Source organism: Dendropsophus ebraccatus, chromosome 6 (assembly GCF_027789765.1).
Source record: "Dendropsophus ebraccatus isolate aDenEbr1 chromosome 6, aDenEbr1.pat, whole genome shotgun sequence".
Taxonomy (NCBI): Eukaryota; Metazoa; Chordata; class Amphibia; order Anura; family Hylidae; genus Dendropsophus; species Dendropsophus ebraccatus.
Genome location: NC_091459.1, coordinates 140,143,843 through 140,215,931, shown reverse-complemented (window position 1 = coordinate 140,215,931; position 72,089 = coordinate 140,143,843). Strand labels below are relative to the sequence as shown.

At 44.2% G+C, this 72,089-nt stretch overlaps 1 protein-coding gene across 1 annotated transcript; it reads right to left on the bottom strand.

Annotated features, from left to right (window-relative positions):
- Positions 1 to 26,981: 26,981 nt before the first annotated feature.
- NT5C1B (5'-nucleotidase, cytosolic IB) lies at positions 26,982 to 67,388 on the bottom strand. The gene is made up of 6 exons (XM_069973137.1): positions 67,047 to 67,388; positions 66,801 to 66,968; positions 49,210 to 49,339; positions 46,443 to 46,565; positions 32,477 to 32,661; positions 26,982 to 30,783 (listed from the first exon to the last, which is right to left on the bottom strand). The coding sequence occupies exons 1-6, from the start codon at positions 67,185 to 67,187 to the stop codon at positions 30,409 to 30,411; spliced, it is 1,122 nt and encodes a 373-aa protein (XP_069829238.1). The 5' UTR covers positions 67,188 to 67,388; the 3' UTR covers positions 26,982 to 30,408.
- Between the last annotated feature and the right edge of the window lie 4,701 nt (positions 67,389 to 72,089).

The window sequence follows — 72,089 nt, the reverse complement described above, 5'->3', positions numbered from 1 at the left end:
TTTTCGAAGTAGTCGATGGTATGGATTTTTTTTTTATTCGTGGAGGTATAAAGTAGCAGCTGGTATAAAGTAAAGGCACAATCTCTGGTTGGCATGTGTATTAAATGTCAGCAGTAATGAGTCATTGGTGATATTGTAAAATAAACAGCTCGGCTGAGATGACATATCCCATCAGCAGGAATGTGTCCGAGCCGAGGAAAGACAGCGCTGGCTTATGGGACGTGCGGCCGGCCTATCTGAGGATCCTTATCTGCTGAGTTATAAGCGCAGCTAATGGTATCGGAACATCTTTAAAGGACACTTGATATACCAGCTCGCTGCCAAAACTAGATTTAGATGGATTACTGTATTAAAGTCTCATACTTATATTTTTAGCAAAGGCTTAGAAGTATGATGTGTTTATGTAGGGGAGTTATCTTGTGGGGATAGATTGAAAAAAGTGGCTCTATATTGAGGTAATAGTCATGTCTACACAGATTAGCCATAACATTAAAACCGCCGACAGGTGAAGTGAATGACATAGAACTCAGGACAATGGCGCCAGTCAAGAGGTGGGATATTGCAGGCGACAAGTGGATGCTGACCTCTGTCCCCTACCAAAAGCAGCTGCCATGGGCACATGAGGATCAGAACTGGTGCATGGAGGATCAGAACTGGTGCATGGAGGATCAGAACTGGTGCATGGAGGATCAGAACTGGTGCATGGAGGATCAGAACTGGTGCATGGAGGATCAGAACTGGTGCATGGAGGATCAGAACTGGTGCATGGAGGATCAGAACTGGTGCATGGAGGATCAGAACTGGTGCATGGAGGATCAGAAATGGTGCATGGAGGATCAGAACTGGTGCACTGGCCCCACAGAGTCCAGGCACATTAACATATTTTTAGAAGAAGCACTTTGTAGTACTGTACAGATATATATATATATACCGTATTTCCCAGTGTATAAGACGACTTAAGTGCCACTACCTGCCCCGCAACCCACTCCTCCATGAATTTAAAATAAAAAAAACCATGAACCCACCTGTCACCTGTTCCCAGCAGCTCCGCTCCCAGCAGTCACGTATCTCCTCCGTCATCTTCCCAGCACAGGCAGCATAGTACAGAGACACTGCCTGTGCCAGAGACGTAAAAGCTTCAGGTGAATGACAGGCTTTGGGGACTTCCAGCCTTAGTGCCACAATCCACACTCCATAAAGCGATCTATCCAGAGACCCAATGATCAGCCATTCCGCCAGGCTCAGCACCTCCTGTAGTGTGACTGACAGACTGGCTTGTTTTCGGAGTCCCCGGAAAGATCACTTTATGCAGTATATTCACAATTAACCAACTCTCCTGGGTGGGAATTCCCCGGACCTGATCTTCATCCGACACTGTTAAACCTTTAAATTTACAAATGATCCATCTGAGTTATCAGACCACAACCTTCTGTCTTTCTCCATCACTAACATCCCCCACCTCCCCCACCTCCCCTCTTGACACTCCTTTCCCATACATATACAGAAATCTGTGCGGTATCAACAGTCATCAACTCCTAGACTCCCTACATTCCTCACTGTCCCCAATCTCATCCCTCTCCAGCCCACACTACCGCAGCACCCTAACATCGACCCTAGACACCCTAGCTCCTCCGACGCTCTGCGCACCCTGCCACAGTTCTAGGACCACTAAACGTCTGTGGAGGAAATCTAGAACCTCGAAAGATTTCCTACACTATAAATTGTCTCTCAGAATGTATTACTCTGCCCTTCATCTCGCCACACAAGCTTACCTTACCTCTCTCATCTCCTCCCTGTCCAACAATCCAAAACACCTCTTTCATACCTTTAACTCTTTTGAGCCCAAAGTTCAGGCACCCATCACTGACCTCTGTGCTGAAGACCTGGCTTCCTGCTTCAGATCTAAAATTGACACTATCCGCTCTGATATCACCTCCCAGCCCCAAGGTCCTATATATCCCATTCCCTCTCCTACTTCCCGTGGCAGAGGAAGATGTCTCCAAGCTCCTCTCCTCCTATTCCGGACCCTATTCACACCTGCTCCAGTCACTCTCTCCTGCTAACACTACTCACCTCTCTAAAATATTCTACCTCTCCTCGTTCTCCGGTATCTTTCCCTCTTTCAAACATTCTGTAATAACCCCACTACTGAAAAAAACATCTCTTGACCCATTCTGTGCATCTATCTATACATAATTCTCCTCCTTAGTCTTCATTCCTTCCTCAGTTCTCCCGCTCCATCCTTCTTAGCCTTCTTTCCCTTTTCGTTACTCTCATTAGTCTCAGTTCTTCTCCATCCTCCTTTTCAGCCTCTATGCCTTCCTTTTTCCTCCTCAGTTTCCACATCCTCCTATCTCATCCTTCTTTGCAGCCTCCATGTCTTCCTTTTCTATTGTTCTTTGCAGCCTCCATGTCTTTCTACCTCTATTTCTTCCTACATTCTTCTCCTCAGTCTTCATTTTCTTTTCCCTTAACCTCCTCCACAACCACCACGCTCATCTCCTTCCTCCTCCTCCTCTGGAACCTCTATGTCCACCTCCCTCATTCTCCCACATAGCCTCCATGTCCTCCATCTTCAGCCTCCTCCTGGTCTATGTCCTCCTCCATTCTTCTCTTCAGCCCCTCCCTCATCCTTCTTAGGGTCTTATTACACGGAGCGATTTTTAACGATTAACGACTAATGATAAACGATCGCAAACGAGATTGTTCATCGTTAACCTGAAATAGTTCACCATATTACACAGAACGATAATCGTTAGTTACCATCGTTACTATGATCGTTATTGCGATCGTTACTATGATCCTTTCCTCCTTCTGATCCCAGCAAAACAATGAACAATGTGCAATTACACTGAACGATAAGTGAAAAAATGCGGAACTTGAGCGAACGGATGTGGAATTACAGCGAACGATTAACGATAATTTTAGGTTCAGATCTAAATCAACGATCAAAGACATACAAACGATTTTTTGATCGTTGCCTGCAATTACACAGAACGATTATCATTGAAATTTGAACGCTATAACGATTTTTCGCACGATAACCGTCCCGTGTAGTAGGGCCCTTAGCCTCCTTGCCTCCATAACTGATTATTACAGGCAGCAGGGTTCGACCTCCTTGCTCCCTCTCCCCATTCTCAATGTCACTGCCAGCAAACAGCTGATACTGGAGTCTTTAATATGTTGGGGTCCTCATATTGGGGTCTGTAATATTACTTCTTATTATACCGAACAATGTGCGAACAATTTGCGAACGATCAAGCGGTAAAAATAGGTCCGAATTCTATCAAACGTTTAATCGTTGTCTACTATTACACGAAACGATTATCGTTTAAATCCGAACAATGTAACGATTTTTCAAACGATAATTGTCCCGTGTAATATGGCCCTAACTCAGCCACTCTCCCTATAGAAGTGAATGGTCCATGCTGGCACCTCTCTCTCTCTCTCTCTCTCTCTAACTGTGAACATACATTTATTTCTTGTATTATTATTGCTCAGTGACCAAATGAAGTTACCTTGGTGAGAATGTTGACATGGGGTGCCGCACCTTCCCTAGCACCCAGAGTTCAGGACTAGGTGTGATACAACCTGTCAAGTGCACAAACCATAAGGTAGCTGGAGAAAAAACAATTGGATTATTTCCTCATTGTCGATGCAGAAAGAGCCGGCACATACCTGCATGTCTGCGGTCACAATACCTGTGTAAATAAACATTGTATCAAGTAGTCTCCACAATCTTCTCCTTTCATCACAGCCGACACTTCCCAATCCCCACTGAGATAGCACAGGGATTTTTTCACATGGAAATACCCAGAAGAGAGAAAAAAAAATTCTGAATAGAATGTCCTCTAACCATCCTTCACCTGGTTATGTCTCATAGAGGGCACATACATTCAATAACTACTCATGGACATTTGTTTAGCTATTCCACCCATTCCAGGTAGAAGAAGTTGTAACAGCAGAAGGGAGAGCAGAGGAGCGTCTTGAGAGCCCTGTCCATTTTAGCTGTGTACTCTGCCAAGAAGAAGATGCTCATACTCACCATTTAATGCCCTACAGTGTTGGGGTACCCGTCCTATAAGGGTAGTATGAGGCCCCAGGTCCCTGCACTGGGTTAAGCAGACTTCCTGAAACCTTTCAGAACAGCTGTGTGTTACAGCAGGATACGTAGGCACGTGGTAGCTTTGTCCTGCTGGGATCAGTACCTAGCTCAGGTATGCCTCCCAGTATATTGTAAAGAGTATCCCTGGCATGGACGAGGGGATCCTCAGAGGACGTCCTTTCCTCCTGAGGGGTCTAGCTGACATTACTTGCATAGAGAAATAAAGTCTTTTTTTGGTCCCTGACAAGGGTCCTTGCATAAGCCAGGCCCTAGCTTCACTACAGCAGGAACTGTGTCTCTAGGTTGCTTTCTCTCTCTGAACTGACTAGAGAACTACCCCCATCAGGAACTAACCTTCCTTTATAGGGGCAAACTAAACCTCCTAGTGATTGGTGGGGATTTGTGTGAGAAAGAAAGAAAGAAAGAAAGAAAGAAAGAAAGAAAGAAAGAAAGAAAGAACCCATAAAACTACATAACACATAACTACAGGCCAGTGAGCCTGACATCTGTTGTTGTGAAAATGATGGAAACTCTTCTAAAAAAGAAGATAATGGATCACCTAAGAATCAACAATTTGATGGATCCAAACCAGCATGGCTTTACTGAGGGCCGATCATGTCAGACTAATCTCATTGATTTCTTTGATTATGCCACAAAAGTGCTGGATGAAGGTGGTGCTGTGGATATCGCCTATCTGGACTTCAGCAAAGCCGCAGATACAGTTCCCCATAAAGAGCTGATAGAGAAGTTGGAGAAAATTGGACTAAATCCCTGGATAGTTCAGTGGATTTGTGGTTGGCTGAAGGAGAGATATCAGGGGTGATGGTAATGGTGTATATTCTGAGCAGAGACTGGTTACAAGTGGTGTGCCACAAGGGTCTGTTCTGGGTCCTATTCTTTTTAATATGTTTGTAAGTGACATAGGAGAAGGGTTGGTAGGTAAGGTTTGTCTGTTTGCTGACGACACAAAAGTGTGCAATAGGGTGGATATTCCTGGAGGTGTCAGTAATATGGAAAATGATTTAGCTTTGCTAGATACGTGGTCCAAACAGTGGAAATTGAAGTTCAACGTTTCCAAATGTAAAATAATGCACTTGGGGAGGAGGAATCCTCTATCCGAGTATCACATCGGCAGTACTGTGTTGGAAAAGACTTCAGAAGAGAAGGATTTAGGGGTAATGATTTCTGAAAGCCTTAAAAATGAGTCACCAGTGCAACCAGGCGGTGGGGAAAGCAAATCGTATGCTGGGGTGTATATACATATATATAATGGTATGCTGGGCTGTATATATATATATATATATATATATATATATATATATATATATATAGGTATGCTGTGTTGTATATACATATATATAATGATATGCTGGGTGTATAGCTAGAGGTATAACCAGTAGGAAGAGGGAGATTGTGATCCTACTGTATAGAGCTCTGGTGAGGCCACATCTGGAATACTGTGTCCAGTTCTGGAGACCTCACCTAAAAAAGGACATTGATAAAATAGAACGGGTCCAAAGACGAGCTACAAAAATGGTGGAGGGTGTGAGGCATAAACCATATCAGGAAAGACTTAAGGATTTGAATCTGTATAGTCTGGAGGAAAGACGGGAAAGGGGGGACATGATTGAAACCTTTAAGTATGTTAAGGGACTAAATAAGGTTCAAGAGGGGAGTGTTTTTAGTAAAAAACTGAGCTCAAGAACAAGAGGACACAGTGAGAGGTTAGTTGGGGGAAAGATCAGAAGCAATGTAAGAAAATATTATTTTACTGAAAGAGTAGTAGATACCTGGAACAAACTTCCAGCAGAGGTGGTTGGTAAATCTACAATAACAGAATTTAAACACGCCTGGGATAGACATATATCTATCCTAAGATAATAAGGAAGAAAATACTAAAAGGGCGGACTAGATGGACCCAGTGGTCTTTTTCTGCCGACAATCTTCTATGTTTCTATGTTAAAAAGGGAGGGAAACAGGCCCGCACCTGTGACTGGACATAAGAACATGAGACAGAAAACAGTTAACCCAGAACATTCCTTCAGCTGTGCAGAAATTAAGGTACATAAAAGCACAATAGTGACACCTAGTGGTAAAAACACAGAATACACTCTGACTATATCCCACTGTGAGAACCTGGAACGAGTTACTTTACCTAGATGCAATAAAAAGTCATTGGCACACCTGTGCTGGGACACTACACATGTACGCCCACCTTGCGTGAGTCTTTATTAAAGATGAGCGAACCTTGAGCATGGTCGGGTTCGGACCCTCTGCATTTGATTACTGAACATACAGTAGCTAAAGATGTTGGATGCAGCCCTAGGGAGTCCTAGAAAACATAGGTATGGCCTAGGGCCCAGAGCTGTATCCATGTTTTCAAGGCAGAAAAGTTCACTCATCTCTAGTATTTAGAGGGGAAAGGAGATAATGGGCGAAAAGACAAATTTGGTCCGCTCTACTACAACATTATTATAATGTACATGTATATCAGATATCAGTAAGGGGCTGAACTGTTCAAAGGGGTTAGAAAAACACGTTCGCTTTCTTCCAGAAACAGCGCCACCCTTGTCTTCAGTATGGATGTGATATTGCAGCTCAATGCTATTGAGGTTAAAGGAGCTGAATTGTAATACTGCACACAACCTGAGGACAGGGGTGGCGCTGTGTTGTTTTCTAATCCTTGATAACCTCTTTAAAAACCAGTGCCCCATACACTAGTCTAGTTTTCTGTTTGGGTCTGCTCCAATGGAAGCTACCATCACAGAACACGACTAGTTAACTTTACCTACTCTCTAATAGGATGACAAATGAGAAAGCCATAGAGGCTACATAACAGAGGCATATCCCAACACCTATGAGCTTAGATACTAATACCATTCCATTAAAGGGCCAAGAAAACCCATCTATTCCTAATACCGTTACACACGGAAGAAGAAATAGATCCTGTTGGGGGAAGTTTTAATAGGATTCCATGGAATAAATATAAATGAGTTTGGAATTAGATCATTTATTTTCGGTCTCTACCATTCAGGAGGCTGCTACTATTACTGACATTACATGGAAATGGGTGGGAGCCAAAGCCCACTTATTAATTCCATATGGAAAGGTTAAGTGAGAAGCAGAGAGAGAAGGGAGCGCTGGACATTGTGAAGTGACAGCACGCTAAAGTAATCCAGATAAAAGATTTGCCTCAGACAAGCTTGTCAGATGAATAGTAAAAATCACAGAGATCGGAGAAAGGAAGGGATTGTGTATCTCGTGAACCTTCCCATAAGATATTGGAATAGCTGTCGGAAAAATGTGATTATTTTGCTTGGTCGGTGCGACCACTTTCTCTCTCTTTTTTTTAATATATCAAGAGAGTTTGGTTTGCCTGTGTTAGAAGTAACCTGGGGGCCAGAAGTGAAATGTATACGCCGCCTATTTACAATGAAGAATTCTGTCGACTTTTCTTGAGATTCAATGAATCAAATAGAAGCAGAAGATAAAGGTGCTTGGAAGATTGTGGAGAAGCGTGCAGTTCTGCATTCAGCCTGTAGGTGTCGCTAGACATACGTTTCTATAAAGGAATTCTGATCCTGTGACACAGTGGACGATCTGCTCGCATATTCCGTAACGTAACTTGGAAACTACCGTACATAGAAGGTTGGCAATGTTTGATTAGTTCTGTCCTTCTGCACATGGAGGATGTAAGAACAGATGCATGCTGGAAGATGATATGATTAAAGGGGTTGTCCAGCAAAAATCTTTTTCTTTCAAATCAACTGATATCAGAAAGTTATATAGATTTGTAATTTATTTCTATTAAAAAAATCTTAAAGAGGACCTGTCACCCCCCCGTGCCGGGGTGACAGGCTTCTGACCCCCTGCTAGATCCCCCTATACTCACCTAATCCCGCCGGGTCCCGCTTCCTGATTCGGTCGGGTCACGGAGATTTCAGCTCCCGAAGCCTGGCACGCGCGCGCACAGCAGAGTCCGACGCTCATAGAGAATAAATGGGGAGTCCGATGCTCCGTCATTCTCTCCTGTGAGCGCGCGCGCCGGGCTTCGGGAGCTGAAATCTCCGTGACCCGACCGAATCAGGAAGCGGGACCCGGCGCGATTAGGTAAGTATAGGGCGCTCTAACGGGGGGGTCGGGAGCCTGTCACACCGTGACGGGGGGTGACAAGTATCCTTTAAGTCTTCCTATACTTATCAGCTGCTGTATATCATGCAGGAAATGTTTTATTTTCAGTCTGACACAGTGCTCTCTGCTGACATCTCTGGCCGAGACAGGAACTCTGTCTCGGTTTTCTATGAATCCCCATAGAAAACCTTTCCTGCTCGGCCAGAGATGGGACAACCCCTTTAATAATAAGATTTGTATATTGTGATCATTATGACTACAATTCAACAGTTTCCCGAAGTTTTATGGGGCAAAAGGAGCCTCCACCACACAGTTTTCTATAGATCTTCTCATAGACTCCCAGGATCCTCTTTGTATGGAGCACAGAGGTCCCAACCAGACCCCCAACAACAAAATATCTAAAAGCACACCTGTAGGTCTGATCATGGCTGATAAGTGTCTGTATTCTCTGGATACCATCCTGTAATAATGGCTGACAACAGAGAGCAATGGCAGGAGTCCAGTATATACTCTGCAAGATGGCGATCTTTACACAAACCTTCCCAGATACCCAATGTGGAAGCATTTGGCTGCTCATAGAGGACAGACTGTAATAATGGCTGATAACAGAGAACAACAGTGAGTGTGTGTTGTATACATTTTCCTCCCAAAAATTCTCTGTAGAATTAAGATCTGGGGACAGTGAAGGCCAGAGAGGAAGGAAGACTCACTGTTATGTTCCCGGACCAAATCCATATACCTTATGCGGGAGGCCGTTATGTCGGGGTGGCTGGTGCGGTGTTGGGGCAGCTCTGTGAGTCACTTGGGTATTTGTCATGGTGGCCCAGAGTGGTACTGAAACCCACCCCTGGACAAACGGGCGCTGCTCCCCAGAGTTCAGATAACCCAAGTGTAAGGGTACTATTACACGGAACGATAATCGGCAGAATCGGCCCTATCTCGCCGATTATCGTTCCGTGTTATAAAGACAACGATCAGCCGATGGTCGTTGTCATCGGCTGATCATTGATATAGGTTCTGACCTATAATCGTCGGGTGCCGACCGCGCACCGCTACGTGTTATAGCGGTGCACGGCCGACGCTGACGATATGCAAAGAGGAATACATACCTGTCCAGGTGGCAGGGCTCCTCTTCCTCTGTGCTTCTCCCCACATTCGCGTGCTCCAGCTTCAGAGCGGCCTGTCTCAGCTGGCAGGCTGCTCAGCCAATCACAGGCCGGGACCGCCGCGGCCAGTGATTGGCTCAGTGGCCTGTCAGCTGAGACAGGCCGCTCTGAAGCTGGAGCGCGGACCCGGGGAGAAGCACAGAGGAAGAGGAGCCCTGCCACCTGGACAGGTAACGTATACAGTTTAAACAAGGGCTGCAAGGACATCGGTAACGATGTCCCTGCAGCCCTTGTTAAACAATTATCAGGCTGTGTAATAGGCCCAGTAGACAAGTGTCGATCTAGCAGATCGGCGCTAGTTTACAGGTATTATCGGGCCCGCATTGGCCCGTGTAATAGTACCCTAAGCCTGGTATCAGGGCCGATTCTGGGGTCACTGCCGCCTGAGGCAAACCTCAGGCGGCTGCCGCCTCACTAGCACCCCAAACAACCCCCCCTTAACCCCACCCTCGCAGCGCTCCAGGCCCTGCAGCCGCTCACCTGTCCTGCCGCAGCTGTCCCATCCCGCCGCCAACGCTTAATGCTGTCCCCAGCCGTGCTCCCGAGCCGTCAGTCAGCAGCTGTCATCGCCGCCGTCCTGCCGCCAACGCTCACCGCTGTCCCCAGGCACTCACGACTTGCTGGAGGGTGATTACAGCTGCTGACTTAACCAGGATAATGTTTGTTTATTTAATATCTTCAGTGCGATACAATAACATGTTGATAACAGCAGGTGCAGGTAAGGCTGGGTTCACACTGCGTTTTTGCAATCCGTTTAACATATATGTTTTTATTAAAAACACAGATGCAAAAACGGATGCAATTGTGTATTATCCATTTGGATCCGTTTCTCCATTGACTTCCATTATAAAAAGAACTGATTGAAACGGATGCATTTTTTTTAACCGACATAAAAGTAGTGTTGGCTACGTTTTTCTGTCCGTTAAAAGGAACCAATTAAAAACGGATATGTTGAACGGATTGAAAAAACGGAGTGTAAACACAGCCTAAGAGGTAGTTGTAGTAGCTGGTAGACAAGTAGAAAGTGGAGTAGATGAACGTCTTGAGGGCCGTGTCCGATGTAGCTGTGTACTCTGCCGTGACAGCGTAGAACAGAAGAGAAGAAGATAAACAAAGAAGATCGTACTCGCGTATAGATACCTTTGATCTTACCGCCTTATGCCCTAGAATGTCAAGACACCCATCCTGTGAGAGTAGTACAAGGTCCCAGGTCCCTTAGTTGAATTTTCCAAGACTTCCCAGAACAGCCGTGTGTTACAGTAGGATACGTAGGCGTTATCTGCTGCTTTGTCCTACTGGGGTCAGCACCTACAGTAGCTCAGGTATGCTGCCCTGTGTCCTGTCAACTGTACTTCTGGCATGAACAAGGTGATCCTCAGAGGATGTCCTTGCTCCTGAGGGGGTCTAGTGCTGCATGCTAGCTGGGGTTAACAGCACAGACTAAGAATCTCTCCTCTGTGTCTCTCTCCAACTCCTGACTCAACTGAAAGACCACCCTCCCACCAGGAACTAGCTCCTTTTTATAGGGTTCCCTTAGCTAGAGTAGGATTGGTGGGGCTGTGTGTAAAAAGTAGAAGAGATAGGGTAGAAAAAAGAGGGTAAGAAGACCTGCACCTTCAGTTTGCTACCTGTATAGCACAGTGACGTCTATGTGATCTGTAATATCACCCTGTACAGTGGTGCCTTGGATTAGGAGCATAATTCGTTCCGGGACCGCGCTTGTAATCCAAATCCACTCTTAAACCAAAGCAAATTTTCCCATAAGAAATCATAGAAATGCAGACAATTTGTTCCACACCCCAAAAATAATGATTTATTATTCTGAATAACATGTAAAACAAATGAAACAAACAATGAGAAACAGCAGAATATGTGATGTTATAGGTTACTGTACAGTAATGGAGAGGAAGGGAAACACAAGGACTGACAGACTGCAGGGAGTATGAAGGAATGAGCAGGACAGATGTGGCACAGTATAGCAGCGCTCTCTGTTCGGGGAGAGAAGGGTTACAGCTATGAAGACATTACCTCCACAGTCCTGTCCCCTGATGTAAGCCCCAGCCTGAAGTTGATCTGCTATGATTTGGAAGGTGAGGGAGACATCCCGGGTCAAAGTACAGGGCTGTAGACCCGCTATGCAGACCATGCCCCTCCCCCACTCCCCCTCCCAAACAACTATCAAATACTTGGCAAATAACCTATGTTTCTAGGCACAGGCCTGTATTCTTGTATTCTTCGTAAACAGTCCAATCTTTCCTATGTGCTGACATCCATAGTTACCAGGGATGATAAGAAGGGAAAACTAGCTCAGAATAACCAGACCACTGCTGAAAGATGAAAGTTATATCCTCCCAGAGTAATCACACAGTAGCACAATCAAAACAGAGAAAAAAACTACCATAAATTGCTGAATACTGCCACATGAATACCCCAATATGGCTGGGTTCACATTGCGTTTTTTTGGTCTGTTTTTTTTTCTTTAAGTTCCTTTTTCTGCAAAAAAACGGATGAAAAAACAGATGTATTTGCATCTGTTTTGATTTGTTTTTCAGTTGACTTCCATTATAAAAAAAAATTGTACAATATGGTGCACTATATAGCGCTGTTCACTCTATGTTTGGGGCTGCGTATCAGTGTAGAGCAGTGCTTCTCAAACTGTGAGGCGGGCCTCACCAGTGAGGCGCCCCCTAGTTGTTGGTGAGGCCCAGCTGGGGAGCCAGTTTTTACAAAGTAACTATAATTTGCACAGTCCTTTTGCTGTTTGCAAAAATCACCATGGGATTCTAAAATACTGTCAGATCTCCAGCTAGGCTCTCAGCTATCTCTTGCCCGCTGGTCGTTGTTAAGAAGTTATGGAGGAGAAAGTTGGTGTGGAGGCGGTTTAGCAATTGGCATATCACTTTACAGCAAGATTCACTTTAAATTGCTATTGTGCCTTAAAGTGAATGTGCTCCCCCTCCTCAACCAACCGGTACCATTGTGTTGCCGTGGTCATTCCATGTGGGGTCCCAGGTTCCAAATAGCTCCTGTTGCTTTTATTTTCAAAAAATGATCTTTTATAATGGAGGAGTCAATGAGGCGGGGCATCCGTGCTCTCTCTCTTCTTGTTGTCCGCTTTCTTCATGCTGCCAGGAACATAGCTAATAAGATAGCTGTTATGAACGTAACGGCTCCAGATAGCTGATTAAGACATATTATATAACTTTGTAATGTGAGATAAATAATTAAGGGGGGGGGGGGGGGGAGGGTGTCAGAGTTGTCTTTTAAGTTCTTACTACTTGATCAAATAGTATGTACCATCCCACCATGATAAGGTGACCTCAGAGAGCGATGGACCTATGGGATGGGTTGGATACTCTGTGGTAACCGAATGGTATTGCGTCTCAGGGTTGCTTAGGGTCACTTGGGCACTTGTCATGGTAACCTGGAGTGGTATTAGTCCCATCCGGACTGTTGGTACCGCCACACTCAGAAAGAGAAAATTGCCCAAGTGTACAGCGATATGTGGGTGTAGGTGCTGAAAGAGTAGACGAGAGTCCGTGTGCGTTTTGTTAAAAAAAGAATGTTTTACTTTGACTCAAACAGTACACGTAGTAACAGTGCAGTACAGCAGTACAGATCTTGCAGAAGACTTAGGTACTAGTAGCTTGGGTAGAACACCAGTGATTTCAGTAGAAAGAGAGCGAGGATAGGAGTTGCCAGAGGAGCCCTTCCCAATGTAGTAAGTGTGCTCTGCCGGAACAGGTGAAATACAAAAGAGGAAAAAAAAGAATACTCATACTCACACATGACTTACTGTCTCTGACCGCCTTATGCCCCCTAGTTGCATGCTACCCATCCTAGTTGGATAGTATGAGCCTCAGGCGTCGGTTATTTGGGTATAGCAGACTCCCAGGATTACCCAGTTGTCCTTCACTGTGCAGTAGGATATGAAGACCTTTCTCACGGTAGCTTTGCCCCACTGGGGTCAGTTCCTACTTCAGGTAACTTCCCTGAACATTTTAGAGAGGTTCCTGGCATGGGCAAGGTGTTCCCTGTTTGTCTTCTCTCCCCTTTTTAGAGCTTAGAAGTGCATAGCTGTGTCAGGCTATAACTCAAGCGGAAAATCCTTTGTTTGCTTCCTCCCACACTGAAGACTAACTTGGGACTGCTCACTGTCTCCCACCAAAACTAACTCCTCCTTCAGGGGTTGTGTTAGCCCTCCTGTGAGTGGTGGGGCTGAGTGTGGGTGACAGAGAGAAGAGAGGGGATAGAGATGGGATAGGCACCTGTGACTCGTTAACATTCAACATGGGACACAAAGCAAGTTGTCCCATAAGAAATCACTGAAATGCCGACTTGGTTTCACACCCCAAAAATAATGATTTTTTAAATTCTGAATAACATGTAGAACAGATGAAACAAACAATGAAAAACAGCAGAATATGTGATATTATATGTTACTGTACAGTATAGCAATCAGCATGTGGAGTATAATGTATAGTAACTGTATAACCCTGATAACACAGCAGCTGGATATGTGATATATAAGTTACTGTACAGTATAGCAGCATGTGGTGTATAATGTATAGTAACTGTATAACCCTGATAACACAGCAGCAGCTGGATATGTGATATATAAGTTACTGTACAGTATAGCAGCATGTGGTGTATAATGTATAGTAACTGCATAACCCTGATAACACAGCAGCTGGATATGTGATATATAAGTTACTGTACAGTATAACAGCATGTGGTATATAATGTATAGTAACTGCATAACCCTGATAACACAGCAGCTGGATATGTGATATATAAGTTACTGTACAGTATAGCAGCATGTGGTATGTAATGTATAGTAACTGTATAACCCTGATAACACAGCAGCTGGATATGTGATATATAAGTTACTGTACAGTATAGCAGCATGTGGTATATAATGTATAGTAACTGTATAACCCTGATAACACAGCAGCAGCTGGATATGTGATATATAAGTTACTGTACAGTATAGCAGCATGTGGTATATAATGTATAGTAACTGTATAACCCTGATAACACAGCAGCAGCTGGATATGTGATATATAAGTTACTGTACAGTATAGCAGCATGTGGTGTATAATGTATAGTAACTGCATAACCCTGATAACACAGCAGCTGGATATGTGATATATAAGTTACTGTACAGTATAACAGCATGTGGTATATAATGTATAGTAACTGCATAACCCTGATAACACAGCAGCTGGATATGTGATATATAAGTTACTGTACAGTATAGCAGCATGTGGTATATAATGTATAGTAACTGTATAATCCTGATAACACAGCAGCTGGATATGTGATATATAAGTTACTGTACAGTATAGCAATCAGCATGTGGTATATAATGTATAGTAACTGTATAACCCTGATAACACAGCAGCTGGATATGTGATTTATAAGTTACTGTACAGTATAGCAATCAGCATGTGGTGTATAATGTATAGTAACTGCATAACCCTGATAACACAGCAGCTGGATATGTGATATATAAGTTACTGTACAGTATAACAGCATGTGGTATATAATGTATAGTAACTGCATAACCCTGATAACACAGCAGCTGGATATGTGATATATAAGTTACTGTACAGTATAGCAGCATGTGGTGTATAATGTATAGTAACTGCATAACCCTGATAACACAGCAGCTGGATATGTGATATATAAGTTACTGTACAGTATAGCAATCAGCATGTGGTATATAATGTATAGTAACTGCATAACCCTGATAACACAGCAGCTGGATATGTGATATATATGTTACTGTACAGTATAACAGAATGTGGTATATAATGTATAGTAACTGTATAACCCTGATAACACAGCAGCTGGATATGTGATATATAAGTTACTGTACAGTATAACAGAATGTGGTATATAATTTATAGTAACTGTATAACCCTGATAACACAGCAGCTGGATATGTGATATATAAGTTACTGTACAGTATAGCAATCAGCATGTTGAGTATAATGTATAGTAACTGCATAACCCTGATAACACAGCAGCAGTTTGTAGATACAGGATGGAGCTGAAGATCCCCATGCAGTAGTGTAGTACAACAGGCTAGAATAGAGAAGCAGGGTTGCTTTCAGAAATGTGTGTGGTCACATGACAGCAATGGGGAAGGGTGTGTGTGTTCAGCATGGACCAATCAGGAAGTGAGAATCACAGAGCTGTGCAGGAGGACAGTGACAGAAACTTTTTTATACACCTACTTGAATGGCTGAGTGTAAGTGCAGGCACATTATAGCAGCTGTGTGTATAGCTGAGTGTAAGTGCAGACACATAATAGCAGGAATGGAGAGGATGGGAAACACAAGGACTGGCAGAGACTGCAGGGAACAGTCTGTCTGGGGAGAGAGGGGTTACAGCTGTGAAGAGATTACTCAGAGTCCTGTCCCCCGATGCAAGCCCCAGCCTGAAGTGGATCTGCCATGATCTGAAAGGTGAGGGAGACTTCCTGGGTCGAAGTACAGTGCTCTTATACCAAAGCAATGCTCTTACACCAAGTTGCAATTAGAAAAACTGTGAGCTCTTCTTGCAAAATGCTCTTAATCCAAGTTACTCTTAAACCAAGGTACCACTGTGTATATATATATATATATATATATATATATATATATATGTCCAGATATTTCTCAGCACGCCAGCATAGGTGGTAAAAAATGTGATTTATTCCATAAAGTACAAAAGATACAAAAGATGCGACGTTTCGACCTCCTCACGAGGTCATTATCAAGCATTATCATGCTTGATAATGACCTCGTGAGGAGGTCGAAACGTCGCATCTTTTGTATCTTTTGTACTTTATTGACTAAATCACATTTTTTACCACCTATGCTGGCGTGTTGAGGAATATCTGGACATACTTTTGGGGATCCCCAAGCCAGGGGACTGACTCCGTATAGCACCCGCTTCATGCAACTTTGGATGTGCGGCTTTCTCCTATTTATATATATATATATATATATATATATATATATATATATATATATATATATACACATACATACATACAGGCAGGGTTTGGAAAGGTTTTGAGCAGGAAATGATTAATGTTCTTAAAAGTTCTGTCAGACCGAGGTTGGACAGCCATAAAATCCTGCAAAACACTCCAAAAATAACCAAAAATTAAATGACATCATCTCAGTTTAAAAACCCAAATAATATTTATTAGCGCGAGGCACCTCGAAGAGCGAGTTTGGTTGACGTGACATATCACAGGCCGTATTATGTTATCAGCTCGGTGAACTTCTAAACCTAGGAAAGTATTGTAGACCATTACAGGCCGCGGCTGGTATGTTTTCATAACTGGATTTGTCCAATCGACTCGATCCTCTACAGATGTTTCTCAATTAAGGCTTTAAGGAAATGTCATGTTTAATGTGATGTGTAAATCGTGTGGCCCTTTACAAAGAGATACAGTGACCTAAGCCAGACGTTTATATGGCAGCATAAATGTGATTTAAGCTATTAAATAGACCTGATTGTGAATTATTATAGATCAGCAGTGTGATATCCAAGTGCAAGGGCTTCTTAAAGGGCCTTAAAGGACAAAATGGCTTCAAACATGGAGCCACAAATTGGTGAGTCAAATATGGATTTTAAGGAGTCATCATAGGGACTAAGATTATTCTGTACTTCCCATTAGGTATCATCTTGAAGACCACTAAGGGTAAAATGGGAACATCAGGAAAATGTTTAATAATCTTGTAAAGTATTGTGGCAAAAGGCTATGTAGAGTGGGTGGCCATGAGTCCTGGTGGCTAGGAGGAAAAAAACATAGCCACTCTTTCTTGATTTAAAGGCAAAAGAAGAGCCCGTGGAGCCTCATTAAAGAGTCTCGAAACACAGGACTAGCCAGATATCCCTCCGGGAAGGACCCAGCCGGGGGGTGGCTCCTGTAGAGAAACCACCAAAACCACCATATTAAGTGGCCCCATGAGTCAATGTAATGACAAGGAAAAGACCAAGGCCAGGTATCCATCCATATACAGCTGTTTCTGGGTGTTGCCCCTCATCAGTGTGGAGCAGGATTCTGGCTAGGTGGGAGCAATGCTTAGTAGAGCCATAAGAGAAACAGATCACTGATCTCAGGGAGACCAGCCAAAAAATAACTCTGCTGACTGCTATTGAAAGCGCTCAATGCAGTGAAATCCTAGATGCATTGATTTAAAGGGGTACTGCAGGAAGTGGTGTATTCTTTCCATTCTGAAGAGCAGTAGAGTAGTTTTCTATACGGATTTGCTACTGCTCTGGATAGTTCCTGACATGGACAGAGGTGGCAGCAGAGAGCACTGTGTCAGACTGGCGAGAATACACCCCTTCCTGTAGGACATGCATCAGCTGATAAGTACTGGAAGACTGGAGATTTTTGAATAGTAAATCCCTATTATTTCACCATTTACTGTATCGTTTCATATGTGACAATAAATTGCAGTAGGTTCTGAAAGCCGACAGTGGCCCATCGCTCTACTAGACAGTCGTCTCCACTAGACAGTAACCATGCAAAGAGGACGCGTGGTTACAGGGCAACTATGTCCAAAAAAATATTGATTCTGCCCAAGTACGTCATCCATATCAACGTATATATTTGGTTCCAATAAAGAGAATAAGAAAGAAAAGGGATCTACTAGTTCCCGATAGTAAAAACTGACCAGAAAGTGGATCCGACCAGTAACATATTGTAAGCTTCAATAGCTCTCCAGCCTCCACATACCACCAGACACGGCCAAGACAGATGGTGTTAGAAAGAAGACTTGATGGCTCCCTATATGAAGTCGATGGGATTGAGGTCAGTGTTTATGTGGAAGTAGTAGTGGAGGCGATGAAAAAGACGACGTGAGAGGCTCCTGATTGAGTGTGAAAGATACTACAACAAGTCTTCACTTGTAACATAGAGCGTTCCCCGTCCAAAGCAAACAGCAGGCAGAGCTGATGTAATCTGAATGTTATTACCGATATTTGGTACAGCTCCGCTACCCAGCGCTGCTCCAAAGTAAATAGCACAGGCTCTGGATGCCCTCGCAGTACGTTAGAAATCATCAGGCTATAAAAATGAGACAGCAACCCCCGTATATTCTACAATAGACATGTTCCATCCTGAGGTCCAGGGGCTTAGCTGTAGGAGGTGCGGAGGTAGAGGTCGCACCCCGGAGAGGTATAAATAACATATTAACTTTATGATATGGGACGTAAAGGAATGGAAAAGGACAGACTAAAAATACAATATGAAAATATATGCTTTTATACTTTAAATTTAAATATACTTTATTTAACTTTTTTTTTTTTTTACGTCATTTTTTTTTTAGGTTTCATTTTATGGGTGGGCAATGGTAAGCTGAAGCCAGATAGCTGTGCTCCCAGCTTGTCCCTACTTATTCACAGGAAATACTCATACCCACCTCTGTGGCCCACTCCACGGCTCCCCCGACCTGCTCCGACCCCTAAGAAGCTGAAAACAGTGAATTACCATCTAAGCTGTTTCCATAATTTGAGAGTTCCAGAACCAACATGGCTAACACTCCGCTCCTTCTGAAACTTCCAATAACGTCAATGAGAGTTACACAAATTGACTAAAAGTGGCTGTACGTTGTTTTTGGCTTCCTGATCGCAAGCAGGCCAAATGTGTCTGAGGGGCTCCTGAGCTTGAGATAGGTTTAGATTAGAGATGAACGAATTTACAGTATAGACTAAGTGAAGCGCTTGGTTAGCTCGGCAATTGGCTTATCTGCCTGCTGTCTTTGAAGTCAGTGCCACTCCAGTCCAGGTACCAGGAAAAGCTGGATCCAGCCCTGGGAAATAAAAAAAAAAAGTTTTCCGGAATTGGATCCAGCTTTTCCAGGCACCTGTGGAGAAGCAGCACAGACTTCAAAGGCAGCAGGTTGATAATCCAATTGCCGAGTTAACCAAGCGCTTCAGTTCAGTTCTCTAGTTTTGATCCCCGAGGTGTAATCCACCTCTTTCACTCACTCCATACATGCCCAAATAGGAAAAGCCATCAAATACTTCTGAATCCTTTATAATGCTTACATACCCCTGATCCCATAGATCAAGGATGGGGAACCTTCGGCCCTCTGGCTGTTACAAAACTACAATTGCCATCATGCCTGGACAGCCAAAGCTTTAGGCATGATTGGAATTGCAGTTTTGCAACGGCCAGAGGACCGAAGGTTCCCCATCCCTTCCATAGAGCCTTAGTTAACCCATTCATTGCCAATGACAGATGTCATACACTATGCCTTGACTTTAAAAGCTATATAACATATATAATATAATATAAAAGCTATATAATATATATAATATAATATAAAAACTACTTTAGTGTCACTTTATTATAGCATTGAAAGGAATGGGATGTTCACTAATTTACACCTTTTACAAAACTACAACTCTCATCATCATGTGTGGGGGTTGTAGTTATGCCATGGCTGTAGAAATCTGATGTAATGCTCTTTGTAGTCGCTCTCCGCTCCAGCAGCTGTTCTGCTTTATGTACAAATTCAGATACGATATGACAGGAAATCTGCCTCCATGTTCTTGTTTTCCTGCTTTTCAGAAATAATGGATTCCCATGATGCTCGGATGCCAAGTTCTATATTGCTTATTGGTATGTTAATTCCCGCGGCCCGCTCCATAACATTTCGGCTTTGCCACTTTCTCACAGTTGAGAATTTCTTTCATATTTTCGCCCGGTATTAAACAAATCTGTGATTCTGTGTTCTTTTCCTAGCTTCGCCTTAGCTGGCCTGGCGTTGTATTCTCCATATTTGTTTCAGATGTGAGGCCAGAAATGTTTCGCTGTAGCTGTCATCCAGAATATCTCTACTGCCTGTTTATGAGGTGGTTACCGGTATTAAATAATAGCTCAAATGCCTTAAATTCCTTCCTGATCTTTAGAATATTGTTTACGTTAAACTATAATTTAAAAGAATTTTTTTTGGGAGGTTTAGATGGTAGATGAAGGAATGGGGATTGGGATTTAAAGGGCAGTTTGTGAAGTGCTAAGCCGGAGCCTCACCCAATTTATACCAAATGTATGGCTCAGCCCCAACCTCAGTTCCTGTTGCCTTTTTATGCTTTAGCCAAATTGACACATTACTCCCCAAACAAATACTTGTCTGATTGCATATTTAAAATGTTAATATTCCAAGCAAGCAAAATGGCAAGAATAAGACCAATATAGCCTTGTTCTCGTCGGTTTCTGTAAGATAGCTCTATGTAAGGGGGAGGATTACGGGAAGTAAAATACGGGAAAGCGTTGTATTTCGGCAATTAGAATTAAAGAAAGAATTGTGTATGCTACCATATTATTGTGGTTACACCCTTCGTAAAAGCCTGTACTTTTACTTGTAAGTGGTAATGTAGCAGTACCAGAGTTTTGCCACAAGATGTCGTTATTGCAAGTATGTATATCCAGATATTGCACAGCTGTAGTACCCAAAGGGTTATTGTTTTGCTTATGTATCACATGGGTCTGTTCACCAATGAGAGTTCTTTCTTCTTCTCACCTGTAATCTCTCTCTTTACTTTTAAACTCCTCACCTACTCACAGCACAGTTTACACATGCTGTAGGAAGGAAGTCACATGGGTAGAGGCACTGGCATCATGACAAACAACCACCGGGCATAACTACACCTTGGCCTTGGCTACATCAGTGAAATCCCACTGTACCAGCTAACTTTATGGGTGACATTTATGAAGACCGCTGTACTCGTATGCCGGTGTTAAATTAGGCCCTGCCCCCAACTGCCCTGCTGGATTTATTAAGATTTTTATTAAAAGATCTACACCTGCCCCCTAGCAGTTGTAAATTTCTTTCATGATTTACGCCTGTAGCTAGGTGTAAATCATGATGACTTCTCCTCTCCGCCTTGCGCCCCCCTGCTCGCCCATAGGGCAGGCGGGGGACATGGCTGGTGTACGACAGGGAAAAGGAGCTAATCTGCACATTTTCCCTGGCGTACCCCAGTGGCGCAGGCTTCATAAATGTCCCACATCAGACAAAGCAAATGGGCCTCCCCAAAAACATAGCTATAGGGCAAATTTCAGTGTGTATACTGTATAATACTAAATAATAATCATCATCATACAGCTAATAAATAATACCAGTATACAAATATCACCATACATATTACCATCTTACTGTTACTAACCAAATCCAGTATACCAAGACCAATATTATGTGTAATACTAGTATACAAGAAGGCCATAATACCGTCATACCATGACCGCCACTCAGAGACTGAATAATGCCACCATACTGTTACTGAACAAAAACCATGATGTCAAGACCAACATTACCAATGATACCTGTATACAAGGAGCCTATAGGATAGCCAAAGCATGACCACATAGGAGGTAGTATCTCAATATTATCTCCAGAGTGTTACTAAACAAAACACCTTATCCACAGAATAATATTACCCCATACAGTGACAATATATAGTGGTTGATATATAGACTCTGCAAGACTGTATAAGTGATATAGTCCCAACCAGTGCTCGCCAGTAGGTAGCCAAGTGCACTCCTGGTAGACAGTAGACGTTAGAAGGTAGTTGCCACTATTGGTAAATACTGTATGTGCCACAGTGGGTAGATAGATGCCTCCCCAGTAGGTAGTTACTTCCTGTAGGTAGCCAGGTGCCCTCTTGTAGATAGTTAGTTACTCCCAGTAGATACATAGGTGCTGTCATTAGGTAGTTGTTGCACAGTAGGCAACTAGATCACTTGCCCAGTAGGTAGTTACCCCCCTATAGGTAGCCAGGTGCCCTCTTGTAGGTAATAAGGTGCCCTGAGTAGGTAGATAGGCGCCGTCAGTAGATAGTTGTTGCACAGTAGGTTACTAGATCAATCCCCCATTAGGCAGCTACCCCCCCCCCTTAGGTAGCCAGGTGCCATCTTACAGGTAGTTAGGTGCCCCGAGCAGGTAGATAGGTGCTGTCAGTTGGTAGTTGTTGCACAATAGGTAAATCGGTGCCTTTCCCAGTAGGTATTTGCTCCCTTATAAGTACCAGGTGCCCCGCCTATGGGTATTTGCTACCCAGTAAATAAATATGTGTCTTCCTAAGTAGGTAGAGCATTCAGGGTTGGGGATTCAGGAGGGCAAACGCAAGCAATCGTACCCACCTCCCAGGGCTGGGTGGGCGGATGAGATCTCCTAGCTCGCCATGATCTTCATCCCACTGCATATAAAGCGCATGTTGTGCAGCAAGATGAAAAAAGCAGGGAGTAAAGTGCATAATCGCCCGCTTCTACCAGCTTGTTGTAGAGAGATTATGTATTCCCCCATAAAACAGTCCATAGTGATGACATTGGTATCACATGAGTCACCTGCTGCCGATGGTGGTCACGGCACAGTGAAATTCTATTCCGACTCATCCGTTGACGCCCCTTGGCTAAATGTTATATTATTTTCTAGTTGCGGGTAATACCAACACCTGCAGAAAGTAATGCTACGTTTACACGAAACAATTATCGGGCGAATTTTGGCAATAACGATCGAATTCGAACGATAATCGTACGTGTAAACGCGGCGAACGATCGAAAAATCGTTCATTTTGATCTTTTAACATGTTCATAAATCGTCGTTTGCCGATTGCAAAGATCGGAGCGGCGGCGGGGGGGCGATCGGAGCGGGGGTGGCGATCGGAGTGGCGGTGGTGGTGATCGGGGGAAGCGGCGGGGGGGGGGGGCCATCGGAGCGGCGGCGGGGGTGGCGATCGGAGCAGCGGCAAATGTTCTTTTTTTTTGTCACTTTGGATGTCCGTTGTATTTCTGGGAGCCCTAGGGCTGCATTCAACTTCTCCAGCTGCCGGGAGTCAAATGCCAAGCGTTAGGGTTTGGCCCAAAACCAAATCTTCATCAAATTGTCGCGTCCGTTCTCATCAGAGGAAAATCTTTACTTGCAAATTCATCCAAGACTATAACGTTAATGACTTGTAGCTTTGTTTACTGTGTTGTAGACTGCCAACAAGTGTATCTGTTATGATGTCAAAAATTTCATTTGAACCTTTAAGAACAACTTCCTAGATGACTGACTAGTCAAAGAAATGTGTTCTTAGTTATTATTAGAAGCATAAAATCGATGGAAGGGTACCTTAACTAATAGTACTCAGGGCCGCTTCTGCCATGAGGCGGAATGAGCATTCTGGCTCAAGTGGTAGATTCTGCGGTCCTGGAGGGGGCGGCAAAATGTTCCCCCTGCTGTCATTTTAGTTAAGTTTCACTTAACAAAAATAACAGCAGCCATGCAGCCACTCACCTGTCCCGCCGCAGCTGTCCAGCCGCCCACGCTTACTGCTCCCGCGATGTCACCATGTAGGTCTCATCCCCCTCCAGGCTGTGGTGAGTGCCGGGGGTCGCGCTGTGGTGATCGGATCGCCAGGGTGGCAGGGGGTTGGCGGCAGTATTAGGCTTGTTTCGGGTGCGGGGGAGGGGGCGCTATAGAGGGGGCGGCCGTCTGAGGTTTACCAGAATTGGCCCTGATAGTACTCTTATTTGTTTAGCTCCAACTGAATCCAGAGCACTTCAGGACAGTTCATCACATGGACAGGGGTGGCATACATCAGCTGATAAGTACTGGAAGACTGGAGTTGTTTAAATAGGAGTATGTTACAAATCTAAATACATTTTTAACACCAGTTGGTTTAAAAGAAAGAAAAAAACAAAAACAAAAATGCAGGAGTACCCCTTAAGCCTTGTACATCTATTTTCTGAAAACTTTTTGCTGTTTTTAAGTGGGTTGGACCTATACTGAGGTGCATGGACTATCAACCGAACATTCTTCAGTAAAATTGGCATACATTGTAGTGGAACTCTCCACCACGTAAGAGTTGGGGTACATTTTGGTTTGTGGCTCATGGAAAGCAACACACGCACCTCTAAATATATTTGGCCCAGTCTAATTCAGATTCAGACTGGCAGATGAAGCCCTGGTCTATGTAATCCCCCCCCCGTATGTATACTGAGCACGTTCAGTATCAGCAATAGCTGGCTTATATTATTAGCAGTAGGCTTCCGGATAATAGACATCAAGTCTTTCCAGAATTCCTTCAGCTCGGATCCTAGAACACGACCCAAGCTGCATGGGAAAGCACATTCTTCCGATCCCATATATCATCAGTACTATTCCATTTAATATAGTGATGCTGTCACCGATCCATGGGAACATTTGCTTCAATCCTACACCTGCATCAATAAATTGTGAAAATAATCCTTGGTCTAAATATGGATTTCTGTAAAAAAAAAAAAAAATTGCAATTTTTAAAGCTTTTTTTTTCTTCTTCTTGTTTTTAGCAATGAAGTATGAAACAATGTTGAGTTCATTTACATGATCCGTACGCCGCTACCCCCCCCCCCCCCCCCTATTGCATACCATATCCAAAAAGGCTGATTAGGATTTGGAAGTGTGTTCCCTAATAAATTCTGAAGTGAAAATAATAGTCTAGTGAACATTTTATAAGGTAGACGTAATAGAATGTGCAAGTACCTGGTTTATACAGCCAGGTTCTGTTGCTCCAGGTCAACACAGCATTGCCAAGTAAAACAGAGGTTCTTGGCTGAGGCAATATTCTTGGGGAGTTTTTGCTTTAGTCTTACAAGATACCTTTCAAATAGATGAAAAAAGGCTCTGCACCTGCTCAGTCACCTCTTCACCTGAATACCTGAGGTGGAGATGAGCAGTCTATGTACCGTATTTGTTCTGCCCTTGATTTATTGTGTCTCATTGTAGAGACTGGAGGTTGTTGTTCTTAGGGTATGAGCTTGAGAAATCCATTGAGTCAATGGGACCGGCGGAACTTCAAGCGGAGTCCGCCACGCGGTGTCCACTTGAAATTTCCTTGCGTATCACGTAGTGTGAACATACCCTTACTGTGGAGAAACTAAAGGAATAGTAATAGGGTTGTAGGGTTGCACTTTAACTTACACTCTATGTCACATAAAATATGTTGGCCCAAGAGCTTTAGGCCAGGTTCACACTATGTAAAAACAATGACCGTATTTCATAACAACGGCCATAGTTGTGCAAACTGCAGCCGTTATTTCACATTTGATTACCGGTGGTTGCAGAAGTTGAATACAGACTTAGGGAGTCCTGGAAAACGTGGATATAACCTATGGCCAGGGATGAGCGAACCGACTGAGGTTTGGGTTCATATGAACCTGAACTATCGGCTTCTGATTCCCGCTGTCTGCCAGCTCCGTGGAGAAGGTGGATACAGCCTGAGCACAGCCTGGAAAACTGGGATACAGCCATAGCCATAGGCTGTATCCCAGTTTTCTTGGCGGTCCTCAGGCTGTATCCACTCTCTCCACGGGGCGGGCAGACAGCGGGAATCAGAAGCCGATAGTTCAGGTTCATGTGAACCCAAGCCTCGTCCGGTTCGCTCATCCCTACCTATGGCCTATGGCTGTATTCATGTTTTCCAGGACTCTCTAAGGCTGTATCAAACTTTTGCAACCGCCGGTAATCAAATGCTGAACGCTCAGGTTCGGATTAACCCAAGCATGCTTGGGGTTCGCTCGTCACTATTAATGATCAAAAATGCTTATTTTACTTCTCTGAAGTACTGGCCACTAGAGGTCTCCCTACAACCCTTTCTGCAAGCCACACCCGGTTGCCAATGGCATTCTGTCTCTAGCAACTGCAAGATGAGACGGAATGCAGGAAATAAGGGCCATTCTGACATTCTCCTGTATGAGTGCAGTGCCAAGCAATCCCCAAGCTCCTATAGACTCAAGAAGGATCTGTAATGACATGCTACATTATACTTTATAAACTTAAATTTTTCTTGAAACAGGTACACATAGTTCTGGTTGTTTCTTTTTAAGACTTACTGAACACATTTTTTTTCACATATCTTTCCTATAGCCCTTCTGTCAGTCAAACACATGATAACATTAGAGAGGAGGGCGTTAAGACTGACACAGCAGTGCAGTGAGTACAGCACTCCAGATTTCCTGGTAAAGCTACTGGTTGTCATTGAGAAGATCAACTGGTGTCTGGAGACTTAGGGTCCTATTACACAGAGCGATAATCTGCCTGAATCAGCCGATTATCACTGTGTGTAATAAAGACAATGATCAGCTGATGACAAAGATCATCAACTGATCGTGTCTTTTGGCCCTACTCCAAAATTATCTGCTGCCAACCGTGCATCACTAGGTGTAATAGTGATACAAGACTGATGGCTGACCAATCTGTTAATAAGATGATTAAGTTCGTACATTACCTGTCCACGCTTTTCAGTGTTCTCTTTGCGCCTCCCGGCAACCAGTGACAGGCTGCTCAGCCAATCACTGGCTGGGACGGGACAGCCGTGGCCAGTGATTGGCTGAGCGACCTGCCACTTCAGAGACTGGCTCTGAAGTTCCTCTGAAGGCTGCGGGCAGAGGCAAACACAACACTGCAATGTTCCCCTAATAGACAAGAGCTAATGTGCATCCTTTTTTCCCATGGTGCACTGCCTGTTATCATCCATGCTACCAGCTGAAGAATGAAAGACTGAAGAGAGAAATACAAAAAAACACGAGAATTTTTTTTACAGCTATTTTAATACCGCATTACAGAAAGTTTCATATTGTGTAGAAAAATATTTTTGTTACAAATATTTTCAGATGAAGATTAAAGTAAGAAAAATACCAAGTATCACGCAATAACACTACAAGTATGTCTTTGGTATCCCCCCCTTATTGTAAACATTACGATTGTGGCCAGGACTGGTAAAAAGACTTTAAAAGATATCACGTTAGACAATGTGTCACGGCAGATGGTCCTTATTGGTTACTTATACCGTGTCTAAGCTGAATGGACCAACAACCATGCAGGTGGTACTACGAGCTGCACAATGACAATAATATTACAGTAAAACTATCCCCAAAAAGACTAGATCCCTATGATAGAGCAATAAACACTCAATAATTAAATCCAAGTGTAACAAATAGGATTGTGATATTAAAATCAAAATTATTCCAACCATGAATAAGTAGTGAAGTAGATGCCAAACCAAAATAAGTACAGATGAGCACAACTCAAGCGTGCTGGTGTTTGATGGTTTGGCATTTGAATACTAATGGCTGAAGTTGGATGCAGCCCTAGGGAGTCTGGAAAAACATGGATACAAGCTATGGTCTATAGCTGTAGCCATGTTTTCCCAGACTCCCTAGGGTTGCTTCCATCTTCCTCAGCCACTGGTATTCAAATCCCAAACCATTGGACTCCAGCATGCTCGAATTGCACTCATCTCTAAAAATAAGTCCACTTGTGATATGGTCCATAACCTTTGTCCTACAATAAGAGCCTGCTATTATAATTTTATAACTATTGATATTTGGTGTTACCTTCCAAGACTGGAATATGAAGGCTTCCATGAATGCCATTGTAGTCAAGTATAAGTACTGTATTGCAACTGTCTGTAAACTGATAGAATACGATAGAGTCTTGTAACAGCAATGCTAAAATGGTCATAGGCCAAGGCAACTGAAGACAATTCTGCTTCTGCAACAACCCCAAACAGTAAGTTGAATATCATTATGTAGTAGCCATGACCTCAGCCAGTCAGACTTTCTGCTCTCTTAGAGTCCCTATCCAAATTAGTTAAAAGTCGCCTCAACGCACCAACTTTGGTGGGACTTGTCCACTGTCTAAAGTGTATGATGGCTTCCCAACGATGTCAGGGGAGAAAATGGTTGGGCATTTAGGATTTCAACTTCAGAGCCCTTTTGTTCCCAGAGAGATAAACTATCACCGGGGATGTCTGGCCCCCTCCTCTCTCCTTTGCGAACACATGAACCAAACATGCTTCAAATGTCCATGTATATGGGGGGAATGGGACAGATAGCTGTCGACCAAACATTGTTGCAGAACCGTAAAATATAGCAAATGTTACATACCGACATTTTACTTTTCATCCCTGAATCTACAAGAAACTAATCGACTACAAACCACAAAAAAAAAAAGAAAAAAAGATATATATATAATATGATATCAGATAACAGGGAATACCTGACTGCATCCAATGAATAACCCTATTACAAAGTATGGGTTTCCTACCAAGCCTTCCTCTCAACGTACGAGCAGCAAAATACAATAAAAGCTTATTGTACAATTAAAAACATTAGAAAAAAAAAAAGAAACTCCACCATGAGAAAACATTAAGAGGATTTGGTTGAACAGGTCATTCATTAACATAGGTCCACTGCAGTAAGAGGTGTCAAATTTATTAGGAGGAGGCTGCCCTATAACACTGTTCAATTTTGCCCATGAATAGAACTGCGCTGGCGAAGGGGAAGCTGGTGACATGGTCCTTTTTTTGAACTGAGGCCGATCCCCGCTTACGGCGCCATTCTATTCCCGGGCACCGGCTGGGCTGAAGCACTGGAGGCGGGCTGGCCTGCCCCCAGTGGGTGAAAACCACCATTTGGGGGCGGGCTGCCTGACTCCAATGCTTCAGCGCCAGGAATAGAACAGCGTTGTATGCGGGAATCGGGCCATGGTACAAAAAGAGGACTGCGGCACTGGCTTTCCCAGGCCGGCGCTGTTCTATCCATGTGCAAAACTTGAACTGATGGTACATTTCCTTCCATTTCCTTAGCCCCTACTGCTAAGCCCTGCCCTCTTAAAAAAAAAGTGGTGAAAGTGGTGTAAAATTTCAATAAAAATCACAAATGTTTGCACAAACCAGGTGTATACCAAAATGAGTGACTTTGTCCACCAAGATATTGTCAGAAAGCCTTTGGAACATCCTCCTACCCCTATTGTTGACTAGCTACAGTTTCAGCAAGCTATGTAATGATTGTAAATTGCAGTGCTGCTTTGTTTAGGCAACTTCCATTGAAGTCAACGAGAGTTACGCAACACGGTTAGAACAGTGGTTCAGTTGTTTTTGTCTTCATATCCACCTTGGGCTATAAGGGTAGAGGAAGCCAGGGGTTGGGGGTCAGGGGCTCAATCTCATGGTAAGTCCCAGGTGGGTATGTCATAAATGCCCAGATGGGAACAAAAGGTTTGTTGGACCTTCCACCATTTGGGGAGGTGGTCCTAATGAAGATTGTGCACTAAAAGTTCAATAATTTCCTAAAACACCACACATAAGAATATAATAATAATAATAAAAAATTGCTGTCCCTCCCACAGGGTTATCCTATATGTGACTACATAATACTAGACAGCTTTGCCCATCTCCTTAGTCATTTAAAGGGGTAAAATCTTTTTCTTTCAAATCAACTGGTTTCAGAACGTTATATAGATTTGTAATTTATTTCTATTTAAAAAATCTCAAGTCTGCCTGTACTTATCAGCTGCTGTATGTCCTGCAGGAAGTGGTGTATTCTCTTCAGTCTGACACATCGCTCTATGCTGCCACCTCTGTCCATGTCAGGAACTGTCCAGACCAGGAGATGTTTTCTACAGGGATTTGCTAGAAGTAAATTACAAATCTATATAACTTTTTGAAACCAGTTGATTTAAAAGAAAAAGATTTTTGAAGGAGTAACCCTTTAACAAAAACTTATGTCAGGCTGGAAACACACAGCTTAGACAGAAGTGGGGATCCAGCGCTGGTGAGGCATGGGCACAGGTGAATAGTGATGGGTATTATGTCCCCCCCCCCCACACACACACACACACACACCTGCTGTTTCAAAGGCAAATGATAGATTTAAAGGCAAATGATAGATTTCTTACTTAACTAAAACAGTGCAATGGGATAGATGGGAAAACTCCGCCCACCAGCTGCTCCTTGGCAGTTATCCATCCATGCTGTGTATTGGCAGCCAACTCTCAATCAGCAGCTGGAGGGCGGGGGGAGGGGTGTGGCAAGAATCCTATTCTCCTGCATATTAGGAGAACGGCTGAACAGAATGATGTAAGTAATACACCGATCTGCTCAGCATTTCTGTCACTAGTTTATGCTGCCCTCATTTAAGGCATCATACACCTAGTGACGGATTCCCTTTAAAAAAAAAAAATAGTATGTCTACTTCGTTTCTGCTTCCTTCTTGGGTTCTTCCTTTAAGGCCGATTTGTGATACTTCTGACCAATCCCGTAAGGAACATGAGCTGCGATTGTACCCAGTTCTTGGGCACCTTCTATGTGAAACATTTGGTCATCGAAGAAAAGATGAGGCCGAATCTTGTCTAAAATGGGTCCTTTGGGCGCTCCTGCAAGGAAAAGCGCCTCATCCACCTCCAGACCCCAGGCACGCAAGGTCTTTAGGGCTCGGGCTCCAGAGCTGGCGGCACTTCTGGCTGTCACAAGGTAGGTCCTTATGGGGCACTTCAGACGGGCATCTTTAGCATAAAACTTCCTCTGGAGCTTTCCTAAAGCTTCTAGAAAGCATTTCAATGGACCCTGTGGGAGACATGAGGACATTACTATAGTATGGGTAGGTTTCCTGCGACGGCAGCATTTCCATCAATATGCAGCTTAAATAACAAAATCTTAAGTAGGTTAGAAGGAATAACCACATTATAATAATTGTAAGGCTCGCTTCGAGAACCTGTTTCTAGCAGGCTGCTCGGATTGTGTAATCCTGTCTGACATCGGGCACAGACTTGGCACCGGCTATTTGTTGCATTTAAAAATCACATAACAATTCTGCTCCAGTGTTTTGAAAATGTGGAATAACAAATACCCGGAGCGTTATGTGATACATGTTACATTATACAGGTCTGCGCGGAATGAAAGCAAGCTGTTGTCACCACACGGCGGGAATTAGCAGCTCCGGACATTTTTGGACTTGGTACCATGTATATAATACAAGGTGGCATAGTCATGCACCGAGCACTGAGCATTGAAAAGTCAACAATGAAGAAATTGGCCCCGATCACATAGATGCATAACCAGTGTAAGAGTCTGTCCACACTAACGCTATGGCCTTTGTCTATAGCGAAGTCTTGGCATTTGTCTATAGCGTATGACACGGCCCAATCACTTTAGTAAAAGTGCGCCGATCCAGTATATCGGTGTTCGATTTACTCAGCCTATTACACGGCTTGATTATCGTGAAGCAAGGGCTGTATATTTATATATATATATATATATATATATATTGTGACAAGGCACAAGGTATGGTGGTCGATGACAGATACGTGTCACCGTGGCCTAATAGAATTGGTCAGTAACCATAGGTTACTGACAGGTTTTTACAAATTTGGTATACCTGCTTTCAAGCAGTTGTCCCAGGCCGGCTTTTACTGGAGCAGTCTCAGAGTTGGGTGAGATGACTGCTCCCACCTATCCATCCTGGGTTTTCCCTATAACGGCCAGGAAATGAGGTGAGCTGTGTGGTGTGTAACTCCAAGACTGGAGCTTGTTTGGAGGTTCTGCTGTGTTGGTTCCAGGCAGAGAAGCTGGAGAACCTGCTGTAGCCTAAAAAGACTGTTCTGGTGAGAAATCCTGTTTTCATTTAACCCTTTGTGTCTGAAGCCAGGCTATCTTTATGTTATTTGCACCTGCTGAAGAAAAACTATTTTGTTACTGCTTGGACTTGGTGAAATAAAACCCACTTATTTTTAACTCTGCTGTGTCTGTGATACCTGTGACGGAGCTAACCTCCCACAATCTATCTATCTATCTATCTATCTATCTATCTATCTATCTATATATTATATTATATATATAGATTATAAATGTCCCCCATAGTGTTCGTTTTTGTACAGTGGGACCCTATGGCTGTTTGATGCTACTGTATGGCGTCCATCACTGGCCAATAAATATACAGTATACTTGGACACTTTTACAGCATCTGCCTGGAGGCAGTGGTCTCCTGCTCCCCCATTACTGCTCCTCTGGACTAGTTGTAGTGCCCTTGTTGTTGCATATGACTTCTGATTGAGTCTAATGGCTACAGTGGCTACAGTTTCCAAGCACCATGTACTGTGATGTCTCAGGGGTGGTACTTCTGCAAGGGGCAGCAGTGCAGGGCTATATTATTTTTTTGCCCAGTCCTTTCCTGCTGCCTAGTCACTCTTGAAGAGCGATGGAGACTACCTATAGAAAAAAATAGTTCCCCTTTAAGTGTCCTTGTGTCTCTATACAGTACCTGTGCCAGTGGCTTGTTCTCAAATTTTTTCTCATGTTCAAAGAAAGAGTCCAAACCCCTTTCTTTAACAATTTGCTCAGATTCATCAGAGAACAGGACGGCATCCCCATCGAAAGCCACTCTCAGCTCCTTCTCTGGTAGGACAATGTCTCGCTTGGAAATAAACATGGTGGCAGCTGCAATTCCTGAAATGACATACAATAAATGCTTTAGTTCACTCTTTATAAAGGACCAGTAATGGGTATAACCCCCCCAAAACAAACAAATAAACAAAAACAACTATTTTTTTAAAATCACTTTTTAGCTGTGGGTTGTTTTCAAGTTTTGAGCTTTTACTATTTGGTTGATGAACAGTATATTTCCCTAGGAAGTCAAATTGGCGGGAACTTTATTCCAAACAGGACAATGCCAGGATAAGAGGGAGAGGGAGTGGGAATCAGGGTCAGGGGGTGTGAATATGAGGGGGCACGTGGGGGTCGTTCCGGCCGATAATCGTTTGGTGTAATAGGTCATGTTTTAATTCATCAATCAGCCGACATCGTGCATTATCTTTGATGTAAAGCACAACCTAAAGTCTTGATAATAATAGTGGCGGTTTGCGTATGTAAAAGAACCAACAACGACCAAAGGATGAGGAGCAAGTGAGTGATGACCTGACAGGCTGTCTAATGCGGCCCTTACACAAAATGTGAACCAATGTGGAAAAACACTGAACGATTAAAGATGATTTTGGTGTCCGCAGCAAATAGCTAATATCAGACTCCACTTCACCAGGCTGGGCTGCCCTGCTCTGTTTTGTTTCAGTCCACAAAATGGCTGACATGGAGGAGCATGTGACCATGCCCTGTCCACTGTGTTCTCCATAGACATATACAGGCTCAGTGGTGGACACTGGGGGCGGGGCATGATCACATGCTCCTCCATGTAAGCAATCTTATGGACCAAAACACCTCAGAGCAGGACAGCCCAGCCTGGAGGAGGGGAGTCTGATATTAGCTCTATGAGGTACACAGGGAGCTGCTGTCAGTATATACAGTGAGTACACAGGGAGCTTCTGTCAGTATATACAGTGACTACACCTACTAATACTGTACACTGAGCAATGTTACTATAAAGTGGACAACCCCTTTAAGTAAATGTTTTTTTTTCCACCTGATTATGTGTAGTCTCTTTTATTACATCCCTATGAAGGTCACTGATCACTTTTAGAGCACTAAAATTGCAAACATTAGATATTATAGGTATTTTTCTAGCCTGCGCCTGACAGTCACATTGTATGTGAACTTGTTAGAACCGATATTGTATGTGACGGAGGGTTAACCCCCTGTCGCCCACAGCCTGTAGCCCCGTCGCCGAGAGCATACAGTACCTGCTCTGGCGACACGGCTGCATGTCAGGCTCCCGGCTCCGGTCCCGCTCAGCCAATCAGTGCTGCTGAGCCTGACATGCAGCCGCGTCACCAGAGCAGGTAATGTATGCTCTCGGCAGCGGGGCTACAGGCTGCGGGCAACAGGGGGTTAAGGCACATACTCACAGCGGGATGTCATGTATGTTCTCTATAGAAATGAATGGGACTGGATCCGTAGCAGATCTCGCTGCAAACTCGCAGCATGAGATCAGCTGAGGATCCGGTAGGTGTGAAGGCACCCGAAGAGTAGCTTCACACAGACCGCATCCGCTGCGGATATGTAAAACCATAGACCTTCACACTACCAGGATCCGCAGCGGATTTTGCTGCAAACTTGCAGCGGATCCGGTACGTGTGAAGCTACCCTAAGGGGGTGTGAAGATGAAGGTGAGAGGGCATAAATCAGTTCAGGAGATGGGTATATGAGTGTGGCTGAGGGTAAGTTTGACGAAGGGTTAAAGGGGTTGTCCGGCGAAAAAAAATTATTCACAGAATAACACACATTACAAAGTTATACAACTTTGTAATGTATGTTATGTCTGTGAATGGCCCCCTTCCCCGTGTCCCACCACCCCCACCCGTGTACCCGGAAGTGTGGTGCGCTATACATTACCTGTCGCGTGCCGACCACGGTCTCCGATCGTCAGCAGTGACGTCTTCTTCGGGAGCTTGGCGGATCTTCCCGAGTGCCGGCCGCCCTCTGCAGCGTCATCCGAAGCTCAGCCGCGATTGGCTGAGCATAACTGTGCTCAGCCAATCGCGGCTGAGCAGCTGATGACGTGGCCGCGTCATCAGCCGCTCAGCCGCGATTGGCTGAGCACAGTTATGCTCAGCCAATCGCGGCTGAGCTTCGGATGACGCTGCAGAGGGCGGCCGGCACTCGGGAAGATCCGCCAAGCTCCCGAAGAAGACGTCACTGCTGACGATCGGAGACCGTGGACGACACGACATGCGGTGAGTATAATGCACCACACTTCCGGGTCTAGCGTGGGTGGGGGGAAACACGGGGAAGGGGGCCATTCACAGACATAACATACATTACAAAGTTGTATAACTTTGTAATGTGTGTTATTCTGTGAATAATTTTTTTTCGCCGGACAACCCCTTTAATTAGTCTGGCAATGGGAGGGTGCCAGCACACTGCATTGGTAGTTGTCCAGCAGTGAAGGAGTTAACAGGCAGATGTGTGCTGTGCATGCTGGGAAAGAGAGGAGGGACACAGAAGGATCTAGTGTGGAGATCCAGTCAGTGTCAGTGTGTGCTCTGAGCAGGGCTGTATTAACAGCTGCTGCTGCCCTAGGCACTAAACCTGAAGACGCCCCATCTTCACGCACCTATTGGCGATACCAGACCTGACCAATACCACCATACCCCCCACCCCCCTGGAACAGACACCAGATTTACTGGCAAGTGTGAACGGGAGGAGGGAAACTAAAAAAAATAAAAAACAAAAAAAATTAGTTTTTTCTGTCCCCCTGCTCCCTGGTGCTGCCCCCCTGCAAGGTGCTGCCCTAGGCACCGGACCACGGGTGCCTAGTGGTAAATACGGCCCTGGCTCTAAGGTAACAAGAAGCGGGATTCTGTTGTATGAAAAAGAGAGAAAGGAACAAGATCCTGTTTTGTGAGGTAAAAATACTGAAAAGCCAGAAATAATAGTACAGACCAATATTTACCACAGGGAGAGAGAGACCAGGATTTACCTCAGGGAGAGAGATAGAGACCAGGATTTACCTCAGGGAGAGAGAGAGAAACCAGGATTTACCTCAGGGAGAGAGAGAGACCAGGATTTACCTCAGGGAGAGAAAAAGAGACCAGGATTTACCACAGGGAGAGAGACACCAGGATTTACCACAGGGAGAGAGAGAGACCAGGATTTACCACAGGGAGAGAGAGAGACCAGGATTTACCACAGGGAGAGAGAGAGGCCAGGATTTACCACAGGGAGAGAGAGAGACCAGGATTTACCTCAGGGAGAGAGAGAGAGACCAGGATTTACCACGGGGAGAGAAAGAGGCCAGGATTTACCACAGGGAGAGAGAGAGAGACAAGGATTTACCTCAGGGAAAGAGAGAGAGAGACCAGGATTTACCACAGGGAGAGAGAGAGACCAGGATTTACCACAGGGAGAGAGAGAGACCAGGATTTACCACAGGGAGAGAGAGAGGCCAGGATTTACCACAGGGAGAGAAAGAGACCAGGATTTACATCAGGGAGAGAGAGAGACCAGGATTTACCACGGGGAGAGAAAAAGGCCAGGATTTACCACAGGGAGAGAGAGAGAGACCAGGATTTACCTCAGGGAAAGAGAGAGAGAGACCAGGATTTACCACAGGGAGAGAGAGAGACCAGGATTTACCACAGGGAGAGAGAGAGACCAGGATTTACCACAGGGAGAGAGACACCAGGAATTACCAAGGGAGAGAGAGAGAGAGAGACGGATTTACCACAGGGAGAAAGAGAGACCAGGATTTACCACAGGGAGAGAGAGAGAGACACCAGGATTTACCACAGGGAGAGAGAGAGAGAGAGAGAGCAGGATTTACCACAGGGAGAGAGACACCAGGATTTACCTCAGGGAGAGAGAGACCAGGATTTACCTCAGGGAGAGAGAAAGAGACCAGGATTTACCTCAGGGAGAGAGAGAGACCAGGATTTACCATGGGGAGAGAGAGAGGCCAGGATTTACCACAGGGAGAGAGAGAGAGACCAGGATTTACCACAGGGAGAGAGAGAGAGACCAGGATTTACCTCAGGGAAAGAGAGAGAGAGAGACCAGGATTTACCACAGGGAGAGAGAGAGACCAGGATTTACCACAGGGAGAGAGAGAGACCAGGATTTACCACAGGGGGAGAGAGAGACCAGGATTTACCACGGGGAGAGAGAGACACCAGGAATTACCACAGGGAGAGAGAGAGAGAGACCAGGATTTACCACAGGGAGAAAGAGAGACCAGGATTTACCACAGGGAGAGAGAGAGACACCAGGATTTACCACAGGGAGAGAGAGAGAGAGACCAGGATTTACCACAGGGAGAGAGAGACCAGGATTTACCTCAGGGAGAGAGAGACCAGGATTTACCTCAGGGAGAGAGAAAGAGACCAGGATTTACCTCAGGGAGAGAGAGAGAGACCAGGATTTACCACGGGGAGAGAGAGAGGCCAGGATTTACCACAGGGAGAGAGAGAGACCAGGATTTACCACAGGGAGAGAGAGAGACCAGGATTTACCTTAGGGAAAGAGAGAGAGAGAGACCAGGATTTACCACAGGGAGAGAGAGAGACCAGGATTTACCACAGGGAGAGAGAGAGACCAGGATTTACCACAGGGAGAGAGAGAGACCAGGATTTACCACAGGGAGAGAGAGAGGCCAGGATTTACCACAGGGAGAGAGAGACCAGGATTTACCTCAGGGAGAGAGAGACCAGGATTTACCTCAGGGAGAGAGAAAGAGACCAGGATTTACCTCAGGGAGAGAGAGAGAGACCAGGATTTACCACGGGGAGAGAAAGAGGCCAGGATTTACCACAGGGAGAGAGAGAGAGACCAGGATTTACCTCAGGGAAAGAGAGAGAGACCAGGATTTACCACAGGGAGAGAGAGAGACCAGGATTTACCACAGGGAGAGAGAGAGACCAGGATTTACCACAGGGAGAGAGAGAGAGACCAGGATTTACCACAGGGAGAGAGACACCAGGAATTACCACAGGGAGAGAGAGAGAGAGAGAGACGGATTTACCACAGGGAGAAAGAGAGACCAGGATTTACCACAGAGAGAGAGAGAGAGACACCAGGATTTACCACAGGGAGAAAGAGAGAGAGAGACCAGGATTTACCACAGGGAGAGAGAGACCAGGATTTACCTCAGGGAGAGAGAGACCAGGATTTACCTCAGGGAGAGAGAAAGAGACCAGGATTTACCTCAGGGAGAGAGAGAGAGAGACCAGGATTTACCACGGGGAGAGAGAGAGGCCAGGATTTACCACAGGGAGAGAGAGAGGCCAGGATTTACCACGGGGAGAGAGAGAGGCCAGGATTTACCACAGGGAAAGAGAGAGACCAGGATTTACCACAGGGAGAGAGAGAGAGAGAGACCAGGATTTACCTCAGGGAAAGAGAGAGAGAGAGAGAGAGAGACCAGGATTTACCACAGGGAGAGAGAGAGACCAGGATTTACCACAGGGAGAGAGAGAGACCAGGATTTACCACAGGGAGAGAGAGAGACCAGGATTTACCACAGGGAGAGAGAGACACCAGGAATTACCACAGGGAGAGAGAGAGAGACCAGGATTTACCACAGGGAGAAAGAGAGACCAGGATTTACCACGGGGAGAGAGAGAGACACCAGGATTTACCACAGGGAGAGAGAGAGAGAGACCATGATTTACCACAGGGAGAGAGAGACCAGGATTTACCTCAGGGAGAGCGAGACCAGGATTTACCTCAGGGAGAGAGAAAGAGACCAGGATTTACCTCAGGGAGAGAGAGAGAGACCAGGATTTACCACGGGGAGAGAGAGAGGCCAGGATTTACCACAGGGGGAGAGAGAGACCAGGATTTACCACAGGGAGAGAGAGAGAGAGACCAGGATTTACCTCAGGGAAAGAGAGAGAGAGAGACCAGGATTTACCACAGGGAGAGAGAGAGAGACCAGGATTTACCACCGGGAGAGAGAGAGACCAGGATTTACCACAGGGAGAGAGAGAGACCAGGATTTACCTCAGGGAGAGAAAGAGAGACCAGGATTTACCACAGGGAGAGAGACACCAGGATTTACCACAGGGAGAGAGAGAGACCAGGATTTACCACAGGGAGAGAGAGACCAGGATTTACCACAGGGAGAGAGAGACCAGGATTTACCACAGGGAGAGAGAGAGGCCAGGATTTACCACAGGGAGAGAGAGAGAGAGACCAGGATTTACCTCAGGGAAAGAGAGAGAGAGAGAGACCAGGATTTACCACAGGGAGAGAGAGAGACCAGGATTTACCACAGGGAGAGAGACCAGGATTTACCACAGGGGGAGAGAGAGACCAGGATTTACCACAGGGAGAGAGAGACACCAGGAATTACCACAGGGAGAGAGAGAGAGACCAGGATTTACCACAGGGAGAAAGAGAGACCAGGATTTACCACAGGGAGAGAGAGAGACACCAGGATTTACCACAGGGAGAGAGAGAGAGAGAGAGAGACCATGATTTACCACAGGGAGAGAGAGACCAGGATTTACCTCAGGGAGAGAGAGACCAGGATTTACCTCAGGGAGAGAGAAAGAGACCAGGATTTACCTCAGGGAGAGAGAGAGAGACCAGGATTTACCACGGGGAGAGAGAGAGGCCAGGATTTACCACAGGGAGAGAGAGAGACCGGGATTTACCACAGGGAGAGAGAGAGAGAGAGACCAGGATTTACCTCAGGGAAAGAGAGAGAGAGAGACCAGGATTTACCACAGGGAGAGAGAGAGAGACCAGGATTTACCACCGGGAGAGAGAGAGACCAGGATTTACCACAGGGAGAGAGAGAGACCAGGATTTACCTCAGGGAGAGAAAGAGAGACCAGGATTTACCACAGGGAGAGAGACACCAGGATTTACCACAGGGAGAGAGAGAGACCAGGATTTACCACAGGGAGAGAGAGACCAGGATTTACCACAGGGAGAGAGAGAGGCCAGGATTTACCACAGGGAGAGAGAGACCAGTATTTACCTCAGGGAGAGAGAGACCAGGATTTACCTCAGGGAGAGAGAAAGAGACCAGGATTTACCTCAGGGAGAGAGAGAGAGACCAGGATTTACCACGGGGAGAGAAAGAGGCCAGGATTTACCACAGGGAGAGAGAGAGAGACCAGGATTTACCTCAGGGAAAGAGAGAGAGAGACCAGGATTTACCACAGGGAGAGAGAGAGACCAGGATTTACCACAGGGAGAGAGAGAGACCAGGATTTACCACAGGGAGAGAGACACCAGGAATTACCACAGGGAGAGAGAGAGAGAGAGACGGATTTACCACAGGGAGAAAGAGAGACCAGGATTTACCACAGGGAGAGAGAGAGACACCAGGATTTACCACAGGGAGAGAGAGAGAGAGAGAGAGAGAGAGAGACCAGGATTTACCACAGGGAGAGAGAGACCAGGATTTACCTCAGGGAGAGAGAGACCAGGATTTACCTCAGGGAGAGAGAAAGAGACCAGGATTTACCTCAGGGAGAGAGAGAGACCAGGATTTACCACGGGGAGAGAGAGAGGCCAGGATTTACCACAGGGAGAGAGAGAGACCAGGATTTACCACAGGGAGAGAGAGAGACCAGGATTTACCACAGGGAGAGAGAGAGAGAGAGAGAGACCAGGATTTACCTCAGGGAAAGAGAGAGAGAGACCAGGATTTACCACAGGGAGAGAGAGAGACCAGGATTTACCACAGGGAGAGAGAGAGACCAGGATTTACCACAGGGGGAGAGAGAGACCAGGATTTACCACAGGGAGAGAGACACCAGGAATTACCACAGGGAGAGAGAGAGAGAGAGCCGGATTTACCACAGGGAGAAAGAGAGACCAGGATTTACCACAGGGAGAGAGAGAGACACCAGGATTTACCACAGGGAGAGAGAGACCAGGATTTACCACAGGGAGAGAGAGACCAGGATTTACCTCAGGGAGAGAGAGACCAGGATTTACCTCAGGGAGAGAGACCAGGATTTACCACGGGGAGAGAGAGAGGCCAGGATTTACCACAGGGAGAGAGAGAGACCAGGATTTACCACAGGGAGAGAGAGAGAGACCAGGATTTACCTCAGGGAAAGAGAGAGAGAGAGACCAGGATTTACCACAGGGAGAGAGAGAGACCAGGATTTACCACAGGGGGAGAGAGAGACCAGGATTTACCACAGGGAGAGAGAGACACCAGGAATTACCACAGGGAGAGAGAGAGAGAGACCAGGATTTACCACAGGGAGAAAGAGAGACCAGGATTTACCACAGGGAGAGAGAGAGACACCAGGATTTACCACAGGGAGAGAGAGAGACCAGGATTTACCACAGGGAGAGAGAGACCAGGATTTACCTCAGGGAGAGAGAGACCAGGATTTACCTCAGGGAGAGAGAAAGAGACCAGGATTTACCTCAGTGAGAGAGAGAGAGACCAGGATTTACCACGGGGAGAGAGAGAGGCCAGGATTTACCACAGGGAGAGAGAGAGACCAGGATTTACCACAGGGAGAGAGAGAGACCAGGATTTACCTCAGGGAAAGAGAGAGAGAGAGACCAGGATTTACCACAGGGAGAGAGAGAGACCAGGATTTACCACAGGGAGAGAGAGAGACCAGGATTTACCACAGGGAGAGAGAGAGACCAGGATTTACCACAGGGAGAGAGAGAGAGACCAGGATTTACCACAGGGAGAGAGACACCAGGATTTACCACAGGGAGAGAGACACCAGGATTTACCACAGGGAGAGAGAGAGAGACCAGGATTTACCACAGGGAGAGAGAGAGAGACCAGGATTTACCACAGGGAGAGAGAGAGAGACCAGGATTTACCTCAGGGAAAGAGAGAGAGAGAGAGACCAGGATTTACCACAGGGAGAGAGAGAGACCAGGATTTACCACAGGGAGAGAGAGAGACCAGGATTTACCACAGGGAGAGAGAGAGACCAGGATTTACCACAGGGAGAGAGAGAGACCAGGATTTACCACAGGGAGAGAGAGAGACCAGGATTTACCACAGGGAGAGAGAGAGACCAGGATTTACCACAGGGAGAGAGAGACCAGGATTTACCACAGGGAGAGAGACACCAGGATTTACCACAGGGGGAGAGAGAGATAGACCAGGATTTACCGCAGGGAGAGAGAGAGACCACGATTTACCTCAGGGAGAGAGACCAGGATTTACCTCAGGGAGAGAGAGAGACCAGGATTTACCACAGGGAGAGAGACCAGGATTTACCTCAGGGAGAGAGAGACTCCAGCCCAGTGGGGAGCAGAGGGTTTCAGAATAGGACTGATGAAACCCAGGTACCTGATACATACCATCCCTATGTGAAGTCAGACTGTGTGAAAAAAAAACGCTTCGACATTGTTCTCAGTGATGTTTATTGCTGATGGAGTTTTACTGTATGGAAAATGTTCCAGAATAGTGTTGTGTGGATAACATGAGGATTAAAGGACAAGTGCCATGAAAACCTTTTTCCCAGTAATTGAAGCACATTACAAAGTTATATAACTCTGTAATATGCTTCAATCACCTATCTGCCTCCCTTCCCTGTCTTTTGGATGAGTCATCAGCAGGTGGGCTGCTCTATGTCCTGTTACACCAGTCTCCCCCTCTTTGTCAGGTGACTCAGCTTGCTCAACTCCGATTGTCACTTGCTTATCTTCTCTAGTGACATGACTCATTCACTCACTGAGTCCACGGCAGCAGGAGAGAGGGTATGAGGGAAGGGGGGAGCTGCCTATGTGCCGGAGTCAGTCAGAGGGAAGATAAGCAAGTGAGATGTGACAAGTGATGGCTTGAAGTTGTTCAGCCAATGGGAGCTGAGCAAGCTGAGTCACCTGACAAGGCAGGGGAGGGGGGAGGCTACTGTAACAGGAGAAGGAGCTGAGAAAAGAGCTTGGTGAGGGTGAGGACAGTTATTAGGTCTGTGTGAGTTAGGACACTTCCTGGTGGGGGGTGGAGGGGGGAAAAGACAGGGAAGGGAGGCAGATAGGTGATTGAAGCATATTACAGAGTGATATAACTTTGTAATGTGCTTCAATTACTGAGAAAAAGTTTGTCATGGCACTTGTCCTTTTAGGGAGTTGAATCAGGCTTCAATGGGTGTGACTTTGAGCTTTAGGGGACATGAATCAGACTAGGGCCATGTTCACACAGCGTAAGATTTGAATTAATCGTGGCCGTTGTTGCCGAAATGCAACAACGGCCATGATTAATTCAAAACTTGCATACAGTGCAGTTAGAGGGAATCCCGGCCGGAGCATCTATTATCTATCTGACATACTTGTGTACTGTACATATCTATGCCTCTCTCCATAGGTGATGAACCCTCTGTACATATCTATGCCTCTCTCCATAGGTGATGAACCCTCTGTACATATCTATGCCTCTCTCCATAGGTGATAAACCCTCTGTACATATCTATGCCTCTCTCCATAGGTGATGAGCCCTCTGTACATATCTATGCCTCTCTCCATAGGTGATGAACCCTCTGTACATATCTATGTCTCTTTCCATAGGTGATAAACCCTCTGTACATATCTATGCCTCTCTCCATAGGTGATGAACCCTCTGTACATATCTATGCCTCTCTCCATAGGTGATAAACCCTCTGTACATATCTATGTCTCTTTCCATAGGTGATGAACCCTCTGTACATATCTATGCCTCTCTCCATAGGTGATGAACCCTCTGTACATATCTATGCCTCTCTCCATAGGTGATGAACCCTCTGTACATATCTATGCCTCTTTCCATAGGTGATGAACCCTCTGTACATATCTATGCCTCTTTCCATAGGTGATGAACCCTCTGTATACAGTATATCTATGCCTCTCTCCATAGGTGATGAACCCTCTGTACATATCTATGCCTCTCTCCATAGGTGATGAACCCTCTGTACATATCTATGCCTCTCTCCATAGGTGATGAACCCTCTGTACATATCTATGCCTCTCTCCATAGGTGATGAACCCTCTGTACATATCTATGCCTCTCTCCATAGGTGATGAACCCTCTGTACATATCTATGCCTCTCTCCATAGGTGATGAACCCTCTGTACATGCAGTGCAACCTCAGCAGTACATGGCCATTCCCCGGAGAGGTGAGCTATAGCTGCGGCGTGGCCGGACAGACCCTGCCCCCTGTCACGTTGCTGCCGTCAGGCCTCCTGTTGTCTGGCCTGTCACAGGACCTGAATGAACCGCCTGTTTGGCCTGACCCTGACAGCAGAGGTTTACACAACAGAAGCCAAACAGCCATCTCTGATGTGTTCTGTCTGTGGAACATGTTGCTACTACAAGAGCGAGGCCGTGCCAACAGAAGGATAACAAACTATGTACAAAATAATATACACATGTAAATGCCATTACACAACATCAGCGTGTGACTGACAGCTTCTGGAAACTCTCCAAAGTCATCCGGCCTCGCACCCTCCACACCGGGAGACTTCCTACACAAGGTCTCAGGATAGGACTCATTTACAGCTTTATCCAGAGGTGTAATTACATGCCCCGGGGGCAACAGGACCCCATCAACCATGTGCCCTGTATAATACCACTCATGTGGAGTCTCATTGCCCCATCTACCATGTGCCCTGTATAATACCACTCATGTGGAGTCTCATTGCCCCATCTACCATGTGCCCTGTATAATACCACTCATGTGGAGTCTCATTGCCCCATCTACCATATGCCCTGATAATACCACTCGTGGAGTCTCATTGCCCCATCTACCATGTGCCCTGTATAATCCCACTCGTGGAGTCTCAATGGGCCATCTGGACATCACTTACATGGTGTGACTACTGTAACTACACCACTGGCCCAACCAGAGTTCTTTCTCCCATACTCCTAAATTAGGGATGGGAATCCTTTGGCCCTCCAGCTATTGCAAGACTACAATTCCCATCATGCCTCGACAGCCAAAGCTTTAGCTTGATGGGAATTACTGTCTTGCCACAACTGGTGGGCCGAAGGTTCCCCATCCCTGTCCTAAAACTTACAATGATGATTTTTTTTTTCCATACTAAAAAAGTAGGAACAAAGCTGAAATAATTTCTTACTCTTGATCCTGCAGAGACACTTTTATTTAGAAAGGGGTCAAACAGGTGTGCACAGTGGGGCATATGTAATGGATGCTTCACCACTTTTGCATTGAAAAACATGAGTCCGGTCCCGCCGATCAGGTAAGGAAAGAGGCAAGTTTGTACTCCTGATCATATTCCCCCCTGTTCCTGCCGGCTACCAGACTTTTAAATTGGCTGGAGCCGCTGGACTTCTCATAAAGTGTTGAGAAAAGTTTTAAAAAGTTGAATGCTGTTTTTTGTAGCTGTGCCACATTCATTGGTGTTTAAAGGACTGATGAATACAACACACATTTTATTAAAGGGGTACTCCGCCGAAAGCCTTTTTCAGCTGGTTTCAAAAGGTTATATAGAATTGTAATTTACTTCTATTTAAAAATCTCCAGTCTTCCAGTACTGATCAGCTGCTGTATGTCCTGCAGGAAGTGGTGTTTTCTCTCCAGTCTGACACAGTGCTCTCTGCTGCCACCTCTGTCCATGTCAGGAACTGTCCAGAGCAGGAGAGGATTTCTATGGGGATTTGCTGCTGCTCTGGACAGTTCCTGACATGGACAGAGGTGGCAGCAGAGAGCACTGTGTCAGACTGAAAAGAATACACCACTTCCTGCAGGACATACAGCAGCTGATAAGTACTGGAAGACTTGAGATTTTTAAAAAGAAGTAAATTACAAATCTGTATAACTTTCTGATATCCGTTGATTTGACCCCCCCCCCCCCCCCTTTAAGAACTCTCTAAAGGTTCTTACTCTATTTTCTGACTTCTTGTATCTACTACCTTTTCGTTATAGACTGCAAGATCACATAGGCAGGGCTCTAGCTAATGTATCTTATAGGGACAGTTTCTCTAACTTCTAATCAATGCAGTGAGTAAATCCAAAAAATAAAGGGATAGTTCACCCCCCCAAAAAAAATAAAAATAATAAATAAATAAAAATAAATATTTCAAATCAACTGGTCTCAGCAAGTGCCAGAGATTTTTAATTTACCTTTAAAAAAAATTGTCTTCCAGTACTTATCAGTTGCTGTATGTCCTGAAGGAAGTGGTGTATTCTTTCCAGCCTGACAAACTGCTCTCTGCTGCCATCTTTGTCCATGTCAGGAACTGTCCAGAGCAGCAGCAAATCCCCATAGAAAACCTTTCCTGTTCTCCAGACTGGAAAGAATACAGCAATCCCTGCAGAACATACAGCAGCTGATAACAACTGGAAGACTTGAGATTTTTGTATAGAAGTAAATTATAAATCAATATAAGTTGATATGCCAAAAATATAAATTATTCACTAGAATTCTAGGAAATCTGGGTAAAAGTATTGAGTGGCCATAATAGCCACCCTGAAATAACACGGAACGGCTGGCTAGAACGTTACAAGCCTTGACTCACGTCAGTGGCCTCTCGCTGACCAGTCCCATACGAAGCCTCTGTTGTGTCTGCTTTCACTGATTTAGCAGAAAATGAGTGATTTAGTTGTAACCCCAGGAAAATGAGATGCAGAGATGAAATACAAGACCCAGGTCAAGAGCTGGGAGGTGAATGAATGGGAGTCTTGTGAGTGACATGAAGGAGGCAGGTACCCGCCACCTCCGGCCGCACAACAGGCTTCATTTTAGACATTTAGGGCCGGAGTTCACTGAGAGTGCCCCATGACACAGTGCCCTAGTGATCTGCACAGACCTGCCAGGGAAAAGACAGCATCCATTCACAGACTTTTCCAGACTGCGGCAATTTGCTTTCCTGTTTGGAAAGGGAACCAGTTGAGCGTGGACATTACCTTCCTGAATGGCCTCTTGTACCTTCTCGGAGTCTGACGATAGGTACAGGTTGGTGAGGTAGGCCTTTAGGTACCCGATCGGGCTCTTCCCTCCCGTCATGCAGAATCGCTCAATGTTCAGGCCTAAAATAGAAAGCTTTATTAACAAGAGTGATGGGAGAATACTGGGTTTAACTTTTGATTCACTTTTACTAGATCCTGATTCCAGTCTAAGACTCTGTTCACATCACTTTTGCATAAAATTAAAATATTCACATATACCAGTGGCATATATCATCCATTGGCCCATTAAAGTGAAAGCTGACACCAGTAGATAGAGAAGACAATAGCAGCTTAGCCTCCCCCTCCCTTCAAAGGTCACAGAACATGCCCAGACACTTTTCCCATTTAAGTCATTGGGGCAGCTCCTGGTCATTGTCTCCTATGTTCATGGGGCTTGCTGTAAAGCTTATCTGTAAATGCCCTTAAAAAACTCAGAAAAGATGTCTGTCCCTATTATAATGTAAAAAATATGTAAATAAAGTTACAATCAGAAAATAGAGTATCTTGTATCTGGCTCTAATTACTTAAAGGGGTTATCCAGTGCTTTTCCCCCACTCTTGTCTCCAGGTCAGGTGCGGTTTGCAATCAAGCTCCATTTATTTTAAAGGAACTGAGTTTCAAACCCCACCCAAACTGGAGACAAGAGTAGTGCAAACGTGGCCATTTTTTTAGCACTGGATAACCCCTTTAAAAAATCAGATATTAAAGTGGTTGTCTAGGGCTCCTAAGGATAGGATAGGTCATTATGTTATCAGTAGGATGCCACCATTCAGCACTACAGTATGTTAATCAGATATTTGTCAGAGCCGTGGCAGGCACTATACACAATGAGACGGAAGCAGACTCTTCCTTACAATGTGTAGTGACCAGGCTGGGTTACTGCAGCTCAACTCCCATTAAAGTGAATGGTTGAACGTCATACTAAAGGGGTTTAAAAAAAAAAAAAAACAGCGCCACCCTTGCCCTCAGGCTGAGTGTGGTATTACAGCTCAACTCCATTTGCTTCAATGCAACTGAGCTGCAAAACCCCACACCCAAACTAAGGACAGGAGTTTCTGGGGGGAAAAAATAGTAATGTTTTTCTAAGCCTGGATAACTTATTTAAAGTGAATGTACCAGTTGGAGTAGTGATTTTCTTTTTTTTACTACCTGGTTAGTGCCGGTGGGAAGATCCTAGTGGCGTCGTCCATTTCCCCCCCACAATCGACACTGGTTTCTTCATGTGCACCGGCTTTATACACTGAAGGGGGGCCCTGCACCCCTAGTGTAATGATATCCCCCACCTTGGTGACGCATCTTCATTAGAGTCAAGTCTGGCCAGGTCACAGAGGGGAGGGAATATCATAACACTGGGGGTGCCGGGCCCGCCTCCAGAGCATAGACCGCACCAGTGCACATGAAGAAACCAGCACTGATCGCAGGATCTGGGCAATTTAAAAAAATGGACCCACTACTCCAACCTGTACATTTCCCTTTGGAACCTGTCACCCCTGGACAGCCCTCGTAAACCACCCTACCCCTGGATACAGCCCATCATACTTAGCCCACCCTGCTGGTCCTGCTTCTGATACCGGTCCCACCGGGGAGATGCGGCCCCTCGCTCATCTGCACGCTCAATACGCAAATGAGCGGAGATGAGTCTGACGTCCATAGAAATCGGAAGAGGGTTAAGTATGGGGGGCCGTATCCAGAGGTAGGGTTGGTTTGGGGGACGACAGGTTCCCTTTAATTACAACCATCTCCAGCCCATCAGCAGCCATGGTATCCTAAGGGATTTTTAAATGGAAGTTCCCTCCTCTTCTAGCCCTCTGATCCGCCCATTTCTTGACATGAAGGATTTGGCCTACATGACAACCAAAGACGGAGAAGTGTGAACAGAAGTAAATAACTCGTTCTAAGCAATTTCCAGTTTTCCCTGAAATGACCCTTTAAGAAAACCCTTTAATTTAATTACCACTTTAATATAAACACAACCTAGATTCCGTGCATGGCTTACATACACGTTATAGGTTTATAGTCCTACAACCGGACACAAGAAGTTCCAAGTCCTAAGAGAAAAATGATGAATCAATTCTATGAAAATATGTTGTCCTTTGAAGCTCCAACAGGAAACATCAGGACTTCTATTGTTCTCCTCGGGACGAGGGGCCCGGGTTTACTTTCTGTTTAAGTTGAAATAGCAACACTTGAGTTTGTTATTCTTGGGTTCTTGACATAGGTGTTATGATGAAAGTCTTGGGCAGGACCACCCCAGGGCAGACACCATTCCTGATTAACTCCATCCATAACTTTGGCTGCTGACCTCACATTTTCGGAGCCATCTCTTCCTCCAGCTGCCTGGTGAGCTTCTTTACTCTTTTATATCTCACACGACCCACCAGCAAAGGGGGGAGATGTCATCATTCCTCACAGCCAGGGACATCTGCACTTAATCCTCCCGTTAAGGCAACTATATCAGCAGTTTAAAGTAGGGAGGGGGATGTTATTCAATGGAGATAGGAAGCGTGTAAAAGGAGATCCTCCATTCAGCTGCCGCTCCTATGTGACAAGTTAAGTCTACCGTTGTGGAATGGAGCGTACAATGAAAGCTGCAAAATCTGTATTGTCATCTATACGCTGACATAGACAAATAAACATGTGCGCATTAAGGAGGCGTCCTAGAGCCAAGCCTGCTCTTCACTATGGAAGCCAACCTGGTCTCGAAAGAGCTATTTCTAAGACTTACCATAGTGATTGATGCTGTTTATGAGCCGTACACCGACCTGGGCATGGTTATTGGTCATCAGGACGATATCAAAGAGTTCTTCACTATCGGGATAAAGCAACCTCAGCTGCTTGTTAACCTCCTCCACGGCCTGTATAAGGGGAAGACAGATATATAAAAATTTGGGGGTGACATGACTGTAGGAGGACTTCATCATGAACAACTCATGAATACTGATGGGGCCAGTTCCTATTTAACGTGTGACCTACCTACTGAAGCTAGTGAGGTCTATAGAAACTATAGGGTGGATGCAGTTATTTGAGTGTACGCAAAGGCTAGGCAGCTAACAGGTCAAGCACCTCACGTGGACCCCACGGTCCAGGTTTCATCCTTCCATAATTCTATCTGCATTTTTTTACTTTATTTCGGTACCTTACTTTAACCCTTTTCCTCCGCAGGACGTACCGGCACGTCCTGTGGGGGGTGGGGAGGTTCAGAGAGGCGCAGCGCTGCGACTCCACTCTGAACCGCCGCGGTCCCTGCTGCTTACTGCAGCATGGGACTGCGGCCGATCGGGCCCACCTGCCAATTTAGTTAATTAAATGCAGCTGCCAAACAAGCCAGCTGCATTTAAATGTTCTATGCAGCCCTTTCCTCTTTGTCTAGAGGCTGGATCTCCCCCCCCCCCCCCCACCCCACGTGCGATGCAAGGGGGGAGATCCGATAAACTGCAGCAGACCAGTATAATAGAGCACCCATCTGATGGGTGAGTACTCTATTGTATACACAGCATTGATCTCAATGGGAGATCGGTGCTGTGTATATAGAAGTCCCCCAGTGGGGAATCACCCAGCCCCATAGACCAAAGGATAAAAGCGTTATAAGCATGGGAATAGAGCAATTGTTGCTGTTGTTACTCTACGCTCCTTCGAGAGTTTTTAGTGCTCTCTTCCACCCTTTGTTCTTTCCATACTTTGGAAAATACAACACTATATTCAAGATGGCGCCGTCCGGGAAACTACATCTCCTGGCATGCCACACGCCTCATCACTCTGCCATAGGGATCATTGAGTAGAAGTATGAGCATAAATGTTGATGCCAGTGGTGGGCTTGGCTTGTGGGTCCCAGGCCAAACCCACCCCTGAGACGAAAACCACGTGGGTGCCTTCTCTAATAGGTGGGGGTGGAAAAAAAGAGCGATATAGAGTGGATCTTGACTAAAGAGGAGTTTTCAGCTCTTGTGGGGCGTGAGTGATGCCCAGAAGCCGGGAATGGCTTGGACAGCCTGATAATAGTGTATTAATAGTAAATCAAAGAGGAATTTTTTATAGGATTAGCTATTTTATAGATTAATAATTTGGGGTGGAATACCCCTTTAAGTACATTGCAGTTTTTTATAAACCTTTTCAGTTGCCAAATTCTAACCAGATAGACAAATGTCATCTGGTAGAGTAACAAGTTCAATTTCTCTTCAGCGCCAATACAGGGAAAATGATGAGTCCTTCAGGGAGATAGATGTGCTCTTTGCTACCTGATGGAACGTAGAAGAGTATAAAAGTCTCCGTTAAGTCACTACAGTTTTTATAAAAAGAACCAGACTGACCTGTCACTCGGGGCAATTAAAACCATTGTTTGTCAGCCGGACATCCCGTATGTCACAGAGAGATGTAGAGCCGCCAAACAAGTTCTCTTTTTAACCTGTTAAAATGACTCAATTAGTCAATGCTCATTCACTGATCTCTGGCCCCTGAGTCCGTCCCAATCTGGACGTGTTGCCTTAAGCAACTAGTCACTAGTATTTAAAGAAAAAAACAAATCTTTAGAGCAGAATGCTGCACCTAATAAGGTGCTTACTACTCTGTAATACAAGGTCCACCTTATAGATGAGCCCTAAAGGTGTTTTTGTTTCCTCTTAATTTTATTTACTTATTCAGAAACCATCAACAAGCTGCTGCTGACTGACCTACTGCCCATCTGCTGCTGCTGACTGACCTGCTGCCCATCTGCTGATGCTGACTGACCTGCTGCCCATCTGCTGCTGCTGACTGACCTGCTGCCCATCTGCTGCTGCTGACTGACCTGCTGCCCATCTGCTGCTGCTGACTGACCTGCTGCCCATCTGCTGCTGCTGACTGACCTGCTGCTGCTGACTGACCTACTGCCCATCTGCTGCTGCTGACTGACCTGCTGCCCATCTGCTGATGCTGACTGACCTGCTGCCCATCTGCTGCTGCTGACTGACCTGCTGCCCATCTGCTGCTGCTGACTGACCTGCTGTCCATCTGCTGCTGCTGACTGACCTACTGCCCATCTGCTGCTGCTGACTGACCTGCTGCCCATCTGCTGCTGCTGACTGACCTACTGCCCATCTGCTGCTGACTGACCTACTGCCCATCTGCTGCTGCTGACTGACCTGCTGCCCATCTGCTGCTGCTGACTGACCTACTGCCCATCTGCTGCTGCTGACTGACCTGCTGCCCATCTGCTGCTGCTGACTGACCTGCTGCCCATAACATGAGGGTGTTTTTAGTAGGATGAGCTAATAATGATATATTGGTGACAATACATGATTTACATCATCTATAGTTGCTGAACATATAATATATTTCAAGCTAATAAAAGTTGAATTTATTTCCCATCCTGACATTTGCAGTAACATCCTTGTTGTATATTACAGCTAAGGGTCCTGCTGTTCCTCCCTGAGCTTTGCTCGTGTTAATCTGTATTGGCATTAACAGAGTTTAGGGAAAACTATTAAGAGGTTAAAGTGATTTTTCACTCTTAAAGGGAATGTGTCACCTAAATTTTCTTTTACAGATTAGAGTCAGATACTAAAACTTGTTCTTTTATTCTAATCTGTTGCTATTTTCTGACTGTTTTATTATTTCACTATTTGTACATTGTTATGGGGGCTGCCATCTTGCCTGGACTGTTCTTAACAGCATTTAGTGACATGCTTTACAGCAAGCCTCATAGACATAGATGACAATAAACAGACTCTGTCCCCTTGAGATGAATGTGAGACATTACTGAGCACGCTCTATGACCTGTGAAGAGGTCATTTCACAGGGAGCTGCTATTGTCTTCTCTATCTACTGGTGTCATATGATGCTGCAATGCTGTACAGATCACTTTACAGCAGCCTCCTCTTATCACCACAGTCAGAAAAGGAATTTTTAGCCCCAGTGGTGAGAATAAACACTGCAAGATAGCAGATTATTTTATAATATAGATAGAAAATAGAAAATTAGTAAAAATGTCGCCAAAAATTCTTGAAGGATCTGTTTAACAAAAAAACCTTATTTACACAATAAGTCATTTTCTAATGACACATTCCCCTTACACTTTGAGCTTCCTAACATTACAGGCTAACCTAGATAGATAGAGAGATAGAAACCACTAATTACTTTATGATCTACATATAAACCTATACACCTCGTACAATTACACAGAATTTGAAGGGTGTGGTTGGTGCTATATGAAGCATAATATAGTGTACAATAGCTGGCAGAAAAGAGTAATGTATATACATGAGTTATCTCCGTCAGGAGTAAGCTGGGTGACAAAGCAAAGGGATCCTAAAGGGAGACTGTCCTGTAGACTTTCATTCTGCCCGAACCATCATTAGGTAATTCCCCTCCCCACCAGCCTTGATAAATCGATCTCCCACTGCTTGAGTGTACGAAGAAGTGGTGTACCAATTGAGGTTGGTAGGCACTGGGAACTACCCCAATGACTTGGGGTTCAGACAGCATGGCAGTCATAACAGAATCTCTTTAAAAGGGATAGTTCAGCAAAAAAAAAAAAAAAATTCTTTCAAATCAACTGGTGCCAGAAAGTGCTACAGATTTGTAATTTACTTCTATTAAAAAATCTCAAGTCTTCCGGTACTTATCAGCTGCTGTATGTCCTGCAGGAAGTGGTGTATTCTGACACACTGCTCTCTGCTTCCACCTTTGGAACTGTCCAGAGCAGCAGCAAATCCCCTTAGGAAAACTCTCCTGCTTTGGACAGTTCCTGACATGGACAGAGGTGGCAGCAGAGAGCACTGTGTCAGACTGGAAAGAATACACCACTTCCTGCAGGACATATGGCAGGTGATAAGTACTGGAAGACTTGAGATTTTTAAATAGAAGTAAATTATAACTTTATAACTTTCTAACACCAGTTGATTTGAAAGAAAAAGATTTTTGCTGGAGTACCCCTTTAACTCTACAAATGCTCTATTAACAGCCGATTTATATGGTGCAGAGTATCCAGTATCGTCCATTGCTTTTTCCGGTGACCCTATATACTCATGTTATCTTATCTCCTGCTGCGGGTCGGGGCTTGCCGCAAGTTGTGATCTACCACTAAAATATGTGTGCAAGGTTCTAAACAAACAAGAAGCAGTTTACTCTACTTAATCAGTCATCGGGGTGAGATAAGTCGTAAAACAAGCGGTGGGTAACACGGGATTACGCTAAACGCCACGTTTTACATCAGAAAATCCCCTCTAATTTGTAAGGATTAAAATATAATAACAGCAAGAGACTAATAATCCGAGTTATCCGAGCTGTTCTCTCCCTTCTATTTACACCTTAGAAATGTCTCCAACACTTTATCTCCACCCATCCATAAAATCCACCAATAAAACACCCTTTAAAAGCTCATTTTTTTAGGTTTTGATCGCCACTTAGACTATGTTACCTCTAAAAATGGGAATTTTTTTTTAGAAAATTTGTGAGCCCAAACTATGGACAAAACAGATAACCTTACATATAACCTTACTCCCACCCTTAATTATCATGTATGTGGACGTCCAGGAAGCTGAGATACAGGGAGCTGTTTGATGGTGTCTAGATACAGAAGAGATGCTGCTAGTGTCTTTCAGTCATATAAAGGGGGAACTATTGCTCCAGATAATTAACAAAATAACAAGACTCAAAGGTCAATGAGAGAAAAATTAAAGGGGTACACCATTTGCTTTTCTTTCAATTCAACTGGTGCCTGAAAGTGCCAGAGATTTGTAATTTACTTCTATTAAAAAAAAAAAATCTCATCTCCTAGTACAAATCAGCTGCTGTATGTCCCGCAGGAAGTTGTGTATTCTTTCCAGTCTGGAGAGCAGAAGAAGTTTTCTGTTTCTATGTTTTTATTAAATTTTTCAAAAGCATTGTAGACAAAGCAAATTTTTGCAAACAAAGTATACAATTAAACCGACATGTTGTATATTTAAACATAAGGAGAAATCAAAGAAAATAAACATAACTCATTAAGAAAAACATTAATTCAAGCAGTATTCCCGCAAGTCATTCACAAAAATTTGATAAATTTGCATGTATTATGTTCATACATGTTTTGTAATATGTTCATAATAGTTAAGGTGAGAAAAGTGGACTAATCGTCCACGGTGACCACATCTCTCTGAATTTTAGAATAGTGTTGTTGCCATAGGCTATAGCCTCCTCATATTTATACGTTTTGTTTATTTCTTGAACCAATTCTGATTTAGTTGGTATATCAGGTGTTTTCCACCGTCTGGTGATTAGTAGTTTTGCTATCGTTATAAGCAAGCAGAATAGTGTCCTGTGTTGAGGTATTATGTGTTGTATTTCCAAAAATAGTATTGCTAATTGGGGTGTTATAGATATTGGGTATTTGAAGATTTCACACATTACATCTGAGACCTCTGACCAATATCTAGCTACAGGAGGGCAACCCCACAAAATATGAATTAAAGAGCCATCATTGCCACAATTCCTCCAACATTTTTGTGAAGTTGAGGGGAACATTTTGTGGAGCCTTAAGGGGGTATAATACCATTGTAACCTGGTTTTAATACAGTTCTCAACGTGTGCTATACAGTGAACAGCTTTATATGACCAACGGAAGGCTCGTTTCCAATCGTCCTCCGAGGGTGATATATTCAGGTCTGATGCCCATTTTTCAAAAGGGCCTATGGGTTCAAACTCCATATGGTTGCCTAACAAGTTATAAATATACTTAATGCCTTTTGGTTTCATATTGAATAATCGGATGATTTCCGAACTACATTTTAAGGAAGTATGTTTCCTTGTCATTAAATAGTGTCTTATTTTTAGGAATTTATATAGGTCTTCTTTGGGCAGATCATAAATTTTCTGTAGTTCTAGATATGTGTGGAAAATGCCCTCCTGGAACAACTGGTTCACCTCCGACAAACCCCTTGCAATCCAATTGGATAAATCAATTTTAGGAACAGCAACATGGAGTACGTCTAATGGTAAATGTGGCAAAATGATATTCTGTCTTGTACCTATAGCGGTATGGGAAATAATCCAAGCTTTTAAGCTTGCTATTGTGGTGCAAGAGTGAATTCTCGGAGTGGGTAAGTGCCATAAATAAGCATATAATAATGACTTTAGTGAATATGGTTTAACTAAATATTGTTCGACAGCCATCCATGGGGGGGTTGTATCATTCTTAAACCATGCGTATGTCTGCGCTAAGATTGTGGCCCTATGATACAGTTCAATATCCGGTAGCCCAATTCCGCCTGCTGAATTATGTTTGTGCAGTAGTTTATATGATATTCTGGGCCTTTTAGAGCCCCATAAATATGATAATAAAATGGTTCTAGTAGCAGAAAAGAATTTCTTTGGTACGCCTATGGGAACATTGCGAAATATATACATCAGTTTAGGAAGCAAAAACATTTTGAATGCATTGAGTCTACCTAGCCACGACAGTTCCACCTTGTTAAATTGAGCTATATCAGTTCGTAATGTGTGCAGAAGTGGCACATAATTTTCAGTGTAGAGGTTTTTTAATGGAGATGTTAGAGAGATACCTAGGTAAGTTAATTTAGAATTTTGCCAATCAAGAGGGTATAGAGATTTTAATTGGTTTAATTTTTCTATGGGAATATTAATTGGGAGTGCTTGTGTTTTATTAGTGTTTAATTTATAATACGAGATCTTTCCAAATTTCTCCAGGGTAATTAAGATATTAGGGAGAGAGACCACTGGTTCGGATACCGTTAGTATAATATCATCTGCATAAAGAGAGAGAGTGTGTTTCTCCTCTCCAATAGCAATCCCTCCAATATTTTCAGAAGATCTGAGTACGGTGGCCAGCGGCTCCAAAGTTAAAACAAAAAGGAGTGGGGATAACGGGCATCCCTGTCGGGTTCCATTAAGTATTTGGAACGGAGATGACAGCGATCCATTAACAAAAACTTGTGCTGACGGTGCTGAGAAAATAGCACCTATGGCTTTTTCTATAGGTCCAACGAACCCCAACTTCCGGAGCACCGAGAAGACATAAGACCAATTAACCCGGTCGAACGCCTTCTCGGCGTCCAACGAGAGAACCAGAGCCTCCTCCCCAGTTTTTTCTAAGTAGTGAACAATATTAATTAGGCGTCTGGTATTCTCTGTACCCTGACGGCCTTTAACAAAGCCAGTTTGGTCGTTGTTTATTAATTTAGTCATTATGGGCGCTAAACGTAAAGCAAAAAGTTTTGCATAAATTTTCATATCGCTATTAAGCAGCGAAATTGGGCGATAATTTTGTGGAATGTCTGGGGCTTTACCTGGTTTAGGGAGAGTAATTATTAGCGCTCTCTGGTTCTCTATGGGAAATGAACCGCTGTCCACTACACCCAAGTAAAATTTGTGTAAGGTAGGGGATAGGATATTACTAAATGTCTTATAATACATATTTGTAAGTCCGTCAGGACCTGGGGATTTCCCTAATGGTAGTTGTTTTATGACATTGTGTATTTCCGTTATGGTGATGGGTGCATTTAATGTTTTTAATTGTTCCTCAGATAACTGAGGGAGATTAATTTTTTCCAGAAAGGAGTTAATTTCTTCCTTGGTGGGGTTGTGTAAAGATGGGTCTGAATTAAGGTTATATAATTGCGTGTAGTAATCTCTAAATAGGTCAGAGATTTTCTCTGGGTCTATCACTTTGCCCTTACCCGAACTGTCCAACATATATTGAATTTTTGTTTTGAGGTGTTTGGCTTTTAATTGGTTGGCCATTAATTTATTTGCTTTGTTGCCTTGGGAGTAATATCTGATTTTCAATTTCTTCATGTGTTTTTCAAAATCAGATAATAGACAATCCGCTAGTTGTCTTCTAAGCGTAATGAGTTTCTCAAAATGTTGTTTCTCTTGTCGTTTTTTGTTTAGGGATTCAAGTAGCTGTATTTCTTTTAGTATGGTGTTTATTTTTTGTGATTTTTCTTTTTTAATCTGGTGTCCTAATTTAATAAATGTTCCTCTAATATATGCTTTATGAGCGTTCCATATATATGCAGGGTCTATATCATCAGAGGAGTTAATTGAGAAATATTCTATTAGGTCAGATTCAACTATTTGTCTATAGTGAGGATGTGAAAGAATAAAAGAGTTACATCTCCATAGGTAAGTTGGCGTAGTTTTGGTGAGTTCATGGATAGATAGAGTGATTGGGGCGTGATCAGACCATGATATGTCCCCTATGGTGGAATCTTTTATTTGATAAAGAGTGTTTCTATCCGTCAGGAATAGATCTATACGTGTATAGCTATTGTGTGAGCAGGAGAAAAAGGTGTAATCTTTTTCGCTGCTGTGTTTGGCTCTCCAAGAGTCAAATAGGTCCTCTTTCCATAGAAAATTACTAAACTCGTGTGAGGAATGGTGGGTCGTGGAGGTAGTATCGAGTTGGGGATCTGGTATCAAGTTAAAGTCCCCACAATATATTACTCTTCCCTGCTGGATTTTAGAAACATGTCTATGAATCTTCTGGATAAACTTAAGTTGGTGGCTATTGGGAGCGTATAGGTTAACCAAGGTGTATATTATATTATTTATGTTACAGACTAAGATTATAAATCTGCCGTCAGGGTCTTTTTCTATCAAAATCGGATTGAATGCAACCGTGTTACGTACTGCGATGCATACACCTCTCGACTTTGAAGAAAAATGCGATTGGTAAATATAGGGGAATTGTGTGTTACGCAATCTGTGGGCGTCCTCTTTCAGCAAGTGGGACTCTTGCACACATATTACGTCACCTCTGAGAGATTTGGCTTCCTTCCATAAATAATTTCTTTTTTGTGGGCTATTTAAGCCTCTGACATTTAAAGATACAATTTTTAGTACCATAAGTAAGAATACCGTGTGATTTTCAATGAGATAGTCTTAGAAGAGAGATGTGGTCTTGAGCAGAAGAAGTTTTCTATGGGGATTTGCTGCTGCTCTGGACAGTTCCTGACATGGACAGAGGTGGCAGCAGAGAGCACTGTGTCAGACTGGAAAGAATGCACCACTTCCTGCAGGACATACAGCAGCTGATAAGTACTGGAAAACTAGAGATTTTTAATAGAAGTAAATTACAAATCTCTGGCACTTTCTGGCATCAGTTGATATGAAATATTTTTTTTTCCTGCTGGAGAACCCCTTTAAGTCCCTGGAGAATTGTATCCTGCTTCAACTTGTAATATCATGCAAATGAAATCTGAATAAACACATTAGTTATCCAGGTCCCTCAGGCTAGGGCAACAGGGCGATTCCTGGTCATGCAACCACTTGGGATCTACATCAAGTAGCTGGAACCATTATGCTGTATTGTCTGATCATGTGACTGTGTGGCTCTAGCCTAAAGAAAAGTAGTTGTCTCCTAAAATTGCAGGGATTTTGTGTGTTTTACAATAATTTCAGAAGAAAGGCCCTCCAAATATAAGATAATCACATGTTATCCTCCTCGTGGGAAACACATCCTTAACCTATCATCTGTAAATTGTGATGCACTAAGTTCCTATAATTTTGTTCAGTTACTGAATAGCCATGATTGCTTTCTGTAGTGTATACAGCAGTGATGTACAGCCCGCAGCCTTCCAGAACTACAAGTCCCATCATGTCTGGACAGACAAAGTGTATACAAACATGATAATGATATTAGTTTTCCAGGAAGAAGCATGTTGTGCACTACTGGTATACAGGATAATTCCAGTGTTTGCCCTGATATCACCAAAGGTCAGAAGCACCATAATTATCTTCTCCCTTTAAAGGGGTTGTCCAGCAAAAATCTTTATCTTTCCAATCAACTGGTGGCAGAAAGTTATATAGATTTGTAATTTACTTCTATTAAAAAATCTCAAGTCTTCCCATACTTATTAGCTGCTGTATGTCCTGCAGGAAATGTTATATTTTCAGTCTGACACAGTGCTCTCTGCTGACATCTCTGGCCGAGACAGGAACTGCCCAGAGCAGGAGAGGTTTTCTATGGGGATGGACAGTTCCTGTCTGGGCCAGAGATGTCAGCAGAGAGCACTGTGTCAGACTTTCATGCAGGACATACAGCAGCTGATAAGTACTGGAGGACTGGAGATTTTTTAATAGAAGTAAATTACAAACCTAGATAACTTTTTGATATCAGTTGATTGGAAAGAAAAAGATTTTCGCTGGACAACCCCTTAAAGTAACTTGGACGAGAGATTGTTCAGCCGACAGACATCGCTCCCCTTACACATGGATATCATCATGGCTGAGGGTTACCATGTCCTCAATGGGAAGGGATAAGCCACAGCCAGAAAAGGCTTGGACATTGAAGATCCATCATGCTTGACACTTATCTCCACCGGATTAACTTTACCATAGACCCCGGGCTGTTGATCATGCTCGGGCCCCCCACCCCACTGTAACTATGGCCGCACTAGTGGGATGTTCATAGTACAGGATAGATAATGTCATAATGCCCTGATTTGTGCAATTGCGGTAAAAAAGCAGCAATTTTTTTTGCAAATCATGGCAGAACTGTAGCCAGGAGATAGTACACCACTGAGAGTATGTCTTTTTGGATGGCCATGGGCCCCCCAGGAGCTCAGGGCGCCGGGCTACCGCCCGAAACGGACCTATTATAAACCGCTACTGATCTTCACCGATCTATTGGTGAAGAGTCAAGAGGGTTTACCCGATTTAGTATTAAGTATATGGGCACCTTAAAGGGACAGTGTCATCAGAAAATCACTTATTGTATAAATTATGTTTTTATGTTTTTTTAAATAATTTTTGTGACTTTTTTTTCAAATTTTCTATCTATCTATCTATCTATCTATCTATCTATATATCTATCTATCTATATATATTTATTAAGCTGTGACTTCCTGTTGTGTCTGTGGTGATAAGAGGAGGATGCTGTAAAGTGATCTGTTCAGCATTGCAGCATTATGTGACACCAGTAGATAGAGGAGACAATAGCAGCTCCCTATGTAATGACCTCTTCACAGGTCACAGAGCGCGCCCAGTAATGTTTCACATTCATCTCAAGGGGACAGAGTCTGTCTATTGTCGTCTATATCCATGAGGCTTCCTGTAAAGCATGTCACTAAGTGCTGTTAAGAACAGCCCATGCAAAATGGCAGCCCCCATAACAATGTACAAATTGTGAAATAAAAAAAAAATTACAGTCAGAAGAGAATAAAAGAGCAAGTTTTTATATCTGACTCTGCTCTAGGAATCGAGTCGTGACATCACCACGTTATCCAGGAAGTGACATCACCACGTTATCCAGGAAGTGACATCACCACGTTATCCAGGAAGTGACATCACCATGTTATCCAGGAAGTGAAGCCTTGATGCAGTAGTAAGTGCAGGGAAAAAAGCACTTTATGTGCATTTCCTGCAATAAGTGTATATTGGTTATTTGAATAATTTTTGGGAGGCAATACAATACTTAAATAAAAATTTTCGCCGGACTTCTCCTTTAATGTACCTGAAAATGTGGAGGTCCCCTTTAATACTGTGTTGTTGTTTCTGTATAGGTGTTAATATTCCCATATGATGTAAGAAGTAGAGGTGAGACCAGATTACAAGCAGGCCCTGATGGCTGTCTGTGAGGATTACACCTTGTTTATACAGCAGCTCCTGACACAGTAGATGGGAAACCCCATAAATTCTGACAACATAAATCTTCACTCTATCCTCTTTAATCTCTGGATAAAAGCATCTATGACTATTAGATTTACATGATGTTAATTGGAGGTTTTCAATGGAATCGTAAGTGGTAACTTTATAATATTTGTGGTGTACACAGAAGCTTTGTCTATGGATCCAACCTGTCCACATCATCTCCAAGAAAGTGAAAAGTTAACTGTAGGGGGAAGACATGTCTGGGGCAACTGAACGTGTAGGGGTGACCGTGCAGTATGAACTAAGAGACCTTTGTGTTTCTAATAGACATAAATATAGTTATAAGATTCTATGTAGAGATGAGCCAACCTCGAGCACGCTTGGGTTTGTCCGAACCCGGGCATGGAACATTTCAGGCAGCATTAGGGCTGCATCCAACTTCTTCAGTTGTCGAGGTTCACTTATCTCTAATTCTAGGTCATGAACGTTTAAGACTGGACTGTATTGGTATTATGAAGTCTCGATCCTTTAACGCAGGGGCAGGGTACCTTGTCTCTAAAGCTGTTGCAAAACTACAACTCCTATCATGCTTTGACAGCCAAAGGTTTAGCTTTGGCCATCCAGGCATGATGGGAGTTATAGTTTTGCAACAGCTTTAGAGCCAAGGTTCCCTGCCCCTGCTTTAACCAGACAAATGAGTCAACCTTATGAGGACTCCCCAAGAGCTGATCCGAGAGCAGTCGATCGCCGCAGGTCTGGTTTATGAAAACCCTGTGAAATAGCAGGGGAGAAGTGGTGTCTTGGTTATACGTTTGGTCTTCAGCGGCCACTACAGGAGAAATGTAGTATTACACGATGACCATGTGCAGCAATAGCTGACCATGTGATACATAAACAGACAAGTAAAGTGAGAGTAGCACTTTAGTAGCTAATATAGAGAAGTTCCTGACTATGTATTCCCCTCTATGGTGTCCAAAGCATCGCCATTTGAATCCCGCTGTCTTCCTGTTTTGTGGGGAAGGTTATAGGTCATAGAATTTATCCCTGTTTTCCAGGCGGGACTTGAGCTGTTCTGTGGGGAAGGTAATAGGTCATAGGCTGTATGCCTGTTTTCCAGGCGGGACTTGGGCTGGCTCGCTCATCTCTACTTTCTCCTTACTGCCAACTATTGGAGGCATTATCCCTTCATAGGAATGTTTGGCTCTCAAAGGGCCCTCAAACATAACTAGGGTCCAGTATCGGACTGGCCCCCATTTTTAGAAACTGTACTAACACTGACTGACATGTCGTTTCTCACTGGTTCTTCATTGGTGGGCCCCAAGGATCATTTCCTCTGGTGGGCCTCAGATATCCGATGGTGTATATGTCAAGTCAGAGATTTCCAGAAGGGAACGTTAACCATCTTGCCCCTCATCACATACATCACATACATAGCAGGGTGCTGGCTGTATAGGTGAGAGAGCCTAAGGGTGGCTATCAATGAAGGTGTTGCTTTACAGGCCGCGGAGTCAATTCTCCCATTGCAGCCATATGCAATTGATAGCCTGTGTGGCTTCATCCCTATATGAGGGAATCAGAATTATAAATGATGTGTGATAAGATTGGGGCCCTAATTCAGATTTAAGCCCTTATTACATGGGGCGGTCTCCTGGAGCAAGCAAGAGCCGCCCTGTCAGGTCAGCGCTCGCTTGCTCTCCGTTCTCCTCTTCCTGTTGGTGCCATTCCACGCACCAATAGCAAGTGGCTCAGTGCTGGGGGGCCACAGGAAGCCCAGGAGATAGCGGCGGTCTGCTGTGGCCACCCCTATTACACAAAGCAGATCGTTGCTATCCGCCTCGTTTGTCTTTCAACATATTGAAAGACATTACAAGACAACGATCGGCCAACATCGTGCATGTCGGCTGATTGTTGTCTTTTTTTACACAAAGCGATTAACGGCCGTAATGGTCAAGAATCGGACAAATACAGGCAATAATTGTTTCATGTAATAGGGCCGTTAGTCTGGACTAGAGAAAAGCGAAGCTGATGAAATTTTAGGCATATTAATCCCTCCGCCTGGAGAAGGTGGATGCAGCCCAAGGACTGACTGGAAACATGGATACAGCCTACGGCCATGACTGGATCCATGTTTTCTAGGCAGTCTTATGGCTGCATCCCCCTTCTCTACGCAGCGGAATCCAAATGTCAATTGTTTGGCCGGTTCGCTGCTCTGGATGCTCAGAAGCCAAATGCTTTACTATTGGTAGCTACTGTAGGTAAAATAAATCCATCTTGGCACTACCCATGCCGTTTGGCATTAGAGATTATATACGTATGTAGTAAATCACTGGGTGTAGTGATCCTGTACTATTACTGTATACTATAAAGGATAGGTTGGCCTCAGGCTTAAAGGTGTCACCCTGGCTGCTGTGCATTTCACTTGTTCACAGAACCATGTAACGTCCCATCTTCATCCAGGAACTTGATATTCCAGTCATTCAGTTTCTCGTTATGATACAAATAGCATATCATTTCTTTTTCTCCTTTATATTTTTACCCTTTTTAGCTTTTTAATGAATGTACATTTCAAAATATCGGTTGTTCTGTTTAAATTATTTTATAGCCAATAGCAAATACGCAGCAGATCTGCAGCAGATTTGATGGTGCAGATTTGATGCTGTTTTCAGTTATTTAGATCTAATCTGCTGTGTATCTGCTGTGTATCCGCTGCGTATTTGCTGCACATTTGCTGCGTATCGCAGCAGTAAATAAGCTGCGTATACGGTGTGTGGGTTTGTACCCTAAGGGTGCCTTCACACACACCGGATTTCACGCTGCGGATCCATTGTCAGTTCATCCCTATGAGAATACATACTCGCAGCAGGATTGACATCCCGCTGCGAGTATGTAAGGTAACCCCCTGCCGGCCGGAGCATACATCACCTCCTCCCTGCTCCGGCTTGCTTCGGGGGTTCCCGGCGTCTGCTCGTCCTGCTCAGCCTATCAGTGCGCTGCCCCACCACAGCCACCGATTGGCTGAGCAGGACGTCCTGCCGAGAACCCCCGAAGCAAGCCGGAGCGGGCAGGAGGTAATGTATGTTCCAGCCGGCAGGGGGTTACCTTACATACTCGCAGCAGGATTGTATGTATTCTCATAGGGATGCCCCGTCTCAGCCGCTGATTGGTTGAGTGGAAGGTCTTTGACTGGCGCAGACACAAGGGACTGCAGTGGAGGACTGACACAGAGATGGGCACCACGGTGGTGATCTACTAGAAGACTTGTTAACCCCTTGTATAATGTTTGTAATGGCATTGTATTGTGAGCATCATTGCTTCTAATAGATTCATGCCTATAGCCGGACTGCAGGCCTTTCTCAAGGTCTTGGTACTATGGTAACCCATTGGCACATGGAAAGATGGTAATGGGCAGAGTGAGGGAGCATCCTCTTAAAAGGGCTCTCTGTCTTACAAGCTGTGTTGTGGATCCACATACTAGTAGCAATAGTAAAGTGGTGCTGGAGCAAGGTCAAGCCGCATGTCTTACAAGCTGCATATGACCACTATTAACCATGAAATGATTCCAGCGGTGGCTATTCAACCCAGCCCAGGCTCTTGTTGTAGTGCCCGTGCCATCCTCCTGACATAAGTGTACATCAGAGATCCTTAAAGGAAAAGTCTGATGGGGAAAAAAATTCAGTTTGAGCAGGGGGTGGGGGGAACATAATAAAGAAAGTATTTTTACGTACACCAGGGCCCGCTGGGATGCTCCTGGTATAACTCCAGCACGTCACAATTCGGCTGGTGGATGCTCAGCTCAGCCTGTCGGTGACTGGGGCGGGACTCTGCTGCAGTCACTGATTGGCTGAGCAGGCTATATCCCACCCTTTCCCGCAGTACCCCGAAGCTGGGAGAAAATGACATCTGGCAGGGTCTGGGAGCCCGGTGATGTGCAGTATGCTTTCTTTATTATGTTTCCCTTACCCCCAGCCGGCACTTGCCAAACTTCTCCTTTAATGCAAGGTAATACACAATGTGCGGTTGTGTCAGGGTGGGCCAAAGGGTTGAAGAACCTTTCCAGGTAGAAAAAGGGGTGTAAGGCTTGTCTCATGCTACATCTATGATGCAGTATTAGAATATACCATAAGGCTATGTTCACACTACGTAAAACTACGGCCGTAGTCCGAAACGCAAAACTACGGCCCTAGTTTTGCGGTTTATGCCTTGGTTTCACTATATATACGAACTACAGTCGTACAATGCACACTACGTATCAGACAACAGCCGTCGTTTTCACGGCTCCGTGAAAAATGAACATGTCATTTATTTCCGGCCGGAAATTTTCCAACTACGGCCGTGGATTTCAATGCGGCCGCGCACGGAATATTTCTTTCTGCAAAATTAAACTTGATTTTGAAATAAAAAAATTTCTATGTGGTTTATTGGGCTGGGCGCAGTATTCCAAATAAATGACTTGTTTCATCCCGCTCAGAGACAAGCTAGGAAGCTAAATTATACAACGGCTGTAGTCTCACGGCTAGACCGTATGGCCGTATTTCTACGGCCGTAGTTTCAGGCGCACACGTCCGGCTGGATGAAAACAACGGCCGTTAATTTACGTAGTGTGAACATAGCCTAACATTGGAAGGCCATAAACTGCAGGCAGGCTGGTGGGGGCAGGGAAATAATAAAGACATGAACTCACCCGTCCTTGTGCCACTGGGTCTCCCGTTCATAGCAGTCGACTGTCATCTTCAGCTGGAAACCAGGTCACGTATTCACCTTCACCAGATGAAACGTCATGGCCTGCAAGTCACCAGCTTATGTGACAGAGACCCAGGACCAGCACAGCTGAGGCACGCGGACGGGTGAGTTCAGTTCTTTATTATTTTCCTGCCTGCAGTTTTTGTCCTTCCATCGGACCTCTCCTTTAATGTATGAAAAAAGATTGTCATACTCTAAAGTCATTCTTGAAGTGCAACCTCAATACCCGCCCCCGCCATTCCTGGGGCATTTCTAATACTTGTATCCTCTTATATATCCATCAGGGCTGGGGTGTAGTTCCCATCTCTCCACTACTATATTTATGTCCCTGCCTGAATTATACACATCCATACACTTTCATTAGAAATAAACCTTATACATGATAGAATCTCGACTTTTTTTGTATACCAGTGAAAGTTTCTGTTCTTTATATAGCGTTTTAATAAGACGTAACAAGAAGTTATATCCGGGGGCAGACATTCCCATCCCACGTTCTTGCGTGAGCTGTGGACGGTGAAACTAGTTCCACCTCCCCCCATGCCTGCAGGTTGTAGAAATGCTGCTATATCTGGTATGGCGAAAGAATTTCGAGAAGCCGAGATAGGACTTAACTTGCAGGAAGCTGCTGGATCTGACAGCTAAGGGGGTGAGGCTGTGCACATAGGGAGGGGAGGTTAGGTAAACAGCTAGGCATCAATGAGAATCAATGAGATACTGCCTCCTATGTCTTCACAGAGGTTGCTATCCCAACCAGGCCTCCAGATTTGGAGATTCCTGATGATAGACATAGATGCACAGATAGAGAACATTATAGGTGCACTGACCTAAAATGTGTCTGCAAAGTTGAATACAATCTATTTCATTCTACTATATTGCTCTTTAACTGATGGACAAGAAGCCCAGAAGGATGTCACTACTTTATCTCCATAGACAGAAGTGACACCTTATACGCTGCACATCTAAGAGTTGTTGTAAAGCGAGATGCTGTGCAGGGCGGCTATCCTGGATTACCTTCACGAAAGCGAATGCAGGCCCAGGCTTGAGAGGCTCCTCTTCGTGTTCCTGTTGGTACAGCACATACTTCTCCACCCCATCATCTTCATACATCTTTCTCTCATTAACCATGTTGAACAGAACCCGGGAGGATACGGCGATGGTTATTGCATTCTGGGGCTTGGGCTGTAGATACAAAGCACAGAGTTATAGCGACATGCTAGGTTTATGCGCCGGGTTATTGCGGATACTTGGGGTACTTACCAGTCTGGGTTTCTTCTTAGGTGCAATGCTGTCGTAAAAGGCCTTGGCTGTTTTGGTGTCATGATGGCTCTCTGTTTCAGCTGTATTGGCCGGTGATGCTTGCGTGGTGTCCGGTGAGGGGGTATCCTTGGCTCCGCTCATGGCGTCGCTCTATTCTTGCACTGTGATGGATGCTGCAGCTGCTCGGTCACTATAGTCTGGAGATTCTAGTCCAGGTTCCTGTTCTCGCCGGCTATTGCAATACACGATGAAAGAGAAGTTTCAGTGAGAGCCGGTACTACTGTGCATTTACTATACAGAGTTAGGACACTTCCTTGTTTCTTACGTAAAAAGACAAGACAAGAATAGGAAGCAGAACCAACGCCCTCTGCTCAGTGACTCACCCTGGGAGGTGTGTAAACCAGTGCAGAAGAATGTAGGGGAGGTCGGGCAAGGGAGTGACGAAACTCAACTCATATACATAGCAGGCAACCAAAATGGCCTGGGCGGGCACTGCTGCACAGGACTGCTCGGCCCTCCTGTGTGCTTCTGTATACAATGCCCTCCCCTCTGTATGAGATTCTCTATGGGAGCAGAGCTGACTGTGTTATTTAGAGGGAATTTGCTACTACTGATGACAACCTCAGCTTTACTACACCTGGCAAACTCAGTTCTGAAACACGTGGCAGAGGGAGTTTTGCTACATAGGAGGATACATCATGGAAAAAGCAACAGTTTATTTTACCAAATTGGGAACTCTTTCCGTGTTCCCATCATAGCTAAATATATCTGCAGCAAACAGACCCGTAGTTCAGGCTTTTTTCACACCACTCTTTTGTGGTATTTGTCATATGCATCGGGAAAATCTTGTTGCACATACGACAAACTTATTCATAGACCCCAATTACGATGGAGGTCATAAAAGTGTAATTTTGGACTGGTTTCCATTGAGTTCTCTTGTTTGATACATACTGTATTTTTCATGTTTTGTTTTAAAAACAAAAATCTATCTATCTATCTCCTATTATCTATCTATTATCTATCTCCTATCTATCTCCTTTCTATCTATCCATCCATCTATCTATCATCTATCTCCTATCTATCTATCTATCTCCTATCTCTCTCCTATCTATCTATCTATCTATCTATCTATCTATCTATCTATCTATCTATCTATCATCTATCTCCTATCTATCTATCTCCTATCTATCTCCTATCTATCTATCTATCTATCTAAATCAGAAGAATACCGCAGCACTCATGGGATAGAATTCAACACAACGTGTTTATTTCCCCAAACCGCGACGTTTCGCTCTCCACACTGAGAGCTTTTTCAAGCTCAGTGTGGAGAGCGAAACGTCGCGGTTTGGGGAAATAAACACATTGTGTTGAATTCTATCCCATGAGTGCTGCGGTATTCTTCTGATTTATATAACTTATACCGGGTGGTCACTGGTATATACCGCTTGGCACCACATTCATCGCTACACGAGTGCTGCATTCACTCTGAATTTCTTATCTATCTATCTATCTATCTATCTATCTATCTATCTCCTATCTATCTCCTATCTATCTCCTATCTCTATCTATCTATCTATCTATCTATCTATCTATCTATCTATCTTCTATCTATCTATCTATCTATCTCCTATCTATCTATCTATCTATCTTTCTCCTATCTATCTATCTATCTATCTATCTATCTATCTATCTATCTATCAATCTTCTATCTATCTATCTTATCTATCTATCTATCTCCTATCTATCTATCTATCTATCTATCTATCTATCTATCTATCTATCTATCTATCTATCATCTATCTATCAATCTTCTATCTATCTCCTATCTATCACCTATCTATCTATCTATCTATCTATCTATCTATCTATCTATCTATCTATCTCCTATCTATCTATCACCTATCTATCTATCTATCTATCTATCTATCTATCTATCTATCTATCTATCTATCTCCTATCTATCTATCTCCTATCTATCTATCTATCTATCTATCTATCTATCTATCTATCTATCATTTTATTTTATTCCCCCCATATATATATATATATTTATCCCAGGCAGATCAACCAACAGATCATGATTTGAGGATATCCCATACAAAGGACACCTGTGATAACACCTGATGCACCCGATGAGTATAATTATATCACCTGTGAAATACTAAGGAAATCTTCAAAACATGACCTGTTGGTAAGGTTTGAGGACTGGAATTGAGAAGCACTGCCCTATAGTATAAAAACATCTCAGAAAAACGGCAATGTACAATGTGCACTGAGGCTGATTTTGCTGTGCTCAGACTCCTTACCAATCTCCTAAAGCTACATTCTTCATCCATTGTCTTTATACCTTTGTTCACAAAAAATTGGATGTGAACTGTGACTGTGGGAAGTGGTCGGTTGCAAGAAACAATGATGTGAAAACTGCTCCCATTTTCTATCTGCATAGTCAAAGTACTTATTAACATTAAAGGGGTTATCCAGCGCTACAAAAACATGGCCACTTTTCCCCCTACTGTTGTCTCCAGTTCAGGTGCGGTTTGCAATTAAGCTCCATTTACTTGAATGGAACTGAGTTTCAAAACCCCACCCAATCTGGAGACAACAGTAGGGGGAAAGTGGCCATGTTTTTGTAGCGATGGATAACCCCTCTAACATTACTCCCTATAATAGTAGTGAGTCATAATGTCAGTACACAGAGCCTTAGTGCCCCTAAATAACAGGCATATCCAAAGCCATTTGGTGGTGCCTTGGATTACGAGCATAATCCGTTCCGGGACCGCGCTTGTAGTCCAAATCCACTCTTAAATCAAAACAAATTCCCATAAGAAATAATTGAAATGCAGACAATTGGTTCCACACCCCAAAAATAATGCTTTTTATTCTGAATAACATGTAAGACAAATGAAACAAACGTTTAGAAACAGCTGAATATGTGATATTATAAGTTACTGCACAGTACAGCAATCAACATGTGGTGTATAATGTATAGTAACTGCATAAGGATGGAACTGCAGATCCCCATAATGCAGTAGTGTAGTACAATAGAATAGAGAAGCAGGGCTGCTGTCAGAGGTTTGCGTGGTCACATGACTGCAATGGGGAAGGGGTGTGTTCATTCTGGACCAATTAGATAGTGAGAATCCCAGAGCTGTCAGGAGGACAGTGACAGAAACTTTTTATACAGCAGTGTGAATGGCTGAGTGTGAGAGCAGGCACATTATAGCAGAAGAAACTATAGCTAAGTGTGAGTGCACACACATTATAGCAACAGTGTGTATAGCTGAGTGTAAGTGCAGGCCCATTATAGCAACAGTGTGTATAGCTGAGTGTAAGTGCAGGCACATTATAGCAACAGTGTGAATGGCTGAGTGTAAGTGCAGGCACATTATAGCAGCAGTGTGTGTAGCTGAGTGTAAGTGCAGGCACATTATAGCAGTCCTGTCCCCTGATGCAAGCCCCAGCCTAAAGTGGATATGCTATGTTTTGAAAGGTGAGGGGGACTTCCTGGGTCAGAGTACAGGGCTGTAGACCCCGCTATGCAGACTCTGCCGCTCCCCCACTCCCCCTGCCACCCAGTACAGGAAGCTCTTAAACCAAAGCAATGCTCTTAAACCAAGTTACAGTTTTGAAAAACTGCGCTTTTATTGCCAAGCGCTCTCAATCCAAGTTACTCTTAAACTGAGGTACCACTGTATTACCTTATAATGGCTACAACTGTACCCACATCATAGCGCCGTCTAGAAAAGTCCATGTGTTTTAGTATTAAAAGAGTTAGGCTATGTTCCCACTGAGCAAAACTAGCGGAATTGTCCGCTGCGGAATGCCGTTAGCCTCCCGCTCATAATGGGAGTCTATGGGAGGCGCGCGCTCATACTCTATCCGCGCTGAAGAATGAACATGTTAGTTCCGCTAGTTTTGCTCAGTGGGAACGGGGCCTAATGATATCAACTTCTAATTTTCCAACTGGGCGAAAGTTTAAGACACCCCTACCTTCCCAATGGAATCCATCTGCTGTTTTAACATTGGCTTTGGTCTTGAAAGGATGACCTAATGTTGGCTTAAAGAAGTTTATCACTTTCTCCCCCCATTCCCAGATCAGAAGATTTATTTTAGTACAGAGTGAGGAAAACATGCCAAGGACCTTGCCTCATTGCTCGTAAGAGGGCTTGACAAATTGAAGCCACTTAGTTTTATCTCGGTAGAGTCCCATAGTGGCCCATGAACTTCAGCGTTCATACGAGCAATTTGGTATAAGCAAATTCTTGCAGACCTTCTAAGATATCATAACTCACGATTTCTGTTGGGTCTTTTATCATTCCTACTCAACAATATCATTTGTTTTTGTAAGTGATTTAATATGCTTTTTGGCTCTTGTGTCGCCTCGATAAGTTTCTACCTGGATCCGGAGGGCCTCTCTATAACGGGAACATTTCATATTCTCATAATTACTAGACAATCTTTTAGAATAATGTGAATCCCCCACCTCCTTGGCAAAATATATAGCTTATTATATGTCTATTTTAACATTTCAGTTTAAAAAATAAATAAATAAAAACTAAATATTGAAAAATTGGAGAAGGCATAAAATGCTTTCAGAAAGTCTCCAGACCCTTTCACTTTTCCATGCTTTTTATGTTGGGGCCTAAAAAAAAAAAAAAAATCCCATGATTCCGAGCAATAATAATGTTATAAATCTTCTGGGCTATGAAGCCACAAGGCTTTGCATCTGGATATGGGGATCTTCTGCCATTTGTCTCCTTCTCCTTTTCTGCAGATCCTCTCTTCTTCTCCTTCTTCTCCTTCTTCTCGATCAGGTGTGATGGGAACCGTCGATGGATGCCATTTTCAGGTTTCTTCAAAGATGTTCCATTGGGCTCAGGCCAGGGCTTTGGCTGGGTCACTTAAGGACATTCTCAGAGTTGTCCCTCCTTTTACATGGTCCAATGTGGGGCCATGCAAGAACACAAATGAGCACCAATCAGTGAGATCAGCGCTTGTTTGCAGTGCTTTTACACTGACAAATTAGTTGAGAGTCCAGGCCGC

Excerpts from the sequence above, each read along its gene's own strand:
- NT5C1B (XM_069973137.1), bottom strand. The coding sequence starts at position 67,187 with ATGAGCGGAGCCAAGGATACCCCCTCACCGGACACCACGCAAGCATCA. Across the intron at positions 66,969-67,046 it reads CTAAGAAGAAACCCAGACTG|CCCAAGCCCCAGAATGCAAT; the intron begins GTAAGTACCCCA and ends TTGTATCTACAG. Across the intron at positions 49,340-66,800 it reads CTGCATTCGCTTTCGTGAAG|GCCGTGGAGGAGGTTAACAA; the intron begins GTAATCCAGGAT and ends CCCCTTATACAG.